The following is a 72,089-nucleotide window of genomic DNA, read 5'->3' as shown; positions in this document are numbered from 1 at the left end:
GCAAGCGCTTGATAAAGGTGATTAAATATGTTTCAATACATTCAACCCATGTCGTTCAGCCAACAGGTTTAACAAGCCAGTGGACAGAAAGAAACATTACAGGCCTCTGTATAAAACTAATTGCCAGTCGATATTCGACCTTTTTAAAGATAGTTCGTTGTTTTTTTTCTCTATATATATCAGATGGTCTGTTAATTATTTTTTTAAAGCAATATAAACAAAAAGATTATTTTCATAACAAAGTTTTATACATTTACATCATACATATCAAGGAAATGCAGAGAAGGAAATGAACGTATGTATTTTCATTTTGATTGGTATATTCATGAATATATCTATTAATATTTAGTAGATGTTTTCACAAAGAATAGGTAACATTTTGTGCTGTTTTCAAGCACCATTCCGTATTCCATTTGTTAGATATACTAAGTATCCTTATCACCATTTGAGACAGTATTACTTTTCTGTAAAGGATTGATTACATTTTTATATATTGCAATATGACAGGACAGAATTTATTTTCAAATGGGTCATTTCTTATTATCATCATTAATATTATTTCTGTTTTCTTTTTTTTTTTAACATTATGTTAGAAGAGCAGTCATTATTGTAATAATCGCACATTATTGCTATTGAAAGCATGAGAAAATTACTCCGAAGAATTATTATAGGTCTCGAAAAGTAATAACATGTATGATAAGCGCACTGCTAAATTTAAGCACGATGCTAAATTTGTCCTATTGAAAATATCGAATGGCGGAACCATTCGGAATATGTTTTAGAAAGATGTGGACCGCGTAAATTATACTGATAGAATATGATTTTGTTATACTTCTGTTTAAAAACAAATACATCCATTTATTGCTGGTTTTTATTACTTTGTAAAAAGAGAGTTCCCACATTATTGACGTAGAAAATTAATCGTTGCTATGACAGTTTGATTGTGTATCTATCAATTTTTCTCTAGTTTTAGTGATTTTTACTCAATTGTAAAGGGGGGAGATGTTTAATCTGACTTTGATGATAATTTCTTCTTCTTTATTTTCATTTGCAAAAACCCTTACGGGTTTCTTCTGCTCTTGGTCGGCGAAATGGCGTTACCTTGGCTACCTTAACCAATGCGGGGCCAAGATATTGTTCTTCAAGGGTCCGTTTGTTTGCTTCTCTTTTCAAGCATACAATTTTCATTCGGTTGTTTTCCGTAACTACCACTTGCGTATTCAACGGTAAATCCATGAGTATTGGCTTAACCTTCTCGAAGAGGGCATCGCTTTCATTTTTATTTCGTTTTTCTGCGCCGAGTACGCAACTTTTTATAAGATCAGCTGGGGTTGTTGTTGTTGTGGTTGTTGCCGGTGTTGTAACGCTGTTGTTGATGTTTTCAGCCATTTCGAATCGTTGCGATTGTGTCGATGAACAGCAGGCATACCCTTTGTATGCGGGTCAAGGTATTGAGAAATCATTCCTGACATGACATCTGCAAAAATTAATTCACTCATTAAATAAAAAATCAAACAGTTGAGTGACACTCGAGTAGTTGTATGTCACATTGTACTATAGAAGCTGTCAGTAAACAAACAAATTCACGCGTGCAACGTATATATCACACTTGTACGAGTCAGTCGGTAAGACAAATATCCACAGCTTGAACGCTCAGCCTTACGTTATGAGAAAAAAATCAAACAACACCAAATCATAGAAAAAAAGAGTTGTTTCACGTGAAAATTGAACAACATGTGAAACATGTAGATCTATATTTGTTTATTTTTATTTCTTTACAAATGGCACTCATTTTCAAAGGGGGATAACTTTTTCAGAATATTTTGAGTATTCGCCGTACGGGACAGTACAAAATATTGGTAAGGATGTTCCTCGTTTATCAAGTATCTCTGTGTTTTGATGATGTACTCATAAACCTGAAGTAAAGTTGTTATTACGATAATAGTAAAAATAAGAATATATACAAATAAAACTGAAAGACAGAAGTGAATATGGAAGAAGATAATTGTTTGCTGTTGCTGGCTTATTTTTCATGATGAACCAGGCGAGACTAAAGTGCCGCCGAACATCGTATGTGTTTAACTTTTAATCCACGGAATGCAATTTAACCCGATTCCGTTGTATCATGCATTGTTGATGTTATCTTTTTTCATCTACTTTACAAAGAGATGTTTCTAGATATTGAGTGAAAAGGGGCTATAATTTCTAAAGATATCTTACATCCTCTTATTTCTAATCTATTTTCAGTCATTACTACAATGTCCAGTATCGCAAGCAAAAGGGAAAACTGTCGACAATTGTCTATTCATTACAGCACGATTAAGACATATTTTAAGTTATCAAAGAAGATGTACGGATATTGTTTATATCGCAGATCCTTTAATCCCTTACTGTAATTCGTAATCTCTAATAGATTAGCTCGCACACGCGTAGCATGGCGATTAAAAATTCCAGTAACAGATTTGCATTCCTTGTGCATTATCGTTTGCAGTTAGCATGTGGTTGATTAATAAATAATAAGTTATTGTAACGATATGCGATGTCCCACGGTTCCATACGATTCTGATGGAATTGTAATTTATGCAACATAAGCAAAAATATGAAAGACCGGGATGCAATACTATTCAAAACCGGAGATAATCACAGATCTGCAAATTCAAACACATATATGGCGTGGGTTTGTTTCTAAACGTTTTCGCTTATCAGTAACTGCATAAATAGACGAAGCCATGACCCTTAAACTGTTACTAACACTAGATCAACTAGTTTTCATAGGTCTACGTACAGTGGCAACGGCAAACGAACACCACTCTACAATTTGTTCTTGAAAAGTACACATCGAAAATCCAAATGGCTAGTTTTCTTCAGTGTTTTATGTCTGATTGTGCTGCAAAATGTCTGTTTCGATATTTCCTTGCAACAGATGTAGATTGGTCTGTGAAATGTCATTTTTTGTTGTTGTTGTCTACAAGTCTAGAAACTCCTTTCTTTATCTGGACCACCGCAACAAGATAGCTGTCGCATGGCGCCCAACACTATATACATATAATTGCGATTAACGGAACGCACTCCGTTCATACAACGCCTTAGCAGCAGAATATCTTTTACCCAACAAATCTTCACATTGTTCTCATCCGCAACTATGCGCTCTCGCAGAGTTACCCGATATACGACGACTGATCGATTGTTATCGTTTAGAGCCTAAAACTATATGCATAATACTCGTGGTAAACTGAATACAATTTTCGGTCTATACTCTACGTGGCATGGTTTATGCTTCATTGTATCTGAAAGCGCGGATAGACCGTCATTAAACTTAAACACTGACTGACTGAATACAAATTCTACGTACTGCACCTATTCAAGCTGGTAAATGACGGACAGTTTTTTAGGTAAAACGTTTGAACTAAGCTTGTGATCCGAGAGATAAGATCGATAATCAACGGTCTGAATTGATCCGTTATCGTGGCATTATCGTATACCTGTACGGCTCTGTGCTGTGTTACGCGTATTGAAAGCTTCATGACTATGTTTTGAAAACTGATCAACAATGTGTATGTCAGGCTGTGACACAAAGAACAAACAAATTCAAAACGTCACAAGAATGGATCAGCTTGTATTGCAGGCCGTCCAAAAGTAGATCACAATAGGTTTTTCGTTCTTGGCCCTGGCCTCGTTATCTGAGCGGGATGGATTCGTTTATCGGTGATAAGCAACGATAAATAAACTAAGCGCTGAGCTACATTTGCATATCTTTAAGCTTAGTTGCACGCTTTCTAACATAAAATCAATATCACACGTACAAATTGATATGCCTAACGCACACAGCGGCCTCGTCTTAGCTAGCAATGCGTACGTTTCTTAGATTATAAATATGTAGCTTAGTATTTATTCTGTCAAATAACTTGAAAGTATTATGATAACTTTGGGCGAAAAGATATCCATGAAGGAGCTAATCGCTGTGAAAGTTGAAAGGGTATTATATAGATTTCATTTTTAGTATGATTATTCATTTTTAGTTGCAGTTTTCTAGCGAAAGAAGCCGAAAGCATGAATTGTCATGAGTATGTTTGCTTTCCCCTGAGGTTAGCGTATACAGCATGATAAATGTCAATATTTGCCACCAATTCTTCCATAGAGAAGGTGTTTGTTAGTGAAAGGATGACCAGGTTCTACTTTTTAAGACAATGTCTGACGTCTTCGGAAAATACTTTTTTGACTTTCACAAAGTTTACCTTTTGTAAATTATTGTAACTGTATAGTAATTTGTAAAATAGAAAAGCTACGAGGTTACTTCAACAACAGTCCGTGCAGTGTTTTACATATTGTTCTTGTCTTCTACAATATAGCGGAAATTTTCTCTAATATTCGAATGTATTGCATTTTACAATACAACGCTTAATAAAATGTATGCACTCTGGATGATGAAATCAAAACTTAAATTGAATGAAAAGATGTTGTTAATATTTCTATAGGGAGGCATAAAATCTATAAGTAATAGATCTAGAAATGAAACATTCAATGCGTTTTTGACATTTTGTTTTAGTTAGGTTGCGCTGTACTAAATGTGTTTTTCAGACAATCATATAAATGCCACTGGCAAATCAGGTGATATCAAGAAAAGGGATATATATAGGTTTCCTCCGAGGCAGACTTTTTTTGTAAAAAGGCTCGAAAAGCAACCTGTAAGGTCTTAACTTGGTAATACTTAAAGGTATATCAGCTCAAAATTTCGTATTTAAAAACATGAACAATTACTTCCTATAGTTTTATGTTTGTATTAACAGCACTATGCATTAGCTTTAAACTTGTACACACTGGATACATGTATAGATAAATACATAATAAACGTGTACAGCCGCTGAAATAAAGGCTTAATTATGTCTGTGGCTCAATATGTTAACATACAAACTTAATTTGTATTTTTAGTAAAGTTAAATACATTTGAAGCTGATTTTATATATTTCAAGTAAATAGAAAATATAAATGTGAAAGACGGCCATTGGATATTTTTAAAATGTAAGCAAATGACACTTGTTCCACCTTAAACGAGACAGTCATATTTTCTTAATTGTGAACATTTCCCATCAACCAATTATTAAATCTGTAAGAATATCAGCTTAAAACATATAACGCAACCAAGCAATAATAGCAGACACGTCGGGTGGAATCTGAGGTAATAATATATAAGTGCACCATCCCGCATGGCCCGTAATGTTTATCAAAGACGTCATTGTGCATATTAAATTATCTTTTGAACAGTTAGTTCGTTAAAGAAACATGTTTTTTTTTTCTGAAATCCACATCAAGATTCACGGTAGTCCTTACATTTCACTTTTTAACATAAACATATCTATAACGCTCGCGCATACATGCCCGAAACGTTAAATTAGCTTTTCATCATCAGTTTCGTCTATTATTTCGTCGAAGTAAGTGAACAGCTTATCTAAATTCCTGGTACAGCTATTATACTCTCCCACGCTATTGTGAACGTTCAAGCAGGTATATGGTCCCTCTGTGACAGCCAGCCTTCAGTGCACCCGAGACACTTCCGCCAAGCGGAAACTACAAGTTTAGCATACTTTAACTGTAAAGAAAATTCTAATATACAAACACTTTGGCGGTGTCGCAAAACAAAATGCGACCAACCTTCTCCGACTTGTTGGTGATCGCTTTGGCGTAATGTATCTGCGATGAAAACTCTAGCATGCAGACGACCCTTTGCTGAGCTACTTCTAAACCTTTATCAAACTCCGCTGTTGCCGACTCCATGTTTTCTGATCGTCGCAAAATATATTTAATATATAATTACAACTACTAGCGGCCTGTCCGCAGTCAATTTGAACAATCGATCAGTCAGTAGTCCATTCATTTTATCACTACACGTATTAGCTAGCCCCCTTTGTTACCTGGGATACACAATTCTAAGTATTAAACTTGATCATTTAATCCGATGATTGTTCAATAATGTTTTGATCAAATATTTCAAATTTGTTTGCCAATTGTTTACTAAGTAATCAGCTTTAATTTGCGCTTCAATGGCTACTTAAGTCTCCATGGGGATTAAGTTGCGCAATCAAACCGACTAAAGTGATAATCCGCTTATAATCCGCTTCTTAAATGCGCATAGCGAATATACGCGTGTGTAGTCTTACAACACCTTACCAATTTGGTACAGTTTTCCAAATCTGGGCATCATCTGAGCAGTCCGTGATACACTTCTCTGCCAGCTAACGCTTTTCATAGTTGTCTCCCTGTAATCTCTGCATCTTATTTTTTGCATGAACATGTCCAGCCGAACCCTGTGCATGTCTATGAGTTATACCAGCTCTCGATTACACGCTCTTCGTCTTGTATTCCCAGAACATCCCAGAAGTAGTGATCGAGTTTGCCCACGTGACTTGGCACGATGCAAGAATGATCGCGCTGCGATAGGTGATTGTACTTGCAGCCTGGACACAGCAAGCGACTAACCTTCTCCGACTTGTTGACGTAATCAAATATTTAGAATTTGTTTGCCAATTGTTTACTTAGTAATCAGCTTTAATTTGCGCTTCAATGGCTACTTAAGTCTCAATGGGGATTAAGTTGCGCAATCAAACCGACTTAAGTGATAATCCGCTTATTAATAGGATTAAGTTGCGCAATCGATTACGTCATAATCCTTTTCCTTTTCTGTACATGCACAAAAAAACTCTTCGACACCCAAACACATCTACTACTATACCTGAATTTTTAACTCGTGTCACTGTGTGACAAGGTGAGGTTTTGTGATCAATTTTTGTCTTGTCTATCAGATTGAGTCAGGCTCTTTGACTGAGCTCAGTACTTATTCCGTTTTATATTGTAAAACCTTAAAAATCTTCTGAAGTATCACAAGACCCAGAGCTTAGATTTTGCAAGAAGCATTGGCAAGTACATCTCTTTCAAAATTGTTCAAATCATGGACTCCGGGGTCATACTGGATCTGCCTTCGGGCTTAAAGTTTCACATAGAGTAATATATTAAATCCTATAAAAAATATTCTTATTTTCCTTTAGGCCCAGACTATATATATTTTGTATGTAGCATGGCCTAGTGAACGCCTCTCTTAAAATTGAGCAAATCATGTCCTCCTGATGTCAAAATTGCCCCCGCTTGTGAGGCTCAACTATTATCCTTTACACAAGAAACTTTTGACAATCTCCAATCTGGAAACAAACAGGTCTCATTTTAATGGATTTCTCGAAAGCTTTCAACAAGATCGATCATCAACTCCTTCTCTATAAAATCGTGAAACTTTGTGTATACAGAATCTCTCTATCCTGGATTCAATCTTTCCTTAGTAACCGTTCTCAATCTGTAGTAGTTGAAGGCTCACACTCTTTACCAGTCCTATCAGGGGGTTCCTCAAGGTTCAGTGTTGGGTCCTTGTCTCTTCTTTTGTTTTATCAATGACCTTCCTGGCTCTGTTAAAGGTAGAATACGCTTATTTGCTGATGACACTATCATATACCTCAACATAGACTCGTTAACCCGTTAATAGACTCTTACAAAGTTCAAGATGATTTGTCAAAATTAGAAGAATGGGAACGTAATTGGTCTATGGAATTCAATCCTGATAAATGCGAAGTAATAGGAATCTCAAAAAAAAAAAAAAAAAAACAGAAACAAAAAAAAAACATCATCTTTCCATATAAATTACTTAATCAAGAACTAAAAAAACTCCAGGAAATGCTAAATATCTTGGGATTACTATTAGTGATGTCTTAACTTGGAAACACATATTGAAATTACATCTTCAAAAGCTAGTAACACTCTCAGAATTATAAAACAATATGTACAATGTAATAACAATAATGGTAAAGAAACTGCCTAAAAACATACGTTCGCCCACAATTAGAGTACTGTAACACCATATTGCATCCATTGCAGAAAAACTTAGTATATGAGATTATTATCATTATTATATTATTATTATTATCATCATCATCATCATCATCATCATCATTATTATTATTATTATTATTATTATTAATCCAGATTTGTTGAGCGCCCATTTAATATAAAATATACGTTCAAGGGCGCTTAACAATTAAACATGTGACATATCGCAGATATGTACGAAAAACACAAAAACATGGCATATGCAATATTAAAACTAAAACTGAATGATTTGAATAACGGTTATTTATACAACATTATTCGGGATGCATGTATTCTTCTATGTTCTAGTGTCTGCCATTTAAGTTTCAAGCATTGATGTTATGCTGCTTTGGTATGAGTAGCCAGAACATGTTAAAATTCTAATAAAGTCTTGTTACTCTGGCTGAACTCTGCCTGCTCTGGCGAACCTGCCTACTCTGGCCAGCCAGAGTAACCAGAGTTCTGGCTACTCTGGCTGAACTCCGCCTACTCTGCCCAACCAGAGTAACCAGAGTTCTGGCTACTATGGCTACTATAAATAGCCAATTGAAAATATTTATTAACTTGAAATTCAGTTTTAAACATGCTATTTAGAAAGAAATAACATATTAAGTTTCAAGATCGAATTCAGCTAAGACTGAAAATGTTTTGCAAATAAGGGACCTGGTTACTCTGGCTACTCTGGCTGACCAGAGTAGCCAGAACATGTTAAAACCCTAGAAACTTTGGCTACTCTGGCCAGCCAGAGTAACCAGAGCTACTTTAATTAACCGCTTGAAAATAGTTATTAACTTGAAATTCAGTTTTGAATATGCTATTTACATACAAATGACAGTAAGTTTCCTAATCAAACTCAGCTAAGACTGAAAATATTTTGCGAACGCGGGACCTAGTTACTCCGGCTACTCTGGCTACTCTGGCTGACCAGAGAAGCCAGACCATGTTAAAATCCTAGAAACTCTGGCTACTCTGGCTGGACTCTGGCTACTCTGTTAGAAACAGCCAGAGAGACCAGAGCAAATGATATCATGGTGACTCGGGCTACTGTGGCTACTTTGGCAGACCAGAGTAGCCAGAACATGTTAAAAATCTTGAAACTCGGCCTACTCTGGTTGAATTCTGGCTACTCTGGCTAGCAAGAGTAACCAGAGGTCTGGATACTAGATGAACTCTGGCTACTCTTGCTGAACTCTGCCTATTCTGGCTGAACTCTGGCTACTCTGGCCAGCCAGAGTAACCAGAGTTATGACTTCTCTGGCTGAACTCTGGCTACTCTGGCTAAACTCTGGCTGAACTCTGGCTACTCTGGCTAAACTCTGGCTGAACTCTGGCTACTCTGGCTTCTCTGGCTAAATTCACGCACATTTTAAATATTTGTTGTTTTTTTTTTTGTTTTTTGTTGTTGTTTTTTTTTTTCACAAAATGACCAACCAGTAATCTTTATTTTTATCCAATGCCAAAACTTAAAAATTCAAACTAAGAGAAGTTGAAACTTATATTTTAAAAATGTGTATTAGTACTCGGATATTTAAAATTTTAGATAATATTGGGTTATTGTTATTGTTGTTATTCTGATGTGCTTTGTTTCATAAAGAAAGTTATGTGTAAATTAATACTATATGTTATCAAAATATAGTTACAACAAAATCTTGTAGAATTAGTCGAAAAAGATCTTCAAAAGTGTACCAGTATTCGGATACCAAAACGTTTGGATAACATTTAAACATTACCACATATTTAGTGACTCAAAGTTGATATAGAAACCCTTAAATAACAAGTACATTGTTTAGATTTGTGGTACCATAGATTAAAGTGTAAGATTTATTGATATCTGATGCCAAAGATCGAGATGAAGGAGTATATTTTGATTGGAAAATATTAATTGTATTTAAAATTCCATTTCTTGAAAATTCATCTTCACAATAACATAGAATCCAGATTTGCTACAAACTATCATGCTAAAATATTGAAAATCCTTTTTGTGTAGTACTCTTATGCAATTTGTAATTATCGATTTTTAATCTGTTTTATTGCACGAAAACTTTTAATAAATGCCAAAATACATGTATATGTAAATAAAATACTTTGTGTGTGAATTGTGTGTAACAGTAATACAGAAAAAGTAGAAAACGACAGGTCGCCCAACACGACATAAACGAAAATGCTGAAGGCTTTTTTCCTGTCCAGTCTGTAACGCAACAATCCTTAAAGGGATTTTAATATTACTTGGCACAAATATTCAAGAACCAGGTACCTCGTCTAAGGACAAGGTTACACTTAGAGGCCAATGGTCAAATTCAAGAATGACTTGTCCGGAGCATTTCTTCTTCATGCATGGAGGGATTTTGATGTAACGTGGCACCCTTGTTTTAAGAATTACTTTCCTATGTTTTAGCATAAATAGCTTATTTTGTAACTTTTTAATACTGGCCGTAGGGAAAAATCGAGACTACTTCTCTGTGGTACAACATGCATGTTACATGCAATTTCTAGGTGTATTTTTTTACCTATCTCTACCTGGTAAAGAGTTTTGTGCGGACTTATACAATAAAGATTTTTTAGGATTTACTTCCCATTGTTGTTACAATAAATGACAATAGAGAAAATTAGGTACCTTCTAGTAGAGACTTTGTATTGCATGGCAATCTTCATTCGCTTGTTAATCATTGAGTTCTTTAAATATCTGTGTAGAATACTTTTGTGTAAGCAGGCGCTTAGAGAGAGTAAGTTGTGTATCACACATCATTTCTCTTGAATAGATCATTTTACTAGGTTATGTTCTATGTTCTTACAGATTCTACGCTTTAGAAATTGTATAACTGATATTACATAATTCAAGGTTGTTACGTATCCTTGTCATACAAGCTGTCAGAAGTTTTAACAGGATGAACATCGACCTACGATAATGAAAAGATGCAGATTTAATCAACAATATTACTTATTTCCTTACTTACAAATGTACATATGAGCTGTATAGTAACAAATTGGTGCAGCATTTTGTATATTTGATTTGAACGAAATGAGGATGGGGGAAATTTAAAATAGATAATAATTTCAGCAATAAGTTTTTGTATTTGTTTCTCTAAAATTGAAAATTTCTGATTTCTTTGACCGATGCAGATGCATAATTCAACACACAAAAAATGAACGAGTATGAAAGTATACTGGCTGAATGTAATACCTTTTGTAGCAAAGTTGTTTTCCCTTGTATGTCATGCTTTCTGTGCAAAAATCTAAAAGATCAAACAGGAACTTGGGGGTCAAAACTATACATCATTTTAAAATGAAAATGATGATGGTGAACCTATTTCAGATGTACATTAGAAGTTATCAATATATGCAAAGAGAAAGTGACACTGATGTACTATTTTGATAATGGCGTATGTATGGCAAAGAAAACTAAGTTGGTAGAATTAAAAAAACGGCAGTGAAAAGTAAAAGAAGTATAGCAAGTGCTAAAGACGTATGCTTATGCCCTTGCTAGAAAACATAGGGATATTGTAAATTTTATTACTTTTTATTAGTATTATATACCAATTTTATATAGCACCCTTTTCATATAAAATACGTTCAAAAGTGCTTTACATATCTATATAATGTTCAATAAAGTAAAAGGTAATTGAACTATTACAAAATTAATTTACAATTACATTACGGTAATAAGATACATAGACTTTTAAATTAAATTTGTTTGTTTGTTATATGTTTAACGCCATTTTTCAACAGTATTTCAGTCAACAGTATTTCAGTCATGAAACGGCGGGCAGTTAACCTAACCAGTGTTCCTGGATTCTGTACCAGTAAAAACCTGTTCTCCGCAAGTAACTGCCTACTTCCCCACATGAATCAGAGGTGGACTAATCATTTCAGACACAATGTCGTTTATCAAATAGTCACGGAAAACATACGCCCCACCCGAGGATCGAACTCACGACCCCGCGATCCTTAGACCAACGCTCTACCTACTGAGCTAAGCGGGAGGGCACTTTGAATTAAAAGTAAGCATATCAAAACATGAAACAAAATACAATAGCGTAAAAAATAACTGATCTATCAAAGATACAGGTTAGAACAGAATAGAACAGTAGATATCCTACATTTTGAACAGACAGAATTAACCAGTATGATGCCTGTGAAAAACAGCATGCAAACCGTGCCGGGTACATGGGTAAATCCCCGCCTACATCTATCATGATACATCCCACAGAAAAAAAAACACTTCATATTACTTCTCATAAACAAATGTGTTGTTCTACAGTCTTTGAAAGTTTACAAAGTTTTTAAAATTAAGTAGATCTCTATTTACTAATATAAGCTTGTCACCGTTTGGTGAAAGTAAATGCACGTGTCTTGTTACAGTTGTACAATGTACACCCCCACAAGCATGAAAATATAAAATTTCTAGAAAAAGACAATTAAATTAAGATTAACCAGACTCGAATCAACAATTTGACAATCATAGAGCACTTCGAAAATACAAGGACAAACTTTTCCATTATATGACTGGTGCATATTGGGGCATGTTTACATGCAAAAGGAAGTACATAGATATGCCGTCTACTAAAAATAAAAAAACTAGAAAATGCTTTTGTAAAAAAGCGCATGTCTCCCCCAATGCAAAGTCCTATAGGCAAGAAGTCAATAGGGGTCAGGAGCGAAAGTCAAAGAGACACTGATGGTTGGCTGCAATAGGGATCATCTACTTGGCATGTCCAGTCATCCCGCTAAATTTCAACACTCGTGGCCTAGTGGTTTTCAAGTCACTGTTCAGGCTCCTGTGACCTTGACCTTTGATCAAGTGACCTCAAAATAAATAGGGATCATCTACTCTGCATGTCCAATCATCCTATTAAGTTTCAACATTGTAGGTCAAGTGGTTCTCAAGTTATTTCCAAAAAATGATTTTACATGAACAGGCTACTGTGACCTTGACCTTTAATAGACTGACCCCAAAACCAATAGGGGTCATCTACTCTGCATGTTCAATCATCCTATGAAGTTTCAACATTCTGGGTCAAGTGGTTCTCAAGTTACTGATCGGAACTGGTTATCAATGTTCAGGCCCCTGTGACCTTAACCTTTAACGGAGGGTCATTTACTCTGTATGAACAATCATCCTATGAAGTTTCAACATTCTGGGTCGAGAGGTTCTCAAGTTATTGATTGGAAATGGTTTTCAATGTTCAGGCCCCTGTGGCCTTGACCTTTAACAGAGTGACCCTAAAATCGTTAGGGTTCATCTACTCTGCATGACCAATCATCCTACGAAGTTTCATCATTCTGGGACAAGTGGTTCTCAAGTTACTGATCGGAAATGGTTTTCAATGTTCGGGCCCCTGTGACCTTGACCTTTCATAGAGTGACCTCAAAATCGTTAGGGGTCATCTACTCTTCATGACCAATCATCCTATGAAGTTTCAACATTCTGGGTCAAGTGGTTCTCAAGTTACTGACTGGAAATGGTTTTCAATGTTCAGGCCCCTGTGACCTTGACCTTTAATGGAGTGACCCCAAAATCGATAGGGGTCATCTACTTTGCATGTACAATCATCCTATGAAGTTTCAACATTCTGGGTCAAGTGGTTCTCTAGTTATTGATCAGAAATGGTTTTCAATGTTCAGGCCCCTGTGACCTTGACCTTTGACAGAGTAATCCCATAATCAATAAGGATCATCTACTCTTTATGACCAATCATCCTGTCAAGTTTCAACATTCTGGGTCAGGTGGTTCTCTAGTTATTGACTGGAAATGGTTTTCAATGTTCAGGCCTCTGTGACCTTGACCTTTGACGGAGTGACCTCAAAATCAATAGGAATCATCTACTCTTCATGACCAATCATCCTATGAAGTTTCAACATTCTCGGTCAAGTGGTTCTCTAGTTATTGATCGGAAATGGTTTTCAATGTTCAGGCCCCTGTGACCTTGACCTTTGACGGAGTGACCCAAAATCAGAAGGAGTCATCTACTCTTCATGATCAATCATCCTATGAAGTTTCAACATTCTGGGTCAAGTGGTTCTCTAGTTATTGATTGGAAATGGTTTTCAATGTTCAGGCCCCTGTGACCTTGACCTTTGATGGAGTGACCCCAAAAACAATAGGGGTCGTCTACTCCAGCAGCCCTACAACCCTATGAAGTTTGAAGGTTCTAGGTCAAATGGTTCTCCAGTTATTGCTCGGAAATGAAGTGTGACGTACGTACGGACGGACGGACGGACGGACGGAAGGACAGACGGACGGACAGGGCAAAAGCAATATGTGTCCTGGGGGAGACATAATAATTCGATGGCGCTTCAGGTATTGGCAGCCACTCTTTGGTACCAAATTTATCCTATACGAGGCAGATACAGAATAATTTGACAAGTGCAGAGTGGGACAAAGCTCTCAAAACAGGAGAGACAAGGAAAATTTAGATACAGCATGTGCTTCTAATTTAGCAAAGTTTTTTTGTAAACAGAAAATCCTGCTTCTTTCACATGCCCCAAAAAGCAGGATTCGTTTCTAATGTAACGGGTCAATTAAAATGAATATATTTGTGTTGTGTTTTAGCTACTTTAGATTTTCAATATACAAGAGATTTATCGGGGTTGGAAAAAAGTTCAATAAACTTTGATTTTCTGTGCACTTTTAGTCTGTAGTGCTAAAAACAACACAAAAAGGATACAAAATAAAGTATTCATGTAATTCAACATAGCTTAAATAGTCATCAAGATTACACAGATGATGTAAGCTTTGTAAGTAAATGGTGTTTTTCTAGATCTACATTGGTGGCCTTTTCTTTTGGATTGTTACAGAAATCCAATCTTAAAGTGTTATAATTCCACTTCTGTGCCATTAAAACATGTATATTATACATGTATATACAAATTGTCCAAAAATTCATATATCCGAGTACTGGTACACTTTTAAGATACATAAATGTTTGCAAATGAAAATGGTATTTAATACTTATTACTTGTTAAACTAGTTCTTTTTGTGAAAAAAACAACAATAAGCCTTTCTCATATTTTTAAGTTGTTACCATGGCAACATTGACACAGGACCAAGTTCTCAAGCAAAGAGATCTTTTAAAAGGAGGCAGTAAACAGTTTTCAGCTGTTAGTGTCGAATTGGCCAGATTTGGTCAAATTTACAAATAAGAGGCAATTTACGGATTGAAGTGGATATTTGAAGAATAAAATAATAATAATTGCTAGAATTGAAGTTTCAGCGGCTAGAATTGAGTTTCACTTATTTAAAGAAAATCAGTTGAGTAGCCTTGATCTTGATAGTATGACGTAATGACTTGCAGGAGCGTATACATGCTTCCTCTGAGCTAGCTTAAAGTGGGGTTGTCATTTTAGCAGGGGCCTCAGAAAAACTGGAATAGTGAAAAAACGGTACGGATGGCACATATATTTGAGCTTATTTTCACATTTTACAGTGTTACCGGAGTATGCAACAGTGTAACAGTTGGGGCTATCATTTGCAAGGAATTTTCTACAGCGATTTGAAAATTGGCAAATTTAGCTTTTTACGTCATCAGTTTCCGCGACCGGGAGAGCACAAAATTCAGGTCCTGTAAACAGAAAACTAGATATTAGAGATGTATTGCAGATGGTTTGTAACGATAGACATACAGTGATGTTAATGTTGTAATATCTTTATTTCAGGTGTGTGGTTACAGACTTTTGTGTGAGGTTTTGAAAGTTGGGTAGGCGACTCTTGGCCGAGGAGCGCAGAAAACTTTTTACTGCCTCCAAAACATACAACTGTACAAGAACTAGGTAAACATCATATAGACACCATTTGTTTGACTGAAATATTGTTGAAAGCTAATAAAAACTCAGTAATTAAAGCAAATCTGGGGTTAATTTTTTATATACCCCATCCACTTAAAATAAGAACAGAGTAGCAGGCCTGTGCCCATGTACAATAAAAATGATATTAATATAAAGAAAATTAATGGTACTTACATCACAAACTAAAAAATTGTAAATATCATTGAAACTACAAATATGAGCAGTGAAAATATACAGCAGCATCAGTTTTTTAGTCATTTTTTCGCATTATTTTGAAGAATACTTTTCAATATTTTCAATAAATGTACAAATCATTGAGAAGAAATGAATTAAATGGGTGGCAAAATGTGTTTGCTATATTTTGTGAACATCAGGATTAAAAACTATTCGGATTTCTATAAAATTATGACTAAAAATGATAAATAGTGTTTTTTCATAATTTTGGCGGCCATCTTGGACACCATCTTGGATTTCTAAAAACGTACCATGATGCGGCAAGTCCACCCTAATTTTTCTGACACTTCAGACATTTATCTAAACATTGATATAAAAATTAGCCGGTAGCCTTTTTGCACACGGGAGGTCCCCAGGGACTGGAGTATTTGGGGATAAGGGGTGTGTCTCTCGTTTCATTGCTTTTTACGAACAGGCTTAACTGATCTGAGCATTCTGTGCTTCCATAGGACATTCTTACCTTTTTATCAATAATTGGACATATTATTGCGAAAATTGTACCATTTTTCCCCCGGCAAATCCAAGTATACATAACGTTAAAACAAATGGTCCGAGAGCTCACGGACTTTTATTGCAACAATTGAGGCCAAAAGAAGTTTATACATTTTTGGAAACAATATTTCATATCCTCCATGAAAACATATTTCTTAAGTGTCAAAGCCGTGCCTATCTATATTTTGTTCACTTATGTTTGTGATATGGGAGGTTAAACTCACTTGTAAAAATTTAGGGGGTAGGGTAAAGTTTACGTCTACCAGTTTTTTCACTGTTTAATTACAGTAGCTATTTGATTGTCAGTAAATGTATATATGTCAACCAATGTCAGCAAAAAGAAATTCATCAAAAAGGAATGAAGGGCAAACTTGATATTTAAGGTCAAAGGTAAATTTATGTACAAATCACAAAAATTGGCATATTTCAAATTTATTTTTATTCTTAAAAATTAGTTTGTTATCATAAGTCACTCAGTTTTACTTATGTAATGTGTTTATATCAGCCAAAGTCAGAAATGCAAATCTTGTTGCAAAACGTTAAAGTCAACCCTGATAACTGAAGGTCAAAGTTCATTTTCATGCAAAAATGTGAAAAATGTTACATTTACTTTTTTAATCTGTTTAATATGTATTCACATTATTAGTCACCGAAGTTAATTTGTTTTAATGTCTGTATGTCAGGCCAAGTCAGCAGTGCAGATGTAACCCCAAAACTGCCAAGGGTAAAGCTTATATCAAGGGTCAAAGGTCAAATTTGAGTGAAAAATTGCATGAATAGCTTCCTTTTTGAAATATAGATGCTATTCCTAATCATTATTAGTAATTGCTCGTGATTTATTTTAATGTATATATGTCCCACAATGTCAGTAATAAAGATATCGTCTGAAATCAGAAAAGTTCAAATGTGATATTAAGGGTCAAAGGTCATTTTCATGTAAAAGGAAGAAAAAAATAGCTCTTTAACTTTTGTTCTTGTTGATAATATTTTGTCGATATTAGTCAACGATATCAGTTCATTTAATGTATAAATGTTAGGCAATGTCTAGTATGCACATACAATTTCAAAACATTCAAGGTCAACCATAATATCAAAGGTCAAAGGTCAAAGAAGTGAGTAAAATGTTGCAAAAATATCACCTATTTGTAATAATTTTTATGGTTTAAAAATATTTGTTTTGTCATTTTAGTAACTGATCGTTGATCATTTTACTGTATATATGTCAGACGATGTTACAGAGGAGAAAATAAGTCAAGGTCAAACCTGGCATTGGAGGCCAGGTGTCACTTTTGTATAAAAAATCACAACCTTTACCATACTTACTCATTACTTTGATCAAAAATAGCTTGTTGTTATAATTCACTGTTAGCAATTTACTTTAATGTATACATGTCAAGCAAGGTCAGCAATGTAGGTCTTATCCTTATAAGTCAAAGGCAAACATATCATCAAAGGTCAAAGGTCAAATTTGTGTAAGAATAACAAGAATTTTGCAATGATTTTTGGTTGCGGGTTTATCCCGCTACCAGTTAAAGTATATTTCTGACTATCATAGCATCTTTATTTTATTCCGAATCACATCCAAAAGATGTTCATGTGCTACACAAAATAGTCCCATTAATGCACAGTGCGGATGAATGATCAATGAACAAGCAATTCTGATTCAACCTGTATCCACTGACACTAACCATTTAGATTATATAAGATCTATCAATGATAAGGTATTCCAGCCCATGGTTACATCACAAGCTGGGTCAGGCAGAGTTCATCTTAGATATGAGTCACATTAAATTTGTATTTGTTTCTCATTCATGTATATTCGTAGCAATTTTGTCTTATGTTTATTTGTAAATCAATGTCAGCAATGCAGATCTAATTTCAAAAACAGTGATTGTTAAAGCTTATATCAAAGGTAAAAGGTGAAATAGGTAGCATTTTTGTAATACTTTTCATTGTTTAAAAGTATTTTGTCATTATTAATATCTTATGGTTATTCCTTGAAGTCTCATACATGTATATATCTATATATGGGTCAATGTCTACAGTGGAGATATCATAAAACATGAGTCTAGATCAGCCCGGCTGTTAAAGTTTAAAATTCATTTTCGGGTAATAAATACAAAAGATAGCACTGTTATTTTATTTCTTTGTTCAAACATATCTTGTTATAGCTTGATGTTAATTCATTTTAAAGTTTGCCTTTACTTCCTTACTTCGTTACTGCCTTCCATCTTCTTATGGCCGTTTTATATTTTATGATTAGATGCGGCAATGAACTGCACCGTATTCTGTAGGTCGCTGATATCTCTCCACGGCTTTATCTCAAATGGGATGTCTGTTGACCAAACTTTCTGGCGTGCTTCTTCCAGATAGGAGCAGCTCTGCAGAATGTGAAACGGTGTTTGTTCCTCTGATCCGCACTGACATTTAGCTTTCTCTGCAACTCCTAGCTTCTTCATATGTTTTCTCAGGTCACAGTCTTCAGTGCGCAGACGGAAGACAGTTAATTGGCTGGTTAGCTTGTGTCGACAGTCCTGATTTGGCGGGTAACCTCCATTTATGTTCTTCTAGTCTGACACAAAGCTGTTCTTCCACAGAGTCTGAGCTTCTCTGTATGAAGTTGAAGGTTTGGGTTGTATTTGTCTAGTTGCTGTCTTTGCAAGTTTGTGCTCAGCTTCATTTCCAGCTATGCCCACATGTGCAACAATATATCGAAATGCTACATTGTTGTTCTCAGGCAGGAGTTTGATGTTATTCAACACCTGTCTGATTAAGTTGTCTGATGGACCTGCCGAGAGAGCCTGAAGAGCTGACTTGGGGTCTGTTAGGAATATATTGTCCCTTTTCTCCTCGCTCATACTGTTCGAGTGTCACCGATGTGAGGGCTTGCATCTGGATCTGTAGTTCGAGCATCTCTTGCCGACTGTATGAGAGAGAATGAAGGAGGAGCTGTCTAAAAATTTGATGTAGGCACCACCCCAACCTTTCTGAACTGCCTTTTCCACTGATCCATTGGTATATTCTGGGATGCAAGAGTGTGCTGGATAGCGGTTATTGATCATTTCTAGCGTAAGAGATTGTTGGTAAACCTGATGTTGCTTTCCCTTTTCTTCTACTCCTGGCACCTCAAATCTGATCTTGGGAGCACATTGTCTGGGAAGCCATTCATTGGGCTCGAGCGGCTCTGCCTCTGTGTCCAGTGCTGCTGCTTTCTATTTTTGCAGTTTTTTGTCGATGTGGATAAGACTCTCTCTTTTCAGTTTTTTCTTGGTTCTGCTCTCGAATTTTGAGTGGAGTGGGTGGGATGGTAGTCTCTTTGCCTTCTCTGCATGGACAAAAGCTTTGTACTCTCCTCTTGTCTCTAATTGTTCAGGGTTGGCTGTCTTTTCGATTCATTTTATTTGAGTTCTTTTCATTGCCCCGGGATTATCCTCAGACCTGAAATTTAACCTTGTCCAGTTTATCTTTACTGGTTTTGGAAGCAGGTACCAATGAGGTTGATGCGTACTCTGCTATGTACCGTACGTTGCCTGTGTAGACTTGCATAGGATCTTTGCATTTACTCCCCAACCTGTTCCAGCCAGTTTTTTTTCATAGTGGCGAGTTTTTTAAGGCCCTCTTCTTTGACCTTTAATGTCAGATTTGACCTTGACTAATTTTTCATTATTATTTCAAGAATGATATCATCTCTTATAAATACATTAAAATGAATAATAATTAGTTAATAGTTTTCAAATACCCTAAAAAAATAATGAAATATCGTTGCAAAAAATACTGGGGTTTTTGGCTAATTTCACGCAAATTTGACCTTTGACCTTTGATAATAGGTTTTGCTCTGCCTTATTTGGACAAAACCTACATTCCTGACCTTGCTTGACATGTATACATTAAAATAAATTGCCAACAGAAAATTCTAACAAGAGCTATTATTTTTGAACAAAGTAATGTGTAAATATGCTACAAATTGATCTTTTACATAAAAATGACCCCTGACCTTTAATACCAGGTTCGACCTTGACTTTTTTTCTCTTCCATGACATCGTCTGACATATATACAGTAAAATGAAAAACGATCAGTTACTAAAATGACAAAACAAATACTTTTAAGCAATAAAAAATATTACAAACAGATGATATTATTGCAACATTTAATTCACTTTTTTTGACTTTTGACCTTTGAAATTCTGGTTGACCTTGAATGTTTTGAAATTGTATGTGTTATATTTCAAACAGAAAGCTATTCATGCAGTTTTTCACAAAAATTTGACCTTTGACCTTTGATATAAGCTTTACCCTTGGCAGTTTTTTGGTTACCTTTGCACTGTTGACTTTGCCTGACATACAGACATTAAAACAAAATAACTTCAGTGACTAACAATGTGAATACATATCAAAAATGTTAGAAAAAGTAAATGTAACATTTTTCATATTTTTGCATGAAAATGAACTTTGACCTTCAATTATCAGGGTTGACCTTGACGTTTTGCAATAAGATTTGCATTTCTGACTTTGACTGATATATGCACATTACATATATAAAGCTGAGTGGCTTATGATAACAAACTAATTTTTAAGAATAAAAATTAATTTGAAATATGCCAATTTTTGTGATTTGTACATAAATTTGACCTTTGACCTTAAATATCAAGTTTGCCCTTCATTCCTTTTCGATGAATTTCTTTTTGCTGACATTGGTTGACATATATACATTTACTGACAATCAAATAGCTACTGTAATTAAACAGTGAAAAAACTGGTAGACGTAAATTTTACCCTACCCCCTAAATTTTTACAAGTGAGTTTAACCTCCCATATCACAAACATAAGTGAACAAAATATAGATAGGCACGGCTTTGACACTTAAGAAATGGGTTTTCATGGAAGATATGAAATACTGTTTCCAAAAATGTATAAAGTTCTTTTGGCCTCAATTGTTGCAATAAAAGTCCGTGAGCTCTCGGACCAAAACTTGTCGCATGAAGAGGAAAGGGTAAAAATCTAGCTCTGGTATGAGCAAAAATCGCACCATATCCAGTTTTATCAAATCTTCAGTATGTTTTATAATTATTGAGTTACAGGGTTTGTTTTTATTTCTATTATTTGTACAGATGCTTAATATTGTTATTCTTTATAGTATATTTTCTGTTAAAACTGCTGAATATATGATAACTTATGTTATACAATATGTAGTTCTTCCAAGAATTTTGATTTTGTTGTACAATCTACATGACTGTGATAATTGATTTTGCAATTGATTATAGTTTGATTGTTATTGTTACAATGGGTATATATGTTTAGCATTTATTTTGTCTGATAAAACTACACCTGTTACATGTTTTTTACCTTGAAGAGTGCAGAGTTCCTGATAATAAGGTTGTAAATTTTAGTATATCAATTAATTTTCCTTAAAAAATACTTTTAAAAAATGAAATAAAGAATTTAATATCTTTGTATAATTATAAAAACTAGAAAAAAACTGTTTAATAAAATTGTTTTAGCCGGTTTCAGTTATTATCTCAAGTAAATATAATTGCACAATGAATAATAGTGCTAATAAAACATGCATGTTTTTATTTCTCTTATTCATAGATGTTTTCCCTTACACACAGGAAATATTAGTCAATTACTCAAATACTTCAGTAAATGTTACACTCAGCCACACATGTTTCAAATGTAGGAATTTCTATGTATGCTAATTGTAAGTATTTTGTGATATGATCCTTTTTTTATTCACAATTATATCAGCACTTGTTTTGAAGTGTAAGCAGTTTTAATGATCTGCTAAGTACAGAAATTAAGCACATGAAAACACTTGTTCAAATAATGGATCAATGCTGTCTGCATGTCAGAATGTGAAACAAAACAACCCAAAATAAATACAAAACTGTATGGTAACGGTTATGATAGTTCAAGACCACAACTGTTACTACTCGATTGGTATGAAACTTAGGCAGAATGTTTGTCTATATGATATCTAGATCGAATGAAACCCAACCATTAAGGGTAAAAAACTGGATGACTATGTCAGATCACGTCAGCACTCTGTATATGAAACAATGTCTGTATGTTTGTCTTATGACATCTAGTTAAGTTCAAAACTTTTTGTTACAAAAACGTCCATGATAAGCTAAAGGCCACATTTAAATTTTTTTTCAAGTGCAGTCTGGTGAGAATGTTGGGTTTTTATGAGATCTAGGTCCAGTTTAAAACTTGGTCATCTTGGGCCAATCACAAGGTCACTAGGTGGAATCATGGAAAACCTTTAACATTACAGATGACCGTCACCTCGTCCTATCAGGTGAGCAAATTAGGACCATCATGTCCCTTTTGTTTTTAGCTCATCTGATGAGTTATTGTCATCACTTGATTGGCGTTGCCTGGTTAATTTTTGTGTTTAAGTCAGCTTTTCTCCTAAACTATCAAAGCTATTACTTTAAGACTTGCAACACTTATTTACCATCATAAGCTGACCCTGTACAGCAAGAAACATAGATCCATCCTGCTATTTGCTAGAATTATGGCCCCTTTTTGACTTAGAAAATATCAGATTTCTTAGTTAAGTTTTATGTTTAGGTAAACTTTTCTCCTAAACTATCGAAGCTATTGCTTTAAAACTTGCAACTCTTATTCACCATCCAAAGATGACTCTGTAAAGCAACAACATAACTGCATCATACTTTTTGCAAGAATTATGGCCCCTTTTGGACTTAGAAAATAAATTTTCTTGGTTAAGTTTTGTGTTTAGGTCAGCTTTTCTCCTAAACTGTCAAAGCTATTGCTTTAAAACTTGCAACACTTGTTCACCATCAAAAGCTGACTCTGTACAACAAGAAACATAACTCCATCCTCCTTTTTGCAAGAATTATGGCCCCTTTTGGACTTGGAAAATATCAGATTTCTTGGTTAAGTTTTGCATTTAGGTCAACTTTTCTCTTTAACGATCCAAACTATTTTTAAAACTTGGAGCAGTTATTTGACATTAAAAACTGACTCTGCACAGCAAGTACTGTAACTCAACATTGCTTCTTGCAAGAATTATGGCCCCATTTTGGACTTAGAAAATCATGGGTATGACAATATTTCTATTATACAGAGACAAAAAATCAGATGAGTGTCTGCACCCACGAGGTGGTGCTCTTATTTATCATTGGCAGTATATTTTTCTAGGGAAAAGTGATATCATCAGAATCATTTTAATGTTGAAACTTTACCTTAAAGTGAATTAAACAATCGACTAAAAATTTATTAACAACTCCAGAGTTTTGGCTTGTCCTACTGTTTACAAAGATTGTTGTTATTTACTTAATTTACCAAACTTATTAAATGACTGCTGTCTTAATAAATACATGTATTTCATTGCATTTATTGAATTATATTAAACATGAATAAAAGAATTATATTAACAGAGGTATTTGAGTTTTTTTTTCTGACAGTAAATGCCTTGCCAAACAGTTAGTATTAAAATGCTAGTCACATCACTATCCTTCAAGGCTACTGGTCTGACAGTGTAGTCGCGTACGAGAAGAAGAAGAAGACTATCCTTCAAGAAACGTCGGAGGTGTTGGCCTATGGATAGGGTGTTTCAGTTATTATTTTATACATAGATAAACAGAACAGAACATATATAAACAAACTGAAACGCACTTGTTCCCCATTCACTTTTAAGCATTTTAAAAATGCTATTGCAGACCAGAACAAACAACTGAGCAAGGTGGACGTTGAAGTATACTTGGACAGAGGTATGCTGTAGAAGAGTGAAATCGAACATAGTAAGAATGCATTGATACAGAAGATGGAAGATACGCTCCCTTTTAATCACGTGGCTTTTACTGGAAGCAGCTCTTTCCATTCGCTGCATGAATGTCCAGCGTAAGAAAACGTACAACTCTTTGTATAAAAGTAAACAAGTATATGCCTGAAAATTGCAATAAGAGTTGTTCTCGGGCTAAAGTATTAAGACTCGTTAACAGGATCCTAGCTGATACTTTAAAAATCATAAAACCTCTGCAAACACTCAAAAGCGTACTTAGTGATGCCATTAAAATACGAGGCGCGTGTTTTTAATCCCCCGCCACGAGTGGTGGGGGTTGTAGGAATGGTTTCCATCCGTCCTTAATTGTATTCATGAAACTTTGGTCAAATGATCACATCATCAAGACAACGTGCAAAACTCGTGAGTTAGCCATGTCAGCTCAAGGTCAAGGTCAAAGGTTTGAGCCTTCCCTTTTGTGTCCGTTCTGTATCTCCTAAATCCCTTGAAGGATTTTCATGAAACTTGGGTCAAATGATCGCCCCATCAAGGCGATTATAGAACTTATGAGTCAGTCATGTCAGCTCAAGGTCAAGGTCGCAACTCAAGGTCAAAGGTTTAAGCCTTCCATTATGTGTCTGCTCTGTATCTTCAAACCCCTTGGAGGATTTTCGTGAAATTTAAGTCAAAGGATTGCCTAAACAAGGCGATTTGCAGAACTTGTGAGTAAGCCATGTCGGCTCAAGGTCAAGGTCCCAACTCACGGTCAAATATTTGAGCCTTCCATTTTGTTCCCGCTCTGTATCTCCTAAACCCCTGAAAGGGTTTTCATGCAACTTGAGTCAAATGATCACCTCATCAAGATAATGTGCAGAACTCATGAGTCAGCCATATTGCCTAAAGGACAAGGTCACAACTCAAGGCCAAAGGTTTGAGCGTACCATTTTGTGTCCGCTCAGTATCTCATAAACCCCTTGAAGGTCATACATGAACTTTAAAATATTTTAGCTATTTTTAAAACTTCAGATATACTGACAAAAATACTAATTGAGATAATAAGTAAAGCTCAGGAAGTACCTTAAATTGTCCACCTGTCATTTTCCAAGTAAAGCTGTAATATCTACTATATTACGGACACTCAACTACTTCCCCTTGCAAAACTACACAGACAATGCATTAAACGTATCCAGTCTGTCTCCACATCTACAAGGACCGATGTTGCCTTGAGTTGTTGAAAACATTCACCCGATAGCGGAACTGATAGAAAAAAGAAAACTATTACTCTTTGGTCAACTCTGTAATTTGAGTACAAAATTCAAAGTGAAAGAAATCTTCATTGTTAGACTCATATCATTTATGTCAACACCCAGTAAAGTAAGAGGATTTATGCCAGATATTTATAGAATACTAGGAAAATACAATCTATCTCATTACCTCAGTGAATACATTGGTAATGGACAGTTTCCCAGTAATCTATCCTGGAAAAATATAATCAAGACAGCTATCAAGAAAACGGTCGAATTCGAATGGAAAAATCGCATTCTCTCTCAACCTGATTTAAGCTCGTTTCTGTTGGTCCAATTTAGGTACGAGTCATGTAATCTATTGCAATTTAGTCGCACTTACAGCTACTTGCAAGCTCAGTGTACCTCTGCTTTTGTGCTTCTGTGTCGCTTTTTCTCTCGTAGATACACTACCAATTGTATCAAATGCGAACAGATGACAGATGACTTAGCTAAGCACATTCTGTTGTTCTGTCCATCTAACGACAATGCTAGAAACAATCTATGGGTGAAACTTTCAAAATCGCTTGATGCTGATAATTTTAAAAGCCTTTGCTGCCGACATACTTGCAAGTCATTGAAATGTTTCGGGGTTTTCAAGAGTGTCGGGCTTTAAAGCTTTTATATACAGTGTGCATGTAATGAGCTGGTTATAAGTACTGTAAAAGCAGAAATTTTCGCGAGGGTTTAATTTTTGCTTTATTCGCAAGGCTCTACATCTCGCGAGGTCAAATTTAAACAGAAGAAGCATCATCTTTACCTCTTTCTGTTTCGTTTTCGTAGAAATGGGTAATACAAATGAATCACCCTACCTGTTTTGTCTGTCTGCATGATCTAGATGAATTACTTTGTTTTACTTTTTATTATTTATGTGAATATGAATAGTTTAAAAGAAAATAATTACAAAAATACTGTTTGTTTATGTTTGCGTTTAAGTACAAAAAAAATAAAAATTTATCCATCTTATGTATTGTAATTATATAGGAAGATTTCTCTCTCTGAGCCAGTTCGTATATAGATCGATATTCTACAGTCATACATATATTTTTGAATATCATATGTATATGGCTTCCCAAATATTCTTGCAATTTGATATTTATAAAAGCTAGTTGATATTCTACAGTAATATATTGTTGAACATGTGACATTCTATATTTCCTTAGCTTTTGTAAATGAGTTAAAAGTTAATACATTGCATGCATATTTGAATTGTTACGTTCGTACGGGTTATAGGCCTACTATTATAATTGTGTAAATACATGTTTAGCATTTTATTTCATTTGTATGTTTATGAACATGTATGTAAAAAGTGCTCTTCAATTTGGAGGAAATAAAGATATATATATATATATATATATATATATATATATATATATATATATATATATATATATATATATATATATATATATATATATATATATATATATATGTACCGTAGGTGTTCGGTAGAAACTTATTTCCGACCTGTGTATCTGAAGTTATGTGAAGAAGAAGTATCTCTGATTCAGCTTCTCATTAAAAATGGAAATATTGCTTGATTTAAATGTATCAAAGGCACTGGCTTCCATATTTTGGCTAAAGTGGTCTTTTCTTTAAGACTGAAGTTTAATCATAATAAATACATTCGATACTAACTTTGGTGGAAATGAACGTGTTGAAAAATTTGCCCAACCTGTAGGCGAGTAGCTTTAAGAAACCTTTAAAACTTTAATACCAATAGACTATGTGTTATAGAAACACATGTGACATGAAAATCAGTTTTTTTTCTTATTTTCACATTGAAAATTGAAAAGCGTTTATAACCTTTTACTATAAGTAAACTACTTTGACAATAAATATTTTGATCATCAATGATTGTAAAATATGTGTTCCTGTTAGATAAGACCGCAGAAAAAATTTCTATGGCCGCGGCGGCCCGGGTTCGATTCCCGACAAATGCATCTTTTTCTTCTTCTTTATTTGGCCTTTTTAGATAGTTTAGAAACAAAAGTCAAAAACTCGTGTTAGAACACCTATCACGCAATAAGTGTTAATGTGGTCTCTAAAGTGTAAACTAGCTTTTCCTTTGATTTGATCTGGTGACCTAGTTTTTGACCTCACATGACCCAGATTCGAACCTGACTTAAAGATCATCAAGATTAACATTCTGACTAAATTTCAAGAAGATACAGTCATAAATGTGGCCTCTAGAATGTTAACTAGCTTTTCCTATGATTTGATCTTGTGACCTAGTTGTTGATTTTACATAACCCAGATTCAAACTAGACCTTAAAATCATCAAGATTAACATTCTGACCAAGTTTTATGTTGATACATTTATAAATGAGGCCTCTACAGTGTTGACAAGCTTTTACTTTGATTTGACCTGGTATCCTAGTTTTTAATCCCAGATGACCCAATATCGAACTCGTCTAAGATTTTATTGAGAGTAACATCATGACCAAGTTTCATTTAAATTGGACTAAAATTGTGACCTCATGAGTGTTAACAAAATTTTCCTTTGATTTGACCTTATGACCTAGTTTTTGACCCAGATGACCCAATATCAAATTTGTCCAAGATTTTATTGAGGGTAATATTCTGATTAAGTTTCATTAAGATTGGGCCAAAATTGTGACTTCTAGAATGTTAACAAGCTTTTCCTTTGATTTGACCTGGTGACCTAGTTTTTAATTCCAGATGACCCAATATCAAACTTGTCCAAGATTTTATTGAGGGTAACTTTCTGACCAAGTTTCATTAACATTGAGCCAAAATTGTGACCTCTAGAGTGTTAACAAGCTTTTCCTTTGATTTGACCTGGTGACCTGGTTTTTGACCTCAACCCCAAATAATCCAATATCAAATTCATCCAAGATTTTATTGAGGGTAACTTTCTGACCAAGTGTCATTAAGATTGAGCCAAAATTGCGCCCTCTAGAGTGTTAACAAGCTTTTCCTTTGATCTGACCTGGTGACCTAGTTTTTGACCCCAGATGACCCAATATCGAACTCATCCAAGATTTTATTGACGGTAACATTCTGACCAAGTTTCTTAAGATTAGGCCAAAATTGTGACTTCTAGAGTGTTAACAGTCAAAATGTTGACGACGACGGACAAAGGGCGATCACAAAAGCTCACCTTGAGTACTTCGTGCGCAGGTGAGCTAAAAAGTTCATTGAACATGGGGTATGCCGAATCACCACACTCTTTTTCTGTTTCATTCTATACTAAATAATCGTAAATTCATAACTTGTGCCTTAATTCTATTTTATCTCACTTAGATATTCATCAATTTTATTCAGTTCATTAAAACAAAACCTGGTAGTCATGGTCAGTAGTTAGTATGTACCATTTTACATGCTACTATGTGTTAAATTGAATACCAGCTTGTTTCAAAGTTGTAATGATAGAAGTGAAACGTTACGGCCTTCATTATGGTATTTTTTAAACTAAACTTATTGTTTTGTATGATCTGAACAAATGTAAAGTGGATGAAAATAAAAGTATGGTATTGCTAAAAATGCAAGAAGAATGTAAATGTTCTGCATTATTTCAGAAGCGTTGAAACGGTTTACTATGTTTTGCGCCATATTTTTGGTTTTTTATTTAAGAAATGAACGACTGAACAGGATCGGTAAAAACATGAGCGATTCATATTTAATTTGCCGATCCTACTCTGGCGTTCATTTCGTATTAACTCCGAAAAAAAAAATCATTTCTTATATTTACATTATATTTCATTTCCATTTGTAAACAATATATGTATTTTATCATAAATTGCACACATTTTGTTTTATTAAGATTAAAATAGCTTCCCGGTCATTCTGTTCACCAGACGGAACAACTAAACATTACGTCATCTAAGGAACGTTCTCCCTTGACTATACGCGGACGTCGTAAAAACAGCGGCCCGTTATCTCTAAGCAATAACACCCCTCAATATTTTTTTCTTACACCAGAACTACATTCAAACATAATTTTTTTTCACAATTACATAAATTATGTTGTTAATAACATATCAAAATTTCAACAGCATCTGTTAATGATATTCTATTTTTAAAATTATTTTACGACAATAAAACGTCACTAAAACACACAATGTTCTATTCACGAACATGATATATCAGCATATATTTTGAAGTATTTACAAGCAGTTTTAATGAGCCTCAGTACGGAAACTAATTTCAAGTGGTGAAGTTGAGCACTCGAAAGCACTTGCAGTATGATAAAATAACTTGATTTATAAGTACAGTCTGCATGTTACAAAGAGTAACATACGTTTCAGAACAATTACAAAACTGTCTGTTCCACCTATTACGTTTACCTCGTTTCTGAATTATCAGTATCGGTAACATCGTTCAAAAAAACATATTTATATACCATACATCAATAACTCTAGACCTTTTTTTCATTTTTTCAATAAAGTGTATTTCAAAGATATAATCTTGGATTTTTCTTTTTTCCCCATAGACCGTAATGCTATATGACGTTACGCCGACTTTCCAATATGGCGGCGCCCGTAGCGCAATATACTAGGGGTCAACTCAAAAATAAAACGCCCGAGTTAATATTTGAAAAGACTGTTTTTGTTATCATAATATGTTAATTCTTGGGGAAATTCAGGTTAGGCCACCTCAACATGAAAATAAATAAATAAATAAATAAATATATAAGAAAATAGAAAGAAACAAACACAAAAGAACAAGGACATTCTAAAACGAAAAACAAAATTAATGTGCGTGCGAACGTCTCGATATTTTAGTAACACATGGGCATTCTCCTTATATCATGTTTTCTGTCGTTGAAAGAAAATTATATATATCTTGACTTCAGCTGATGTGACCTAAATAGATATTTTCTCTCGGAAGTATCTTTATGGATTTAATTAATAAAAGTGAAAACTAAACTTCGCAGTCCGTCAGGATATTCCCTTTCAACACGTCGCATTACTGAATTCGAACGGACAGGGCAAGGAAAAAACTATTTTAAACATAAAAGGGTTAGATGTCTACAACTCGAAATATTTGCGTTAAAATAATTTCATACATACAAAAACCATCGTGACCGTTTAGAATTACAAATATTAGGTTTTCCTAAATAATCTTGTTAATATTTCTGTATTTTAAGTTATATTTAGGACCCAGATCTAACAAAGAAATATCAGTTTATGTAAATGTTCCACTGAAACACCAAATTTTAAACTCTGACCAGTGAGTATTCGGAAAACATACAGAAAAATAATAACTTAAAAAGATTTTTTCTTTAAGACTCCATAATTATGTTGCATGTAAAATCCTTTAGTCACCACTGTGGATAAAAAATCATTAATGTAGAACGGACCATGGCCTCTTTTTCAAAGGTAACAATTTAACGTTTTGTATTGTTATTATTAAAATAACATTTGATAGCAACATTGGTTAATCATACCCATTTCGATCCGTATCTTGCACATGTTTGTCCTCAAAAACGGAGAGTATATGCACCTGTCAATATTTTGCCCGCCCGGGCAGCGGCGGGCATACACGGGACTTTAGACAGAAGACCATTCCCGACAGGCGGGAATTTGACAAACATTTGATGTACCAACCAGGCTCTAGGGTGGGATTTAGACAAAAAAGGTTGTCTCTGGGGTGGGGATTTAGACAACAACATTTTTGAAATGTCAAATTCCCCTGGGTCAGCCCGAAATTCACTCACTCTCAGAATCGCGTATTTTCATTTGGTAAACTTACAGAATAATTCAAGATTACGTTCTATAATAAAATCAGAATCGTTTCTGTTGATATAAAACCATGACGGCAAAATGAAACTTTATGCTAATGAACCGGTGGAGCGCAATAAAAACACGTGCAGTGTTCCCGCCAAAATTAGGAACGGATAACATAAAACACATAACAATTACATATACATAGAGATATTAATTCCCGCGGAACTGCACGGCAAAAAGCCTGTATGATTATTTGACATACATTTTGCATGAGCAAAACAGTCCTTTTTAATCATCTTCAACCCGATTTAGGCCCCCGACGTGCATGCTTTTATTTAGGTTTAGGTTTCGGCGTATATATGAAAACCTTCGTCAGCTATAAAGCATTCTATTTTTTCAGGTTCAGGTTTGGTATGCAAAGTTATGTTAAATCTCTCTCTCTCAAAGTTCATTACATTAGAACAGTATGTTTCTATAATCTTTGGACTATTTGCGTTGAATCAAATTCTTATGTAAATGCTCTCTCAAATGGACTTTTCTGTTACTTCTATGGAAAAAATTCTTGTTTTAATTAAAAGTGCGGGGAACGACGGGGAATGGTGGAGGGGGGGGGGGCAAACAAAATACATGCTGTACACCATATTTGTGGGTGTCCTTCAGGTCCCGCTGCTCCTACGCCTATGTTACACTTTCTGCTTATCATTTTGAACATTCTATTATATTTTCTTCGATCGCGCGCCTTGTTATGATACACGTGTGAGCAAAGGCCGAAAAAAAGAATTATTAATCGGTCTCCGTGGACTTTATCAACAAGACTTTGTGCCAGAGACAATAATTAATCTGTGCTCGTTTAATCCAGCAGAAAACTGAAGTGACGTAACACTTGCGACGATTACGCACAATGTCATATCTTGTGGAATTTAAAAGCATACTCCAGCCTACATGTTCAACATAAATGTACGATATATAAAAATAATGAACAGGAACAAAAAGAAAATATCATACCTTTGTTAAAAACCCTGACTGGCAGTTTCAAGAATAATGTAAGACTGAAGTAAAACTTTAACGGAAAAACGTTTCAGCTCACATTACCGTTAATTATTCATGAATGATCTGAAAACAGTATTTGAATGTTTAGATCTGTTTCTGGACATCGTACCTCCGGTGGACAATAAAAGTTGATAAAATGATAGTTCGGGGATATATTTCATAATTGAAATCGGCGGTTATAAATAACAATATTCTACGCTCTATGACTTCTCTCTGAGTCAAATATAAATCTGACATAATAATTATAATAATAATGATGATAATAATAATTTAATAAACAGAGAGAATGTGTTCGCGATCCGATTTCGCTTTTAAAGAAATCTAAATTAGCAGCCTTCGGATCAAGAGTAAGTCACAGGTTTAAAAAGAGATGCTTTCATATAGGCCTAAACAGCAAAATTATAATAAAAAAAAAAAACAAAAAAAAAAAAAAAAACCCAGATAGGTTGATGAAATGATAAGCAATTAAGCATTTTTTAAACATATATTTCAAAAAGTAAAATTTAATTCTAGCGTGATGTACGTCAAGATGTCTATCTTCTATCGGCTAATTGTGTATCTACACCTGTGTAATTCTTCCCTTGTGCGCCTCGAATAAATCTGCATATTGCCAGCAATACTACGTCATTTATCTTATACGTCATAAGTTTCTTTCGGAGAAAAAGAAGCATACTCAACCGGGACTCGGTATGGCGAATATTGTGTTTTGAAAACTGAAAATTGTGAAAGAAATTGGATATGTGGTGGACTGTAAATACTTCAGTAAGGATGCTAAAATACAGGTTATCTTTGAACCATGCGTTTGGAAATGATGTTAAATTGAGCAAGTCATCGTTTCAAGGGCATGGTGCGATTGATGCCTGAATTTCATCGATGTGTAAAAGAGCTTGTTTGTTTACAACTGATTCACTGAGAATTGGATAGAGCTACAGAGGACTAGGAAGATTTTTGGAGTGTTTACACCTTTGATAGGTTAAAAGTGAGTCAATTTACATTTTTGTTAAATCTAAATAACATATTTTCAAACATAAAATTTCAGTTCACTCAATGCATTTACATGTAGCCTTGTAGGGAATTGTAAACGAAATGAGTTTTGAGTCGCTCCCGATAAAATTCACGTGAATTTTCCCGTTATACTTAAATTTAGAGAGCAAACTCCAATGGCGACAAGAAATTACAATGGGAGACTGCCGTTGAAAATATAAATTTGTCATTTATTTGGATATTTGGCAAAGCAGAAAAAAATCGTTAAATTTCTCGAGGGTGACTTTTTTCTAGTTTATCAAACCATGTGTACTTCGCCGGTAAGTGTCGTAGTTTTGTCATATGACACCAAAGTTGGGGTAAACCTTTGGAATGGAACAGACTTCATTTTTATAGTCAATCTCAGATATTAGACCTGTTCACATGCCATGATATACTGGGCGGTTGTTGTTTCACACTTTGACTAGAACCTTGATTACATGAAATTTGTGTTGTATGAGACATTAAATAATGTTGACATACGTGAAGTTTACTCATGACTAAAAGGTAAATTTGAATAGTTTTTACTATTACATATTTAAAATTAGCATTTCTAGGGGTTTAGGTAACTCTGCTGTTTACATAGGGAATTTAATTAAATAATTAAGTTAACAGATTCTTTCCTATCAATAAATAAGTATTGATTGTATTATTTTATTGAACTGTATTAAACTTGTGAAATATTAATTTGTTTTCGCGCAGATATGTGTAGCTTTTCTGACAGCAAGTACTGTGCCGGAATGTTGGTCAGAACTGTTCGTGGTCACCAAATAAAGAACCTGGATAAAAGCATCTTGTATCGTAGTGTCTACTTTATCTTGCCTTGTCCTTCAATAACTTGTCAATGTTTACATTTAACTTAGATCTACTGACTGAAGTAGAATTGTAATAAATAAACCAAAGCAGTCAAATATATTCGATGCGGAATTAACTCCAATAAACAACATGTTTTAGCTTGCCTTTCTTGTTAGAGCTGTGATTGTTCTTTGCTCAAAAATCCTATTTTATCACCCGTCTCCAGCGTATGCAACAAGATCAAACTGGATATGATCCCAGAATTGAGTCAAGATGCATCACAATTATTGTCTCCAATATGTTACAAGTATTGTTATACCCTGTGGTTTCACATAAGTTGAGTATTCACGCATTTATAGAATATTCCACATTTGTTTACATGTTTTGTGAACTTGTATTGTCAAGTAAAAGAAGTAATACAATAAGATTGAACTAAATACAATTTGTATGAAGACTGAAATTGCGGATAGAGTAAGTCTCATGGTAACGGTAAAAACGCTTACTAGGATACAGATGAAATGACAGTACAGATTATTCAAAAGAGAACTCTTGCTGATAATTAACCCGGTACGAAATAAAATCACAAAAACTTAGAAACAAACAGTAGTGTACTTTGTTCTACGAGTTGATTTTTAAGCATCTGATCCTTGTATACGATTAGTCTCTGCATAGCAAAGCGTTATAAAAGAGTCCAGTGTAAAAAGAAAATGTTTCGAGTGGGTTTTATTTGTTTTTGTATGCTAATAGCAGGTGTAAAGTCAAATAAAAAGCGACTGAATGTAATAGAATCGAGGCTGACCACTCTTGAAATGAGAATGAATATTGAAAATCAGGACATTAAATCAACAGTGGAATTAGTAGAAACTAAGCTTGGAGTTCTAAATAATTCCGTCTCCGAGATCGAGGAAATGGTGTGCCACAGTATGGATCTGCATATAGATACGGACAGACATAAACACAACCTGCAGACAAAATCAGAGAATGATTATCGCTTTATTAAGGCTTTCATGGAACAGAAAGTGTGGATTCATTCAACTGTAGATAAAAATGCGAACATAACTAGACAGTTAGAGCTAAACCAATTTGCATTCGAAGCAAAGATAACAAAAGACATTAAGGGTGTAATTGAGGACGTTGAGAAACGAGAAAACGAGAATGACGAACACTTAGCAAGTATTGAAAAGATAATCGATTCCGTGAAGATTAACGTAGCATCTCTTACACAGAAGTTGGACAGGGAAGTTCAGAAATCAAAGACAAGAGAAACGCATCACAACAAACAATTAGCAGGTTTTCAAGATACAATCGCAATCCTTACGACTAACGTAACGTCACTTGCACAGAAGAATGATTACCTAGCTGCAGAACTAGAGAAGAAAGATGATGTTATCAACGACATTCGTCTTGAAATAGGTAAACTAAGAGAAACACAAAACAATCTTGTAACAAAAACAATAAAATGCCCGAGTGGATGGCGAAAGTTCAACATGCATTGCTATTTATTCGAAGACACGATAATGACATATACGAAAGCAAAATATTTCTGTTCCAGCAAAGAAGCGCATCTAGTGGATATTGAAAATAAATCGGAAAATGATTTTGTCGTTCAATTTTCCAAAGGGAAAGTCACTTGGATTGGAATGACTGATGAGGAAACAGAAGGGCTCTGGAAATGGGACAGATCTGGAAATAACGTAACCTACACGTAATTATTCGATTTTTGCTTAAACAAAAATTTATATTAATGATTGAATGTAACTTAAAATACTACTTTATGCATTTACCTATAATGATTTACAGAAGAAATATCCTAAATTTGAAGGGAGTGGTGAAATACTTTTCCATATAACACAGTCATTTACACCTAGCGATAACCGTAAATTTTCACTTAATGTGCTTCTTTGCATGTTATTGAATGTCTGAAATTAAAATTGTATTGACATAAAGCCATTGTCATAAAGTAAATTGTATTTTACGCATGTACACTTTTGCTTCCGGTTTGACTCCTCGAGCTTATACACTTTGTCAAACCATTTCGTATGATACCAATACTATGTAATGTTCATTAATAAAGGAGAAATCGCCATTTTACAAGAGTGATTTCCGTTGGCATCTTCAATATCTCAACGCACATTTTGACATCGTATGACAACCACAAGCCTATTTTAGGACGTAGTTAGACATAGCCTATTAAATGATTTATCATCCGTATCCGTAATTAAATAATATCAGTATGGTTATAAAGGTAATTAATGACAAAACATAAAAGATCAAGATGGCGTCTATTTTTCTGCCAAGAACGGCTTCTGATATTGTCCCAGCTGGTGACCAAATCAGAGATCAGAACCTTTATCACATACCATCGAGTTGAGTAACCAATCGAATTAAAGGCATAGATTCCTGTATAGGCCGAGAAGGAGCAAAATATTGCCGACTTTGTCCTCGTATATCTTCGACAATGGCAGATATCATATAGTAAACTTGTTATGATTTTTATCCTTGTCACTAGTCAGCGTATCCTAAAACTCTTTTCTTGAAGCATTAGTACGCCTCAAAGCCAATAACCATTCAACTACTGTATTTAGGTATAAGGAGTAACCGTCTGAAGTATAGGACACATAACGTGACTTCAATACGTCAACGTTACCTTTAATTTGCAAACGCTAATATCATCTCAAATTATGTATAATATAACGGTATAACGACTTTTAAGGACATATGTATACCATTATCTGAATAAAATTATTCCGAATTCAAGTTTCAAAAAATGGAACTAAAATGTTAACCGAAGCCGACACCGACTATCAAGTGACGACAATATCTCGTAATTAAAAAAAATCAGATGAGCTCTCGAGCTCTCGAGTGGTAGTCACACTTCATGTAGCACAGAAAATTCTTCTCTATGATAGTGTTATCATTTATAGTGCTGCAAATCTACAGAGGTTCAGAGCACCGTACTAGTGGTCTCCGTGATGCAACAGAAAGTTTTATACATTGTATATCAAAATGTTTGTCGGGATCTCTAGTTTTTGGAACTGCTATTCAGTTGGTTCGATTTGGATGCAAAGTTTACGAAATCCAAGATTGCCGCATATATATATATATATATATATATATATATATATATATGGCCGTCAAAACACAAATATTTAGAGCATATCCATAATCGCTTATTTCCTTTTCCACTATTCAGTTTAAAACTATTTACATCACCTAATAATTAAGAAGTATTGTTACTCATGCGATATAATTGTACTTTGTTACTATTTCTTGTCGTTTTTTAACTCACCAGCGTCAGCATTATTAACACTCTAGAGGCCACATTTGTAATCCAATCTTTATGAAACTTGGTCAGAATGTTTGTCTTGATGATCTCTAGTTCAAGTTTGAAACTGAGCTATGTGGGATTAAAACTAGGTCAGTAGGCTAGATCAAAGGAAACTCTTGTTAACACGTTAAAGTTCACAGTTTAAGCGTAAAACTCATGAGAATTGGCCAGAATGTTTGTCTTGACCTCTAGATCAAGCTCGAATCTGGGTCATGTGGGGTAAAAAAGTCAAATCAAAGGAAAAGCTTGTTAACACTCCAGAGACCACAATTGTACGAGGGGTGTTTTTAAAAGTAATGTCACTTGCATCGGTTCTCCTATACTGCATATGTTCTAATCATTTTAACTTGCTCTGCCCTTCAAAATACTCTCCGTCAGCCTGAATACACCTTTTGAGCCGGCCAATCCTCTTTTGGAAGCATTGTTCATACTCTTCTATGGGAACACCCAACAGATACTGATAAACAGCAGATCCAAGGGCATTTCTCGATTTGTATCTCTTTCCAGACAGATGATATTTAAGTTTGGGAAACAGAAAATAGTCGCAGGGGGCCACGTCTGGCGAAAACGGAGGGTGTGGAAGGACGGTAACCTTCTCTGACTCCAAAAACTCGGCCACAATGCGTGCCTTGTGAGCGGGTGCATTATCATGCAAAAGTCGGAGGTACTTAAGTCCTGTTTTGGGGCGGCGACTTTTGTAGTAGTTCTTCAATTTTCTTAGAACAACTTTTTTATAGAATTTTCCTGTGACCGTACTGCCTTTTGGTACCGGAATTTGAATGACTGGACCCTTATGAGTGAAAAAAATACATACAAAACCTTCTTCACCGTTCGTATTCGTTTGGCAATACTTGGGCGTCTCGCATTTTTGGTGACCCAAATTCGGTTGGAATACTTCCGCTTTGGTTCAAAATAATAAATCCAGGTTTCATCACCAGTAACTATATTATCAAAAACCTTTTTGCTGTATTTTGGGTACATGTTCAGAAGTTTTTTTGCCATTGTTACACGGGTCCTCTTTTGTTCATCTGTTTACAAATGGGGTATCCATCTTGCATTTATTTTTCTAAGTTTTAGGTGTTTCTTCAAAATCCCATGAACTCGTGCTAACGACAAGTTTGTTATTCGGGCCAATTGCCTTACGGTGAATCGGGCATCCTTTTTTTAGCAAATTGAGGATTTTTTCAATGTTACCTTTCGACGTAGTTGCTGCAGGACGATCTGTGCGAGCAGCATCTTTGAGTTGCTGCTGTCCGGTCCTAAATTTAGCTACCCACCTGCAAATAGTCCTGTTAGACATTTGACCCTCCCCATAAATGTCGCACACCTCACGGTGAATATCTACAAGCTTCATGCCGAGTAGCGACCTACCTTTTATGTAGGCCCTTATTTCAAGCACATTTTCAGCTCTTTTCCCAGTCATTTTGTGTAAAGTGTAATGAATACGCTATAAAGCAATGTACACTGAACTAAGGTCAGTGAACGTGTGAGCGAGATATTTACCTATGTTACGATTCAGTGATCATTCTCTCGACACGAGGTGGTTCTGTGTACACATGAAACGATTTCCGCGAAAAAAAAAAACACAAATGACATTATTTTTGGAACAGCCCTCGTAACTAAATCTTTATGAAACTTAGTAAGAATGTTTGCACAGATGATCTCTAGATTAAGTTTGAAACTGGGTTATATGGAGTCAAAAGCTAGGTCAGTAGGCCAGATCAAATGAAAATCTTGTTAACATTCTAGTGTCCACAGTGTAAGCTTAAAGCTTATGAGAATTGGTCAGAATGTTTGTCTTGATTACCTCTAGATTAATTCAAATCTAGATTATGTGGAATCAATCACTAGTCCACCCGCTCACATCAAAGGAAAAGCTTGTTAACACTCTAGAGGCCACAGTTGTGACCTAATCTTTATGAAACTTAGTCGTAATGTTTGTATAAATGATCTCTAGGTCAAGTTTAAAACGGGATTATATGGGGTTAAAAACCCGATCAGTAGGCCAGATCAAAGGAAACTCTTGTTAACACTAGGACTGGGACGATTACTCGGTTAATCGGAACCGATTCGATTACTAGGTGAAACCGGTTTCAATTTTGCAAAACCGCTAATCGCTCTTAAACAATAAACATTACGAAACGTACTTAACCTTTTATATTTCTTTGATCAGAACATCGACCCGCAGTATATTTCCGCTAAAAACATCAACTTGAGCATAATCAATAGTCTTCGATTTACTTATAGTGATATATCTAAAAATACACCAAAATATGACTTATCAATTATCACACTGCTTCCAAACGATAAAGTCCGTAAGTTCCTAATAAAATCAGCTGCTGGAAGTATCTTTAAATGGTCATCAGTACAGAAAACAACATTTCAAATATGGCGGCCGATTAACCGGTTCGATTCGATTTCATACAAATGATAAACCGGTTTCAAAATTTTGAAGTTAACACTCAAGAGTCCACGGTTTAAGTTTGAAACTCATGAGAATTTGTCAGAATGTTTCTCTTGATGACCCCTAGGTCAAATTCGAATCTGGGTCATGTTGGATCAAAACATAGTTCACCAGGCCAAATCAAAGGAAAACTTGCAAACACTCTAAAGGCCACAGTTGTGACCCAATCTTTATGAAACTTTGCCAGAATGTTTGTCTTGATGATCTCTATGTCAAGTTTGAAACTGGGTCATGTGGGGTCAAAAACTAGATCAGTAGGCCAGATCAACTCTGGTAAACAATATAGGGTCGTCATTGCCCTCTTGCTTTGCTTTTTTCACTAAAATATGCTAAATTAAGCTTAATAATAGGGGTTAGGGTAAGTGATTTCATGTTTGTTTTTAAGCGACACGCACAAACATATTGTGTTTTCTCATTTAAAATTACACATTGAACTGTGTATGGGCGTTAATGTATATGCCATAATATTGACAATTAATGGGTTTTCATGATGCAGTAGTGCACATAAAGTGGGTAGGGAATATTAAATATTAAATATTAAACTCCTTTCAACTGAACCACATATTGCGTTATTTTCAGCTATACAGTTGTCCACTTTTTCTTAACATTAGTATAATTCCCATTTATTATTGACAAGTGGTACCTCTCTTCAGTGAGCCATAACCTTTCGTTTACAAGTTAAAGTTTGGTGAAAATTTCAGAGATGACTCCTCACATGTTAATATGTGTGTTAATTAATAGCAATACAATTCAAGTTATTTGTCGTTTTTTACCAATTATCATTTGAGTCACATCAGTGAAATTGGCTGTAAATCCAGCATAAAATGATCATAATATTTTACAAAAAGTGAAAATCATGTAAAAACTGTGTACCTTTTCCAAGCTGTAAAATCTTATAGTAGATCCCTGTTAAGTTATAAACATTTAAGTGTTTGAGAAAAGACAAATCTACTGCTAGTCATTACATTTGTGTTTTATATTTTGCCCAGTTACGTCCCTTATGTTTTGCCACTTATTTAGTGTCTCCTAATCATCTGGTGACTGGTTTGTAAAGTAAAATTCTAGAAATAAATGGAGTTATTTGAAATGTGAGCTTGAAGTGTAACTAGAATGAAATATTGTCTTCGTGTAGTTTGGCACCAAGTGTTGCTATTTAACATGTAAATTTGAATTTAAAGATGTTTTTCACAATTATTTCTAGCGGACAGAATTTTTTGTAACTCTGCATATTTATAGATTGATGTATGGCAAGTTAAAATAAAAAATAAAAATAATAGGTACCCGTGCTTCTTTTTTTCAATACTCAAAGTATATTAAGAACACCAAGTCGGTATTTTTGTCCGAAGAAACAGTACATACATGTCATAATAAAACTACTGCAAACAATTATTTATTCGAAGTTTCACTCTCATGTTACTGTTTATGCATCCGAATTTATAACACCACTATAACTATGCATAAAATGTCAACATATAGATATATTAACTCAGAAAAATTACTCTTGACAGATGTCGAAAGTATCTGAAACTGAGAAAAACACGAAGTATTTCTTAATGATATGAAAAATCTAGCGGACAGAATTTTTTCATATTTTATATAATATTAGCTAGAACTAAGACAAAAAAATCTAAACCAATAAAAAATAATATCGACCCGTGCTTGTCTTCAAGAAAAATTAAAAAATATTCACTCCACCCACAAAAGTATTTTTTCATTACCCCACCCACCTAAAAATTATGAACATTTTTTTCTTACAAAATAAATTGCACAATGTTATTATCAGTTCCTTAACCAATATTCTTACTCACATGCGGAATAATGCTCCTTTAAGGTTGCATGCCTCTAGGTCAAATACTTTTTGAGATACGTGCTACACAAGCTTTCAAATCCCATTTACGTATATATTTGACCACGTCAAGGGACATAAATCTGTTTTTATTGAGTGAAACCTCAAATAAAAGCACTGGTGCACAACTTCGCATGCTGAATTTAATTCTTGTGTGGTTTCATGACTCTTGGCACATATAATTTTGAGGTACATGCGGCACAAATGTTTAGACACTTTATGTACAATTTGACTATCAAGGGCCATAACTCTGGTCTTATTACGTGAAATGCGGGATGGGACACAAAAAGTATAACAACATTTTTAGGAAGTCACATTTGAACTTGAAGAAGATATATCTACGTTAATATTTTCTGGAATTTTATTTGACTTGGAGTCGGCTGCATCATTACTGGACGAAATAGTTTACTTTCAAATTGGCTGTCCACAATGTATTCGATTCGAGCACTTCCTACAACTACTCCTCAAATAAAACACCATCACTTTTAAAGGTAAAATATGGATGCACGACCTATATTGTCAGCTGCATATCCGCCAATTATGCATTTTCGGCGGCGAATTCTGAACTTTACAGTGGAAAAAAAAATTGACGGGCATCATCGCAGTATGTTAGTTCATGTTTACTTCAAGTTTCATAAAATTCTACCTGCTAGTCACTAAGAAATGGCTGCGGACGGACGGACGCACGCATTTTTGACTATTTCAGGGGCCATAACTCTGGAAATAAGGGGCCTACCCAGATAAAAACTTGACGGGCATCTTCGCAGTATGTTGGTTCATGTTTATTTCAAGTTTCATGAAATTCTACCTGCTAGTTACTGAGAAATGGCTACGGACAGACGCACGGACGGACGGACGCATGGACGGACAACGCCATTTCAATAACCTACTCCCGATTTCATCAGCGGGGGATAATAAATAGAAAGTTACTGCCGTGTTTATGCCAGCAAACAGATAATATGTTTTTTACATTATAAATCGCATCAACAATATATGCTACACTGGCATTTATTAATAATTTAGTGATGACAAATCATGAAGTAAATATTCATAAAAAGCCAACAATACAATACAATACAATACAATACAATACAATACAATACAGTACAATACAAAACAATACAATACAATGCAATGCAATGCAATGCAATGAACGCAACGCAACGCAACACAATACAGTACAAAACAATGTAGGAATAATACACGTCGAGGTCACAAACATAAAGCATAAAGAACATTACACGGCGACGAAATGTATTGTTTTCATATGTGATGACTTAACAATTCCGGTACATTTTTTAATCATTATTCTGTTGTTCTTGGAAACGGTAAACATTTTTTGAATATCCATAACCAGGGCCCAAAAATAAACAACATAACTAAAAACACATACTGAAGATTTTTACACGAATTTTTTTATCTCTCGTTATTTACACACATGAAATTACCAAATAGTATTCATGTAACTTCAACATTTCGTAAACAGTAGCACGATTTCAAGAATAATAACTTTACATATGAGTTATTTTGAGTACGGACACCTTAGAGTACGGATGAGTACGAACGTAGTGACAAGCTTTCAAGCTGTTTATATAAATTCTTCCTGAAATTTGATAAATACATACCGACTGATACTTACCAAAATCATAAATATGATTCCTTAGTCTAAAAACAAACAATCGCACAAGTTACACGTGATTCTTCAGAATTCACGGTTGTCTACATCTGACTCGACGCTGAGTTCTAAAAGGGGAATAAACAAGGGAAGAAGCGAGAACGAACATTATTGGAGGGAGCGCTTTTGGCGTTGGTAACTGATACAGCAAAACATTCTATGGTTTATATTGCATCTTTTATGCATTAAGAATAGGTTTTTTTGAAAGAAACAAGACGCAGATACCAGATGTCAATCTGCGCAGAAATACTTATACGTCCCTGAGAAAGCATTTCAAAAATAATCAAAGCGCTCAAAGCGCTGATGGTGGCTGCTAATCAATGTGTAAAATATTAGAAAGAAAGTGACATCTGAGAATTCTTAATATAAACTAGAAGAACCAGAAGAACTTTTTTTTTTGGGGAGGGGGGGGGGGGGGGGGGGCAAAATATTCAGCTTTGGTCTCAAAATTTATCCTTTTTTTCATTGCCAGTCATTGTTTACATACACACTGATTCTCTCTTGAACGAATAGTTTTGATCCTTTTTGATTATTTGTGGCGCAAACAACAACTTAAATTATTCTACTGTAAATACATAATATAAGCTTTTTCAACAAACCATTCAGCTCTTAAGATTTCTTTCTAAAGCTTTTGGACAGTGCCTGTCATTAATTATATACACACTGATTTAGTCCTTATCGGATAACTTTGGTTTTCATGAGATTTTTGTGGAAGAAAACAGCATAAAACATGCACCACAAATGCACCTCAGAATTTCAGTTCTGCAGCCAGTGTATTTAAGAGGCACATTAATTATCACTCCATCTGTTATACCGGTACTCAAAAGTCCGCTAGACATAACAGCAGGCTTCGCAAAAATGTTGGACATTTAAGTCAGACAAACTTACAACTTAAGTCAGACCGAGAAAAAAATCGAAAAATAAATTATGTAACTGGCGAAACGAAACCGTTTTAATTTTTATACCTATTTGTATCAATCCAGATATTTTGAGCCGCACCATGAGAAATCAAACATAGTGCGTTTGCGACCAGCATGGGTCCAGACCAGCCTGTGCATCCGTGCAACTAGAGAAACCGTTAGCGAACAGCATGGATCCTGACCAGACTGTGCGGATCCGCAGGTCCAAGCTGGTCACAAATGCACTATGTTGGCTTACTCTTGGTGCGACTGAAGTGAGCAGAATCTGTCTTAAAACAATTCAGCTTTTAAATTGGTCAAGTGTTATCCGATGGCTTGCTACAGTCTGACATATTGCCGTATCAAAAAGGCGAGTGTTAATATCATCGCTGCGCCCGTTGATAATTCGTGTTTTGTTAGACGAAATTGTACCGAATACATGTGTATCTATGCATTAATATAGTATCTAATGTTGTACATACTGAAGGAAGATTATCCGTGAGGGAATATTATTTACAAAACATACATGTCTTTGATTCTCATGGCAGGTCACATTGCAAACAATATTGAATGAATTTTAACTGAATATTCTTTTGTTTTGTTCACTCTCGTATAGCAAAGCATATATATTTTGTTCTTAATATAACAATGAACTCTATGTACATGTTCAGCGTCCCAGCTTCGGTGTTAAAATAATAATATATTTACTTACTGTCAACTATCGAAGTCTACGCCTTATAACTCTGATTTGAATATAAGAGAATTATCCCCCTTTATAACTTAGGAATTTTGGTTAATGTTTTTGATATAGTCAAATTATTTTAGTTACCATCAAAACTTAGAATAATTAATAACTATCCAAGTATACACAAAGAGAAATAATCCCCATAGCTCTTTTCTGAATTTTGACAGAGTTAGGCCCCTTTTGTGTATTTTTTTTGTTTGTTTGTTTTATACTGGCGTAGCTCTAATTCATAGTCAAGCACTGAAAAGTCGAACGAGCTGTTTATTGTAATGGTCAATGTTGGTTTTATAAATGAATGAGACAGCAAAGTTCTAGGTTGCCTGTTTTAATTGGTATATTGTTTCGAAACCACATGCAATTCATAAAATGTGTATGTTCTAGTCTCCTGTAAATCTTTATAGATTGGTCATGTATACGTTGTCTTAATGTTTTTTTTTTATTGTAAATGTCAATGTTTGTTTTATACATGAATGAGACTTAAATAAACTAATAAACTAAACTGTTCAAGTTATATCAATAAATAACTGTCCTGTCCTGTTCTGTTCATAAATCATCTTACTAAATTAGTGCGCTAATTAGTGTTAATTGGCAGTAGCAACGCCTGAGGAAATCCGTATCACTGCTGATTATCGATTTTCTATAAATAGCGTAATTAACATGTGGTCATATTTTCGAGTGTTTGAAACGACAACGAGACAATACTGTCTAAAATTCGGTAACATTCTTAGATCACTAAGGTTGCATTAATATAATATCTTATAATTTGATAGCAATGATTGACGAAAATTTAAGTTTATTCTGACATACCTGAAAATTGTTACAACTTGCTGGAAAAACTATGGTAGGTACAAACTGGTATTGTCTATGGACCGGAAATGTTCGGAAACTTTTCCGTTGAAATTCCGTTTATATTTTTTAGCCGTGGATTATCTGTAGATGTATATAATCTGTAGATTATTGCTATTAGAAGTTATCGTTCTTTATCAAATACTGTCTTTTATTTCGGGAGTTATACATGTGACCTTGCGGTTAGGAAGCATGTTTGAATTGTCTGTCTGGATTCCCGGCTAGGTTTCTACCTTTTCTACGTTATAACTGGAACAACTGATACGTATTAGACCTTCCTGGTACTATGCAAACGCTAATCAATATCATCGCTCAGTTTAGGTGATACGAGGTCAACGTTTATTCACGTGATCATAAATTTGCATATTTGTATTCATACACGTGGTTGTTTTAATTAAAACATTGACTTCAGTTTGTATTGATTTTAGTTGCCGAATTTACATTACAAATGGTATTAAGGCATATATTGTAGTGTAGCGTAATGGCCTCTAAAAACCACATGGCACCAGTGTTACCAGACTTGTAAAACCTGTTGTAGAACTTTCACACACATATATAAGATTGAAGACACAATAGTTCGTTTCTGATGTTTATTTAATTTCAGGTAGTTAAAGAAAGTCTTTTAGTACAAGTAGTTTTATTGTCTCAGTGTCCATCTTTCAAATAATATTTAGCTACTATAAAATGTTACGAACTAAGTATGTATATTCTGAAGGTGTCTTTTATGAAATCCACATAACATATTTGGAAATTAACCTAATGAGGCATAATACAAATGTAGTATTTTTGACTTACGTTGGCAGAACCACGGTTGGTGGCTCTGCCGCCTCACCTCCCTGATTGTCTAGTACATAGACCTTTTATATGCACCGGCCAGACTGTTGATTACCAAATTAAGATGTAGTTTTCCTGGTGTTATGTCTTAACCTGCCCAGAGCTACGATAACTTGTCAGTTTTATATTTCAACAATTTTAAAAGGTCAAGAGTTTCCGGTGAAAGCCTTTAACTAATTTTGAATGAATATATACTATCCAAGACATTGAATAATTTAGTCTTTTAAAACAATAGCCTAGCACCCTTTTTTGAAATTACATTACAGTAGCATTGCGTATTCTGCACGTTGTGTAGATAATTATTTCCCTGGAAAGCCTGGAACTATTTTTGGTTGTGTTGTTAGGATGGACTTAAGAACTGACACGATTTCTCAAACAGAGTATTCTTTTTAACACTGGTGGCAGCAGTGGGAGTTAACAGCACGTGATTTGCCTTGTTTACACACGATTTTTCTTCATTAATACATGGGCGGATCCGGGGAAAGGTAGTTTTTATGCAAGAATACAAATAAAGAAACAAACAAATGTTGTTTAAAACTGTATGCTAATTTTAGTGTTTTCCTGTTTGAATTAACTCAGATTTTAGTTTAGCCTGTATCAGTTTCAACAAAATATTCGTTGGGCAAACTGTTTCAATTTATAATCTTGATTTAAGTAAAATACAATAATGAGACAATTTTGGTACGGTTAAAACATTACTTTAACGCTACAATTTCCAATTGGAGGCACCCATCGTAGATATGCAGACAACCAGTCAAAATTTAAGAGCAAAATATTTTTCTAGGGTAATGTCTTTTACCATTTACGTTGACTTTTAATTTTTGTGTCATGCATTAACTTGCACTACTCTATAAAGGTAAACAAACTCGGATATATTATGATCGTATTTTCCCGTGATCAACTATCCCACAAGTCTGGACACAAAACAGACAGGTTCACGAAGTTAATGTATTGATACATGCTAACCTCTAATAAGATAGTTGTCTCTTTCAGGAACTGGAGACCAGGACAGCCAAATAATCTTCAGGAATCGCAACACTATGGTGTTATTGGTGCTGTACATCCACGTGAATTATGGGATGACGCTAGTATAAATTTCCGCGCTAGAGTTGTTTGCAAAAATTAATGAGCAACCAAAGATGTAACAAATATTGTTATTGTGTGTATGACTGTTTTTTTTTCAACGGATGATAGTCAACTTAAATTGTTTTAAAATGGCACAAGGATTCTATGTACTGTTAATTCTGTATGATTTATGGGACATTATGAATGATGGTCAGAACTGTTCGAGGTCACCAAATAAAGAGCCTGGATCTGTATCGTAGCGTCTACTTTATCTTGCATTGTACTTCAAGAACTTGTCAATGTTTACATTAACTCAGATCTACTGACTGAAGTAGATTTGTAATAAATAAACCAAAGTAGTCAAATATACTCGATGCGGAATAAACTCCTATAAACAACATTTTTTAGCTTGCCTTTGTTGTTAGAGTTGTGATTGTTCTTTGCACAAAAATCCTATTTTATTACCCGTCTCCAGCGTATGCAGCAAGATAAAACTGGATATGATCCCAGAATTGAGTCAAGATGAAACAAATATTGTCTCTAATATATTACAAGTATTGTTATACCCTGTGGTTTCACATACGATGAGTATTCACGCATTTATAGAATATTCCACATTTGCTTGCATGTTTTGTGAATTTGTATTGTCAAGTAAAAGAAGCAATAAAATATGATTAAACTAAATACAATAAGTATGAAGATTGAAATTGCGGATAGAGTGGTCTCATGGTAAAAAACGCTTACTTGGATATAGGATATAGATGAAATGACAGCAAAGATTCTTCAAAAGAGAATTCTTGCTGATAATTAACCGTGCCAGTACGAAATAAAATCACAAAACTTAGAAACAAACAGTAGTGTAATTTGTTCTACGAGTTGAAATTTAAGCATCTGATCCTTGTATATAATAAGTCTCTGCATGACAAAGCGTTATAAAATATTTCAGTGTAGGAAAGAAAATGTTTCGAGTGAGTTTTATTTGTTTTTGTATGCTAATAGCAGGTGTAAAGTCAAATAATAAGCGACTGAATGTAATAGAATCGAGGCTAACCACTCTTGAAATGAGAATGAACATTGAAAATCAGGACATTAAATCAACAGTGGAATTAGTAGAAACTAAACTTGGAGTTCTAAACAATTCCGTCTCCGAGATCGAGGAAATGGGGTGCCACAGTAAGGATCTGCATACAGATATGGACAGAGATAAACACAACCTGCAGACAAAATCAGAATATGATTATCGCTTTATCAAAGCTTTCATGGAACAGAAAGTGTGGATTCATTCAATTGTAGATAAAACTGCGAACAAAACTAGACAGTATGAGCTTAACCAATTTGCATTCGAAGCAAAGATAACAAAAGACATTACTGGTCTAATTGAGGACGTTGAGAAACGAGAAAACGAGCATGACGAACAATTAGCAAGTATTCAAAAGATAGTCGATTCCGTGAAGATTAACGTAGCATCTCTTACAAAGAAGCTGGACAGGGAAGTTCAGAAATCAAAGACAAGAGAAACGCATCACAACGAACAATTAGCAGGTTTTCAAAATACAATTGCGACCCTGAGGACTAACGTAACGTCTCTTGCACAGAAGAATGATTACCTAGCTGCAGAGCTAGAGAAGAAAGATGCAGTTATCGATGACATTCGTCTTGAAATAGTTGAACTAAGAGAAGCTCACAAAGATTTTGTAACAATAAAAAGATGCCCGAGTGGATGGCGAAATTTCAGCATGTATTGTTATTTATTCGAAGAAATGAAAATGACATAAAAAAGCAAAAGATTTCTGTTCCGGCAAAGAAGCGCATCTAGTGGATATTGAAAACAAATCGGAAAATGATTTTGTCGCTCAACTTTCCAAAGGCAAACATACTTGGATTGGACTGACTGATGAGGAAAAAGAAGGGCTTTGGAAATGGGACAGAACTGGAACTATTGCCACCTACACGTAATTATTAAATTTGCTTAAATCAAATGTAAAATTTATATTATTGATAACGGCTCAATTTGATTATAAAGATTCGCATTAAACGTAACTTATTATGCTATTTTACCTATGACGATTTACAGAAAAAGTATCATAAATTTTAAAGAGACTGGTGAAATAATTTCCCAAACATATATAACAGTCATTTACACCTGCGATAATCGTAAACTTGTTTTAGTTAATATGTTTCTTTGCATGTGATTAAATGTTTGTAACTACATTGTGTAATTGTTTTTTTTAAAAAAAAACACGCCAATATCGTAAAGTAAAGAACGTGGCATATTCTGTATTTCCTTAATAGGAAAGTATAGTACGAGCTTTAAAATCCCATGCCTTTATAGATAAATTTACACTTGGCTCGTTCCCGTTAAGTGGCATTGTGTCCCGGGTACGTCACGGCCAAGTTTTTTTTAATAAAATAGATTGGTGTATTTTAAAGGCATTTATATTCAACTGGTTATTTATGATGTTTATAGAACTTCTAAAATAAATAAAGTTTTGAATCGATTTTCCTAGCTACGTGTAGACGGCCGGGTCTAAATTCTTGCCTAAGTAACGAAAGTCAGATGACATGGGAACGGTCATCCATCCATCTAGATTCAGCTCAAATTTACCAAAAAGTAAACGTTTATGAGACACTTTTTCCAATCGTCATTTTCGTGTGATCACATGCTTCAACAAAAACATACACATGTTTTAGATCAGCGATTTGCAGATAATGCGTATTGTCCTGAAACCGGAGTTTTATCGTTTTTTATCATAGAAACAAAGGAATTGGCAGGCTTTAATGTTACTTGTTTCTTTTTTGGACTTTTTTCTTCAATTTGATTGGTTAACAGTATTTTTACAAGTGTGTAAAACAAATTTATTCTGATAAATTTTGTGATGCTCCCGATATTGGACTACTTTTTTCACGTTATTTATACTTAAAATGACTGACTTGAAAACAATGTCTATAAAGAAACAAGAGTAATAAATGACATGTTTTTTTACACACTTGAAACTTCGTACACATATCTACGATAACGTTACCGGATATGTGTACTTCGGTTTCGGGTTTTACAAGAGCTTAAAACAAAAAAAAATATGACATTCATTCCTTTAATAAAGTACTACGAGGGGCATCAGTATGTAATGAAACTGGCTCTTTTTCTTTATGTTCACGCGAATATAAAGAAGTTTACATAAAATGAAATTTGTTATATCACCTTTACAATGATACCATTTCAATACGTCTTTTATGTATTTGAAAAGTACTACTCGTATATAGTGGACGCAACTTGACCCCGATGGTTGACCTTTGTATTATAATACATAATGATGCACAACCTATATTATAGAAAAGGAGTTCATTGTATACAAATTAATTCAATATATATGGCTACCCTAAGTAAGCACCCCTTATCTCTACAATGAAGTAATCGATATGAATAATCAGCCTAAAGTCAACCATCGCGGTCAAATTGCGACTACTATACACTGTGTTAAATGGTAGACATAAAGGCATATCTATCTTACTGGTTATTTATCATTATTAATTCTTTAATATACCTGGGGAATGAGGAACGGTTAATGATTCTACATGGCGGGTGTTTTAAAATTCCTAGCTCCGTACTTCCGGTTACGGCTAAAACATAAACATCAGAACAAAAAGTCGACCAGACGCTCGGCTGTTATCCATCCACTTTTTTTCAAGTGAAAATTAGGGAAATAAAGTGGTGGTTGGGAGACACATTCCACACCACCTGGGTATGCATCTATGTTCGCACTATACATATATGCTACAAAATTGGATTTAAAAATACAAAATGGATGAATGGCAGAGTTCAAAGTGAGGCCCGGTTAGGCTAATATTGGTCTATAAAATTTGGGTGATTTGGCCAATTTTCACTACATCTGGCATGGAAAGCGACAGGTGCATAGGACCGGAGAGTCGTCTTTATGTAGTCTATAGTATCTGCAATAGTCCATAGTAGTTTCAAAGAAAAATAAGCAAAAACGAGATTTCTATGGATATTTCAACACTGGTACCCACACGTCAATGTGAAATTCGCAAATCTGCACTCCCCTGCCACCTGAAAAGTGTTCAAATTCGAAGCTACATTCAAGTGCGCTATAAACATGGTTTATGTCCGAAAGTTATTTTTGATGAACTGTGTGCTGTTTTTTGGACATAATGAAGTTTCTTATTCCGCAATAAATAGGTGGATCAAAAAACTTAAAGCGGACTAGAGTCAGTTGAAGATGCCAGGAAATGTGGACGGCCATGTTCAGTAGTGACAAAAAGGAACATAGCTAAAGTCAATGATGTTGTGAAACATGTAATTCTGAGGAGGCATCTTCAAGTACGACGGATTTCAGCCCGCTGGGCCCCCCCATTTGCTGACCGACAAAGAAAAACGCCAGCGTGTACAAAATGCTAAACAACTTCTGAAAATGTACCCAAAATACGACTTGAGGAAATTCGCTGTCATCTGTACTGGTGACGAAACGTGGATACATTACTTTGAGCTCCATCGCAAAATAAACAATAAAATATGGGCAACAAAACATGCTCGTAGGCCTTTTATTACAAAGAGAACTCAGAGTGCAAAAAGATTATGTATGCTATTTTTATAGCCCGCAGAGTGTTGTGGCAGCTATTCCGGTACGTAAACGTCGAACGGTCACTGGACACTGTTATAAGGCAAGGATATTGCGCAAAGTTGAGGAGTTTTATAATAAACATCGCCCAGCAACAGGTTTTCGTAATGTTTGCCTGCTGCACGACAACGCTTCAGCACACAAGGCCCACGTTGTTAAGCAATGTTTGAAAACGAAAAAGGTCAAAGTGCTTCCTCACCCACCGTATTCGCCAGATTTTGCACCGTGTGACTTTTTCCTGTTTCTACGTCTGAAAAGATTTCTTGCTGGTCGTCGCTACAAGTCCAGGAATGCCGTCGGGTCTGCAGTGCATTACTTCCTCAAGAGTGTACCCTAACAAGACTATCAAAAGTCATTTCAGAACTGGATTAAACGCCTGAAAACATTTATAAATGTTAGTGGAGAATACTTTGAAGGAAATCATTAAAGGTTTTGGTAGTTTTATTGTTTGTTGTTTATCTATGAGCGTAATTGCATTACATACTGAATGTCCCTCGTAAGTTTATGCATCACATCCGCTTTACACTTCCCTTGCATTTTTCAAAATTTGATTTTTTTTTTCGCACTGGTATCGACGCAAATGTGTACAATATTCTAATTTACTTTCAATTGCCTTCTTAGTTTCAGAAAGTAAAATTTCGCGCATGCGCACTCTGCGTAGGACAAAAACATGACCGCACAATGTAAATAAACTAAATGAAAGTTATATCACATTTCAATTTCACCAATTCGGCCAAAATGAGCCTGTATTATAATAAATTACCAATTCAGGACAAAGAAAGATATAACTAAACCTTTATGTGTCCACAAATGCCTTGCTCGAAACAGAAAGCTTTGACTAATGTGCATTATAATTGATAATAAGGGGTTCATAATGAACAGGCATTTAACTATTCTTCAGCCGTACTGACTTTCACTCGGACATAATTTGGGTACACTGAATTCAAAAATATATGTTGGCCATCAGACAAATGACTTTTTATAGGTCAAAATGGCGTAAAACAAAATGCCCACCAAATTAAGATATTTCTAATATAAATATGTAATAGTATCGCTGAAAGTAATCTTTACTTTTCTGAGGTTTCATAGTGCGTACCGATATAGAAGAACTGTTTTTGTTTTGGTAGGCAGACGAGTGCTATCCTGCATAAACCTTTCAGGTCATATTTCATAGGGTAACATTCCTTTTGGCCTTACATATACACTATTTCCACTTCCTACACCTATAACAACTGAAGTACAAGAACAATTATCACGCCATAACTTCTACGAATAAACGATACACTAGTATGACGGTGATGGTAATGATGATAATGGTGATGATGATGATGATTAAAATAGTTGTTGCGATAAAAGATGATGAAGGATGATTAAAGAAATAATTGTAATGATGATGATGATGACTTTCCTGAGCTACATTGCTTATTTTTAGCGTTATTTTCTAAACATAACATTAATTCCTTACTTGTATGTTTTCTGTGTCAAGTAAAGCTTTCTGTCCTCATGTGTAATATATATAGATCTAATGTTTATGATAAAATTTCACCAGAATCGTAAGAAGGAATGACGATATGTAAGTCGGATATCGACCTCGTACATCGGCCTTTCTGTGTAGGAAAGTCCTGCGCACGGGCTTCGCGCTCTCGGTGTTCACAAGAAGCCCGTGCTCATGTCTTTCCTACAGAGAAAGACCTCGTGATCGGCCGATATCCTATACATACAGCTATACTACAAGCTTTTAAGTGGAAAACTTAGGCCTTTCCTGAATAAATGTGTTTTGACAATATCATCTGCAAACTTATTCAGTCAATCTCTTTTCAGCATAGTTTAAAAAATATAGATTCAATGACTATCTTACGCTGTAGAAACAAAATGTGATTAAAATTTAACTAAATTCACCGATTTCTGTACATATTGTAAGAGTAATTCAATACAATGTTATGACATTTACACACATTGTCTTGGCCGAATGTATGTCAGTGTACGTTTGTAACTAGATACTCATTTTCTTCATGCAAAGCATGTATAATTACCATTATGGAAATACAAAAGAATACAGTTATTTTGTGGTGCCTCTCTTTAACGAATATTCGTTCGAATAACTTTAAAATCACGTGATCTGCACATGTTTTGAATTCAAGTGAATATTGCACGGCTGTCGTTTAGTAGTATATTACAAGATGTGTAGTCTTTTGTTAAAATTTATGTCTTTTTATTTGTGTTTATTTGACCCCTTCAAAATCCTGCCTAAACCTTTCTGGTATATTTGACTGAGTAACATACCGTGTAGGTCTTACATGTACACTATTACCACTTCCTACACCTATGTAAACTAAAGTATAAGAACAATTACTCCGTCGTAACTTCTACGAATGAATATGTGTTTTTTTTTTCGTTAAGTAACATCAATTCCTTACCTGTATTTATTCTGTGTTATAAATATCTTTCCGTCTTCAACGTCATTATACAAATTCAATGCCTGTGATAAGATTTCATCTGAGTCGTATCCGCTGGACATTTTTAGCAGGAATGACGGTATGTTAGTCGGATATCGACCTCGTACATCGGCCTTTTTATGTCGTCGATATCCTATACAAATCATTGAAGGATATACATGAATGATGTGAAGACCACATGTAGAATCTCAGTTCTATCAGTGCTAGTCAATCGCCATTTTCACACCTAATGGTTTAACTTGAGCTTTTGACAATAGTCTGCTTATGATCTTCTAAATGTATCAAAATATTTGTAAAACTTGCCCGACATGTTGCACTCATCAGCATGTGTTCTATTTTCACCAGCGCAAGCAAAAGCAGCAGGTTAAAGTTTGATCCTCAGATTTCGCACACGGTTTAATCTTCTAAATTCATTGACTTACAATTATAAAAATATAGCAGAATGTTTCACTAATAAAAATAAGGCGTAGAACCCATATTTCGTTTGCGTCAAGTTCAAGCCTTAAGTCCCTGCCCTAATTAATGAATAATTATGAAATCTGAGTTAGATGCTAATCACGTCAGCACGATGGGACTCTATTTTCCATTAACATTGAACGCACTCCATGATCCCAAAGGACCAGAACATATAACATGCCGGGTCCTATTTTTAGCCGCCACACAACACCTTAACCAGAAATGGGACTGTTTCATGTCTTGTTATTGCTTTCATGTTTTTGTAGTAGAAATGAAATAATCAGCAAAACAAGTATTAACATTTTGAAAAGCCAGTTAACGGTCTTTTTGAAATCTGTATTTACTACGGTTTTAATTAAATAAGAAACAATAGGCTCAAACAGTCATACATGTTTTATTTGTAGTTTAAAACATGGAGCTGCTGATTTTTCTAAATTAATAGAATTTTTATGAAACATCACCTTCATGAACCTCATTCGCATGTGTTATGCATAAGAAAACGTCTGACTTACAGGAGGTCGGTGATTCAAGCTAGGTGCCCACGCAAGCTTGAAATAATGCCTAGAGAGACACTGTCGTCGTCCAAAATCAAAAGCTAGAAAGTCGCCATATGATATAACGTTGAGTCGGTGTTACTTAAAACCCAATAATACAATACAAACAAACTAATGTATATTTGAATTATAACAATTATTTAAACTTAAAACCCAACAATACAATACAATACAATACAATACAATACAATACAATACTAAAATGGTAAATTCATTGTGGAAAGGGCGGATGAAAGGAGGTTGTTTAAATTATATGATAATTTTTGTGTTTTCCTATTTGAATCACCCCACATTTTAGCCTGTATCAATTGAGTTTATTCAAAATGTTCAGCTCATCAAGCGTTCGTTGGGCAATCGTTAACTGTTTCGATTTATAATCTTCATTTAAGTAAAACACAATAATGAGACAATTTTGGCAGGGTTAAAACATTACCTTAACACTACAATTTCCAACGAAGGCGCCCACCTTAGATATACAGACAACCAGTCAAAATACAAGAGCAAAATATTTTTCTAGGGTAATGTCTTTAACCATTTATGTTGACTTTCAATTTTTGTTTCATGCATTAACTTGTACTACTCTATAAAGGTAAATACACTCAGATACAAGTATGCTTTTTTTTTTTTTGAAAATGAAACCTAGGAGAGGTCCAGTGTTGTTCCTTTTAAAGTTATATCAGAGACATAGATAACAATTGTTATCTAATTGTTATCTGGTTATATGATAGGATGTGCTATAGACGAATCAAAGCCTTGAAATGTCTGATGGTTGCGGGTTTTTGGTAGATTTATTTTCTGTTTAAATGCCAGTCTATGAATATACATGAATGAGAAAAAAATACAAATTTAATGTGCCTCATATCTAAGATGAACTCTGCCTGACCCAGCTTGTGATGTAACCATGGGCTGGAATATCTTATCATTGATAGATCTTATATATAATCTAAATGGTCAGTGCGAGAAGATACAGGTTGAATAAGAACTGCTTGTTCATTGATAATTCATTCGCATTGTTCATGATTGGGACTACTTTGTGTAGCACGTGGACATCCTTTGGATGTGATTTGGAATCAAATAAAGATGCTATAATTGTCAGAAATACACTTTAACTGTGGTAGCGGGATAAACCCGCAACCAAAAACAGTTTCCCTGTTACAGGTCACTGTGACATATTAGGGGTCATAGTCACTGTGACTATGACCTAATGACCTCAAAATCCATAAGTCATCTTCAGGTTATGATCAGCCTTCGCCTATTCGAGGACTGTAAGCCCAAGCATTTCCTAGTTACCGAATTTCATTTAAAAAGGTTCATAAGCTACCACCGCAATAATAGTACACTGAACTCGGCCCTGGTGAAAGCTGCCAAATTGGCATCTTACCATTTTTGCGAGAACCTCACCTGATAGGCTTGTTTGTCAATGGACCCAAGAAAATAGCTTCCGAGAAGCATTAGAAAAAGTTAGAAGAAAATCCCAATCGAACGGACGTCTGCCGGAAGTAAAAAATATCATTCTTTTTTAAATGATTTTTTTTCAGATATTTTTTTTGTTAATGTGCTATTTGAAATTCTAAACATTTTATTTGTTCTAGTTTATTACTCAGTTTGTCGAATTGCCGCCTTGTTTGGATCACGTGATTAACATCTCCGACTATCAGAAGCTCGGAAGAACTCTTCTTCTTCCGGCAGATCTTCCGAACGGGGCAAACGAACCCGCCAGTTAAACTATAAAATCATTTAATTGAACGAAATACATTTTAACGTGATTTAATTCATATGCATATCTCTGAATACTGCGAACAAAGAATACTAAATATATATCAATATATTTATTGTTAATAACTGAACCATTTCCAACATTTGTAACAATAGCATTACACTATATTTCGTTATTTTAAACGAACAACTATTTTCGTCTTAGAAGATTTCAAAAACTTACTTGTGCGCAAGCACATCGGGGCATTTTAGACAGGCTTACCGTAATTTGCGCTAGAAAGTGAACTCTAACGCCGTAAAATTAGTAGATTAGTCTAAATTCTCCTTGTTTGAGGTCACAATAGCCTAAATAGTTTTCCCTATATATTCTATATAAAACTGACCTTTTTCAAAGTGCTACCAAGCATAGCTAGACCCATTTCAGAGAACAAATCCTTACCTCATTATAAAGAGTTATGATAAAACTGATATAAAATGAAGAGAAAAGTAGGGGTCATGTATCTTCTAAGAGAGATTTCTCTGGTCACATTTGCTTACTGTAAATTGACATCAAAATCACACTGCTGTGACCTGGAAGAACTACTCATACTAAAACTGAGCTTGACTTCACCAAATACAACCTGCTCTCCCACTTTTCCTACCAAAATGTCAAAAATACATCCACAATGAAATTTAAACAGAATCTAGCCTCAATTTAGACCTCTGTTGCCATGCCAAGTGAAAAATTAGTGTTCAAATACCTGGCAGCTATTACGCGACTAGACCAGATGGCTCCCATGGTGCACGCTGGTTCCTTTAGTATAGTTAGGCCTTTGAAAGCCAACAATATGGAGAGGTCTTGATAGACCTCTCCAATAATATGATCAACTATTCAATTAGTCTTGGGTACAAAACAGACAGATTTACGAAGTCAACCTATTGATAAATGCTAACCTCTAACAAGATAGTTGTTTCTTTCAGGAGCTGGAGTCCAGGACAGCCGAATAATATTGGGCAATTTCAATACTATGCTTATATCGCTGAAGCTGAATGGGGTGACGCTAAAATGAATTACCCCGCTAGCGTTGTTTGAGTAATCAAAGATGAAAAAAGTACTGTTATGATATGCATATGACTTGTGTTCTTTTCTTTATTAAACGGATGCTAGCCAACTTTTAAATGGCGTTAGGATTTTCTGTGGTGTTCATTCTGTATGATTTACAGGACGTTGTGAATTGTGGATGAAATCTTATTAATAAATGATCTCATTTACTATTCAAAGACTCTCAAATGATCAACAGTCGTATAAAAATACGTCTAAAGAAACGTATTTTTGGTGCAACTATTTCTACCGGAGGTATGGCTCTTTGATGTATTTCAAAGCCTTACATAAAACGTAGTGCATAAACACAACCTCTTGGTCTCTATAATTTTATCTGTAGGACCTATGGAAAATAATGATAACACTGCGTCCCACTTGAACTTATATAAAATAACTCTGAGAAGATAGAAAGCTAAACTGTTTCACAGGGTTTAATCATGCAAGGTTATAAACTTTTCAAAACCCACATGTCCACTAACACTCCATAAGAACTTTATTATTCAGTTACATACTTTTGAATGGGCTTGTTGCTTGTGAAGGCTAAGAAATATTCTACAAAATCAAATGTGCGTGAAATTAGCCAGAGCAGCCAGAGTAGCCAGAGTTCAGCCAGAGTTTAGCCAGAGTAACCAGAGTTCAGCCAGAGTAGCCAGAGAAGTCAGAACTCTGGTTACTCTGGTTGGCCAGAGTAGCCAGAGTTCAGCCAGAGAAATCATAACTCTGGTTACTCTGGCTGGCCAGAGTAGCCAGAGTTCAGCCAGAGAAGTCATAACTCTGGTTATTCGGGCTGACCAGAGTAGCCAGAGTTCAGCCAGAGTAGCCAGAACTCTGGTTACTCTGGCTGGTCAGAGTAGCCAGAGTTCAGTAAGAAAAGGCAAAGTTTCTAGGATGTTAAAATGTTCTGGCTACTCTGGTCAGCCATAGTATCCAGAATAGCCCGAGTCGCCTGGATTTTAGTTGCTTTGGTTAGTCTGGCTGGCCAAAGTAGCCAGAATTTCTAGGATTTTAAGAGTAGGCAGAGTAACCTGGTTCACAAAACATTTTCCGTCTTAGCTGAATTTGATTATGAAACTTAATATGTTATTTCTATCTAAATAGCATGCTTAAACTGAATTTCAAGTTAATAAATATTTTCAAGTGGCTATTTAGAGTAGCCAGAGTAGCCAGAACTCTTGTTACTCTGCCTGGCTGGCCAGAGTAGCCACAGTTTTTAGGATTTTAACATGTTCTGACTACTCTGGTCAGCCAGAGTATCCGGAGTAGCCCGAGTCACCAGGATTTCATTTGCTCTGGTTACTTTGGCTGGCCAGAGTAGCCAGAGTTTGTAGGATTTTAACATGTTTTTGCAACTCTGGTCAGCCAGAGTAGCCAGAGTAACCAGGTCTCATGTTCACAAAAGTGTTTCAGTCTTAGCTGAATTTGATTATGAAATTTAATAATTGAGCCGCGCCATGAGAAAACAAAGATAGTGGCTTTGCGACAAGCATGAATCCAGAACAGGCTGCGCATCCGCGCAGTCTGGTCAGGATCCATGTTGTTCGCTTTTAAAGCGTATTGGACTTGGAGAATTTGTTAGCGAACAGCATGGATTCTGACGCGCAGGCTGGTCTGGATCCATTCCGGTCTCAAACCCACTATGTTGGTTTTCTCATGGCGCGACTCATATGTCATTTCTATCTAAGTAGCATCTTTAAAACTGAATTTCAAGTCAATAACTATTTTCAAGTGGCTATTTAGAGTAGCCAGAGAAGCCAGAACTCTGGTCACTATGGCTGGCCAGAGTTTAGCCAGAGTAGCCAGAGTTCAGCCAGAGTAGCCAGAAACCTGGTTACTCTGGCTGGCCAGAGTAGCCGAGTAACCAGGATGTCAGTTGCTCTGGCTACTTTGGCTAGCCAGAACAGCCAGAATTTCCGAGATGTCCATTGGTTCTAGCTACCCAGGCTAGCCCGAATAGCCAGAGAAAATACTGTAATATCTATTGCGAAATGACCCTTTTGGTTCTCTCAGGTTTGATTTTTTAGTGTTTTATATGTATCAAGTGATTCATAAAACGGACTTCAAAAAATTGTCTTATTTTTCAGACAGCAGCCAGAGTAGTCAGACGTTCTAGGATTTTAATATGTTCTAGCTACTCTGGTCAGCCAGAGTAGTCAGAGTGACCATGATTTCATTTGCTCTGGCTACTCTGGCTAGCCAGAACAGCCAGAATTTCCGAGATGGCCATTGGTACTAGCTACACTGCTAATCAGAAATAGCCAAAGAAAATACAGTAAAACCTGTTGCCAGAGTAGCCAGAGTAATCAGAACTCTGGTTACTGTGGCTGACCAGGACAGCCTGTTTCATAATTTTTACATAGTCTGGCTACTCTGGCTGGCCAGAGTAACCAGGAATAACTGAAATGCTGGTTTCTCTGGCTGGCCAGAACAGTCAGAGAAAATACAGACAAACATGTAAACTAGAGCCATTTTTAAAATGTATGACCCTTTTTCATACAAATCATATTATACATGATTAGGTTGCATTAACTGTTGTATATAATTATAATGTAAATAAAAAGTTAGACCTGTTGCGTGTTGTGTGTGTGGTATATGAAGGCTGAAATTCACAAAGATTAAAGCGAACAGGTCTATATATTTCTTGTAGATTGAACTTCTTTAAAACAAGCTTAAAAATAGCAAATAAAATAACAATAACAACAACAAAGAAACAGTAAGACGGCATGGTTTTCGAACAAAGTTAAGAGTAACACGAATCAGAAAATGACACTTTCAAAAAAAAAAAAAAAAAATAAAAAAAAAATAAAATAAACGGGTATATGCAAAGGCTGTTTGTTTATATGCATGTACATTGTAAATAATGCTTAGGTATGTTTTCTTTTTATATAAGTTGTAATTTTACAAAGTAGCCTGCCTCCCACGAAGGGCAGACACGACGAAGCGACATCGATCCATCCTGGATCTTCAGTACTTATACGGCTGTATGCCATACCACACTGGACTGTGATTTAGTGCAGTGCGACCTGGCTGTCATGGTCTTTTGTTTTGCATTGACCCATTCTGGATCTTATTCATGGCATATTTTATCCCCAGTGTATTGTCTCATAATATGTCATTTCTATCTTAATGGCATATTCCTTCTGTTGAAAAAAATGGCACCTGAAAATAAATATGCCATTAAGATAGAAATGACATATTAAGTTTCATAATTAAACTTAGCTAAGACTGAAACTATTTTGCGAACATGGTACCTGGTTACTCTGGCTACTCTGGCTGACCATAGTAGCCAGAACATGTTAAAATCCTAGAAACTCTAGCTACTCTTGCTGAACTCTGGCTACTCTGTTAGAAACAGCCAGAGTAACCAGAGCAAATGATATCCTGGTGACGCGAGCTACTGTGGCTACTTTGGCTAACCAGAGTAGCCAGAACATGCTAAAAATCTAGAAACTCTGCCTACCCTGGTTGAATTCTGGCTACTCTGGCCAGTCAGAGTAACCAGAGTTCTGGATACTGGATGAACACTGGCTACTCTTGCTGAACTCTGGCTACTCTGGCCAGCCAGAGTAACTAACCAGAGTTCTGGCTACTTTTGCTGAACTCTGGCTACTCTGGCCAGCCCGAGTAACCAGAATTCTAGCTACTCTGGCTTAACTCTGACTACTCTGGCCAGTCAGAGTAACCAGAGCTATGACTTCTCTGGCTGAACTCTGGCTACTCTGGCCAGCCAGAGTAACCAGAGTTATGACTTCTCTGGCTGAACTCTGGCTACTCTGGTACCAGAGTTCTGAGTTCTCTGGCTAAACTCTGGCTGAACTCTGGCTACTCTGGCTAAACTCTGGCTGAACTCTGGCTACTCTGGCTGCTCTGGCAAATTTCACGCACATCAAAATCAATGGAAGATTACTACACGCGCGATGTTATGTAGCGGAGGTATAAATATTAAACTGTCTGTCAGACTATCTGTTACCTAAACCAATACACATTTTTTTATCTAAGGAATTGCTTAAATACAAACATTACTATTATGTGTCAAAGTAAGGTTTAAAATCATAACATACTAATAAACTTTGATAATGTGGCAGTTGACCTAAATCCAATCGACACTGAATATGTTCCAATACAGGTAAATCCAATATTTGCTTTACAATAGATCTATGACGGATTATCTTTGAACATCCCTGGGCCTGCTGCATTATCAAAGTTTATTAGAATATATTATCATATAGATATATACGGTGTGTTATAAGTACAATGTACTCAACAAACATTTGTATCCGTTAAAAAAATAATATATTGTTTATAAAGATTAACGTACAGAGTCCATTAAACGTTAATATTATACTCATACAAGTATTATGAATATTAGAACTGCTACAATCAAGTAAGAAATCTACTTTAGTCATTTTGTGTAAATATGTGTCTTTACCTTAAGGTATTAGATCACTAATAGAGAACCTCCTTTTTGGAGAGTATTCAATTCCTTCCATAAACCTACTTTGACAGCAATTCTTAGGGGGGCGTAGGTTCAAGCCCTACTGGGACCAAATTTCCCCCCCCCCTTATTTTCCTTTTTTTCTAGTTAGTTTTTACTTCTTTCAAGACTTATTATTGATTTCGTGTACAAAAATGGAAAAAGATGAATATTATAAGCGATTTCTTGGTGTTCAAAGTGAATTTACTACTTAAACAGAAGGGGTAGAGTTACACATCTTTAAAAATATTGAGTTACACATGGTGAAAGTTATCTATTTTGCTTTCACTCTTAGATTATATATTGTGGAAGAAATTTAGGTAGGTTTTACGTCTGCCCTAAGGTTATTTTTAAATGGAGTAAGAAAAATTCAAAACAGAAACACAACATCCGACCTTATTTTTTAAATGTTGAAGTATGAATTCTGTCTCATTAAATCCGTTTACTTGAGGCACCAAAGAAGAAATGATATTGACATTTTTATTTTGTGTTTTATAATTGTTTACCAATAGTTTGGTGTTTCTTTTGTTAAAACTAACGGTAAAATGAGTTCTCTGCAAACGTTTTGGATAGTGGCTATCACTTTGAAATTTGTCTGTACTTGAGTCTGAGGAGATACCATAAGTTGTACACAATTTATAAAAAACGGCACGGTGAAAGTTGTTTAAAAATTGCAAAATAGTGCAAAACACGGTTACCTTTCAGAATATACCAAGCAAAAGCCATTTTGTAAACATTACTATTAGTGTTCTAATACCTTAAGGAAAAGAAAAACGAAATATTGCAAGGAATTTAAAATCATGTCTTTTGAAATTTATATGCGTTTGTTTGTGATTACATGATTTAGATAACATATACTGCTATTCAGTTGATCACCATGTAGTATATAACTTTTTTTCTTTAATTCGTAAATGCAGACCTTTGTATATTATTTTCTGTATATACTATGATTGATATCGTTTATGTTGTGATATCGTTGTACTATAACATCCCAATGGTTAAAATCTAAATACTTGTTCATTCTCTGCTGATGCTTAAAGGCGATTTTACTTACCACGTTTGTATTATATGCATAATCTCATTTTGTACTAACAAGACCATGTATTGTATACATTAATAAAATATCTGTTCTGTTCTGTATTGTTTGAGTCCATTATATAATTCAGAAAAATGTTTTGAATTTTCAAATATTCTTGTATGAATAAATCAAATAGAAAAAATGGAAACTCCACAGGTCGCTCAACACGACAAAATTGAAAATGTTACAGGCTCGGTTTGATTGAGTCTGTTCATGGACGGTTGTTGAAATGCATGCTACCGCTCACGCCCTCTAGCCCCTGGTTGAGCAGAACTCAACATTTACACATGCCACAAGTACGACAAACAATAAAGAGTCATCCGCAGATGTGTTCATACGGCGGTGCACATGGAACCTTCAATGTTAGCTATATGTCCTTGTTTTTTTTTCAATGATGCACTAGCGTGTAATTTCATGATAACCAGCGTATGGTCCCCAGTTAAAATAATGAGTTTGCCCTAAACGTGAAAACAATGGGCACCACTAAACAAACTAGAATTTAGAAATGAGATTATGAAGCCTGCATATCACAGGAACTGCCAAAAGACAAAATTAAAAAGCAGACACCATATCAAAGGGGTGATTATAAAATACTCAAAGCTGTGAAAGCGGGAATATTGGAACCACCCAGGGCGAAATGTTCAAGCTAAGAATCTAAACAGTACCAATAACACGAAATAAGTCGTGCTGAACGATGTGAGAAGATCAAAATATAACAGCCCTGACTGAACGTACGGAGAGACTTTTTACATGTCTTATTGTTTTCGGTATGTTTTGCGGACAACATCTTTGTAGAGTAAACACCTGTCAGCATGTTTTTCGTTCTACAGAGAATGCACTGCAATTAAATGGTTATAAGCATTATGTCATCAAATTTTATTGATTAGTCAATGTTTATGGATGAAGACATTTTTTTTTTGTTTATGGATGAAGACATTTTTTTATTCATCTGCTAAGTCACTTATTGTAGAAACTCAGACGCATTTGAACTTGAGGGAAATGCAATTAAAGCTGGAATATCAAGAAAGAACAGAACGAATGCGGGAGCGAGAGAGAGAGAGAGAGATGCAATGTGAATTTGAAATTAAAATATTGGGATTGGCAAGTAGAAGTGCAGAACCTCTAAGTTCTTCTCACTTTGATGTCACCAAACATATTATGTTAGTCCCACCTTTCAAGAAAAAGTTGATAAATATTTCATGTATTTTGAAAAAATAGCCGAAAGTCTTAAATGGCCTAAGGAAAATTCGAGTCTTTTACAAAGTGTTTTAATTGGCAAAGACCGTGAAATTTATACACAGCTGTCTGTAGAAGAAAGGTACAAGTTACGATAAACTTAGGCAGTTAATGTTAACTGAAGAATTTAAAATGTGCGTTGGCACCGAGGTCAAAACTTTCTTAGATGAAAAACAGGTTGAGAATTTAGAAGAGGCTGCTAAATTGGCTGATGATTATACTTTAACTCATAAATTTTCCCCCAATAAACCAAATTATTCTAACAAGAAACCATTTTTTCTACAAAATAATTCTTGGTTCTCATCTGGTAATAATGCTAATGCATGCGCATGAAGTTCTCAAAAATCAAAATTTACAAGTAATACGCCTGCTAAAAATACAGGTAACATACCTGCTGAAAAACAGTTGTCTCTACCTACTTGCAGTTATTGCAAGAAACCTGAACACATTATTTCTTAATGTTTTTCTCTAAAGAGGAAGCACGGAAGAGATGAGCCAAGACCTACAGGCCTTACCTCTTTGAAGTCTAAACCCCAGCATTGTACTGATATTAATACTGTTATAGGGGTCAATGACACCAATTCTGATTCTATCATGGAGGTTTCTAAGTCATTCATATCTGATGGTTCTATATCACTTATCGGTGATTCTACCCAGTCTACTCCTATTACTGGAGCTTCTTACTATCTTATTCGTGCAGATGTTTTGCTTTTTTCTCAGAAGACTTTTATTTGCAAAATTTGAACTATTATACGCCAAAATTGTAATGGACGACTTTTGACTCGTATAAAATGGAATCATCTATCTACACATTCGTATATTGTACCCAACATGTAGGGACTTGAACATACACTACCATACATTAATGTATGACCTACCATTGTAATGAAATGGTTATTTGCATATATTACGGAACTAGTTTACACGAAGCCTTCCTACTGCGATTGAAAATTAAAGTTATCCGACCGGTCACTAATACAGTATGTCTTGTCGAATTCTTCTTCGAACCAGTTAAATTATTCATAATGTCAATGTTAAGAAAATAAATGAAATCATTAGACTTAATTTAAAATGTGGCTGCCATATTTTCAGCTATGAACATGAAATACATTAATTTCTAGTTCAATCCTATTTCTGATAATTGCTTTAATTTACAATTCTCAAAGGTTTGAATATTGCTGAATATACTAGAATTTTTATTGAATCTATTGTTTTTTACCTCCCTTTATAGCTCTAACTATTACAGCTCAATATTAAAAGCCGTACTTTTCTTACCATTGCGCAAAACACATCTATTTGAAAAGATATTTTAAGATAATTATTTAAAGCATTATGGGCCTTTAAATGTGTTATGTATTTAGGTTCATTCAAAACACTCTCATACCGATAACGAGACATCTATGTTTAAATGTACTTCCCAACATAAGGCAATAGAAAAGGTTTAGACTAACGCGCTTCCGTAGAGATATACAACGGCGATTTTTTTCACGAACACCCAGACGGTTTCAATAGCCATGTATTTTGGAAATTTGAACACGATTGGTTTTATTATAGCCGTTTTACAAGCGTTTTAACACAATACAGTCGTATACACTAAAGTGCATCGAAAGTATGGAGACTCCAGGTAGGAAGGAAATTATGCCCTACATAAAGATGTGTTGTTCTCTTAATATTGCAGCCGAGTAGTTTCTTCAAGGATTTAATTTGCTCACGGTTTCTATTTCCCATTCAAAGGCACTACTATCTTTTGAACAAAAGAGCAAAACAGCAAAAGATGCAATGTTGCAAAAAGACTTTAACGTCTTTAGAAATGAAGATGAAAGGAGATTTATTAAACTTCTCGCGGGGAGAGAATAGTGTATATCATTTCGAACATGTAGTCGCTAAGGAAAGGAAAAGAATGACCAAAGTAAAGTTTTAAAATGAATTTTACAAAGAATTTACGAAAATAAAAATTGTCGGAAATTCGGTAAATTTCATCATACATATAACCAGTACAAGTAAGATTTAGATTATTTAGATTAAAGAATGCATTATACCAATAGTTTTCAGGCATTCCTTTCGTATTTACCTTTTCGGTCAAGAACAAGCCATGTACAAAAATGACATGTTACATTCTTCTAGCTTATTCGCTGATACAAAATTACTTTCTATATAATGTTTTATAAGTTAGGTACGTTTCCTGTTTTCTTTGTGTAAGTGTATTAACAACTAGCCCAAATTTTCTAATGGCTCTGATTAATCGAAGGCTCGGAAGTATGAGAAAAGGCATACATTAAGTATTGCAAGTTATTTGGTAGCTGAACATTATGTATATTTTATATCTGTACGTTTGCTGTTTTTTAGATATTGTTCAACAGAATATTTTTGTCAGGTGTTTTTCTTGAGAAACTGACCAGTTGAACAATAATACCGATACATAAAGAGGTCATAAAAGCAATCTGTAATAAGTATCGGGATATTTTTCTGATATATATTTGGAAAGTATAGGCAGGTATATTTTCAACGAGAATTGCCCTTTTCAGTTTGGCATATTGTAAAATTTCTGAATCCAGTCGAATGTTTCGTAGAGGTTATTCTACAGTTGTTAATGGTTTCATATTGTATTGTACATCCGAAAATATTCAACAAAAGAAGTCACTTTAATTTTAAGTTTGTCTATAGTTATTTCACATCTTGATTACTGCAACGGCGAGGTGCGTAAGATGCATCGTAATCACATGTGTGCACAACTTGTCCTTAAGAGGAAATTTGATAGTTCCAAATAAGCATTGTGGGTGAAAGCATTATATTAATTTTCAGACGATTATACACTATATCCCCTTTGTATACCATATGTGTTAGATAACGTTTTAGATGATTTTTAATGTCTGTATTGGATTCTTTTAGAAATTCGGACGGTCTCTGGTTGACGAAATTAAAAACTTGTATGTTACATATAAAAGTTCATACTATATTCACACTTGAATATCGAATTTATTATTTTCAAATTCGGGCTGTGGCATTTTGTTCGCACTGTCACACATATGTCGTTCTTTCACTGAAATAAACATATTTTCTCTGTAATAAAGAAGATAAAAGAGAAAGGGTGCTGTAATTTGAAGTTATCATAACTATAACTAGAACAAGTGTACTGTAGTTTTTAGTTCACATTTTAAACTCGGAATGAAATTGGTACTTATTTTTCAGATTCATATTTAAAGCATCAAATCTATATGTCTAATACTTCCGAATGGTGTTTAAAATCCTCAAAGCCTATTGTTTAGAATAAATAAAAGTTCCTTACGAATACGGTGTATTTTCTCTGTCCTGTATCTTCTGAATCAGTTCATCTAACATTGTTTTACATGCTGAGCAACGCTTCTTTGACGCAATGCAGTTAACATTGACATGAAAAATACCATACAATATTTTATAGTTTCTTTTTGGATTGTCTCGATAACTCACATCTTCTGGATCTATACTACGCCCATGATCTTCTGTTTCCTTTTTTCTATGAAGTAGCAGAACAAGTGTTCTTTGCATGTCATATTCTAAAAGGTATAAAAATTGTACATTTCTGAATATTTTTGTTAACAGTTCATAGGCTGAGGCAGTGTGCCATTCACAAGTTTTTACATTTTGCCAAGGAAAAGAGTAGTAGCATTACAATCTCACCTGCTTAAGCCATTTGAGCAGGATTGCAAAATCGCGGCTTAATCAATAAAAAGAGCTAAAATACTAAAAATACTTAAATTGAGGTTGAACAAAAATAAGTAGGGCAAAACATGCGGCGTATTGTTGATTAATTAAACTACAATGAAGCATCTTTATCGACTGCAAGAACTGTAGGGTACCACAATCCCTCTGTTTACGTAACTTTAAATCGAGTTGTATTAAAGAGATATGATTTCAGGGTTACGTATAAAGCTAACATGCCATATACTTTATACTTCTTTTGCAAATTAAAGAAATTTTCTGAAGATTTTTGACGGGTTTAACGCCGCACTGACACAATTTTAGGTTTAGGACTTTCCAGCTCTGATGGCGGAGGAAGACCCCAGGTGCACCTCCGTGCATTATTTCATCACTAGTGGGCACCTGGATAGAACCACCGACCTTCCGTAAGCCAGCTGGATGTCTTCCTCACATGAAGAATTCAACACCCCGAATGAGGCTCAAACCCACATCGATGAGGGGCTGTCCGAAGGTGGTACCTATTTCCGTTCAAGTATAAAACACATTAAAACATAGCTAAAGAAATGACCGCATAATTATATTTTTAGTAATTTGAATGATAAAATGTTGTTAATACCGCCTAATTGTTCACAGATTCCACATATGTCTCCTTCCTCACGGGTTGAAAAATATCTTGCGCATAATATGAGCGGACGTATTTTTTGTTCTTCTTCTGACTTTTCGAGGGATGTGATTGTTATTTTCTTTTTTCGTAGGAACTTCTCTAAAGCTTTAAAATCTTTTTCGTAAAACGGAATCTTCTTAATTATATGTACAGATATTCTCTGAAAGTATATCGTCAAAACATAACAGAGGTAAATATGTATACAATACATTTGCCTTAGCATATAAGAAATATCATGCTTTCGTCGGAAAACATCATCCGTACTGAGTAGCCCTGAAATCTTTTATGTACATACAGAATCTAAAATTTTCGAAGATATAGATAGTTATGTACTAATCTGGTATTTTAAGCAAATATTTCTCAGCTTACCTTCCTTGTACTGTCAACATGGAGGACATAATATAATAGATTTTTTTTCTCACCAAAGACAAGTATAATACTATTTTCAGGGACTGTTGAAAACAACAACAACAACAACAATAAAAAAATATTCGATAAGAAGTGAAGTACCTAGCATTTTTGCATGTAAATGGTGAAGCATTTATGAAAAACGTGATACAGCACCTCATTAACGGGAAAAGTGCTAGTAGGCGGGCGTCAATAAGGTCTACCATGTACCCCCTTTGACTTTTTTTCGTATGTACCAAATTGATCGTCAGGACCAACTCTTTCAAAATAAAAAATGTTCCCATGAAAAACCTATTTTGAACTCTATCATTTCACTGTTTCCACGGCAACCGTTCAGTATTTGAAAAGGACAACCATACAGATGATAAATAGTCATATTTCGTGACAAAACAATAAAAATGGTGTCAAAATAGAGCTAGGACATTGGCCTATAAAAATCAGCAATTTTATGTTAATTAACTAATTAGCATAGTCAATATAAATGAGAATGTAACAAAATGACAAAATTTAAATGTATCAAACAGCTTTGAACTGGTCTTAAAGTCACTCAATATTATTTGGAAATGTAGTTAAAAGAACTTTTTTAAGGAGGAATCAGTATGAGTCTTCCATTTTGTGTCCGCTCGTTATCTCCTAGACCCCATGAAGGATTTTATTATGACTTTGTGATAATATTACCCTTACCAGGACGATATGCAGAACTCAAAATTCATCCATGCCAGATCAAGGACAAATGTTTGAGCCTTCAATTTCCTGTCACCTCCTTTTCTGCTAAACCACTGGAATGATTTTCTTGAAACTTTGGTCAAATGTTTACCTAATTAAGATGGTTTGCAAAAACCCATGAGTCAGCCATTTAGGTCCAAGGTCAAGGTCAATATAAAATATACTTAGCAACGCCAATGCTTCCATCCAATACCATCAACCCTTTCAAAATCCATAACAGTGGCAGGGATATAGCTGTCTTTTAGACTGCCTTCTTAATTTTAAAGGACAGTGAGACTTAATATAATTAAAGGAGATGAATAAATATTTTCTGTCGCAACCATGTTACTGGCTTTTGCTTTCCTTGAAAAATCATTCATTCGAACATGGTTGATTCAAATATTACATTCTGTTGTTTTCTTCTGGGAAAAAACAAAGCACTTTTTGCTCTGCAAAGTTTGCATGTCAGCTCGTAATTCTGCGGCAAAGTGTGTTATTGAAAGATATGCAATGTTCATAAGTCACTAAAATAGTTTATCCTGAGAAAGTATCCTCAAATGTACAAGATTCCCTTCAAGTGTAAACTGGGACTGTTAGTGATAACTAGTTCTTACTTGTCATCATATTGAGTGAACCTGCTTTTGAAATATAAACAACATTTGCATGTTTAGATCCATGGCTTTTTTCAGGTTAACACTACTTACTAATAGGGTACAGCATATAAATCATTCAGCTGTATTTAAAGTTTGTCTAATCTATCGCTTTTAAATGATTAAGCAAAATATATATAGTGTTGTTTTTCAGAGATATTGTTTACGCATAACATGTAGACGAAATGACAAATTTCCTGTAAGTATGATTTTAAGAAATATCTATCTATATTAAACAAAAAATGAAAATGATGGGTCCACCTGGTGCCCAAATGAGTACATTTTTTGCACATATGTTCATTTAGTTGATATTTATACCGTTTATTTACTTCTGTATAGTCCGACGGCGGAAGATTTCTGTCAATGTTTGAGGTCATTGGATCATATACAATGCTAATAATCAAAATATATCATATACAAAGGAACATTTAAAGACAAAGGGTGCGTATTTTTGTAGAATTATTCGAGATAATTTTGAAAAATCGACCGAAAACGTAACTCTAACGCTATTCCGAATGTGTCGCTAAAGTTTAAACAGTTTTAACCTAACGAAGCTCTGTTACACCAAATAAATGTTATTTTGCCAATATCGG

General features: G+C 34.9%; 1 protein-coding gene across 1 annotated transcript; it reads left to right on the top strand.

The window, feature by feature from the left end:
- Nucleotides 1-34,653: 34,653 nt before the first annotated feature.
- LOC128558701 (asialoglycoprotein receptor 1-like) lies at nucleotides 34,654-47,778 on the top strand. Its single transcript, XM_053548807.1, has 2 exons — nucleotides 34,654-35,712; nucleotides 47,638-47,778. Exons 1-2 carry the CDS (start codon nucleotides 34,715-34,717, stop codon nucleotides 47,768-47,770), a joined length of 1,131 nt encoding a protein of 376 aa, XP_053404782.1. The 5' UTR covers nucleotides 34,654-34,714; the 3' UTR covers nucleotides 47,771-47,778.
- The last annotated feature ends 24,311 nt before the right edge of the window (nucleotides 47,779-72,089 follow it).

This window comes from Mercenaria mercenaria, chromosome 7, assembly GCF_021730395.1.
Source record: "Mercenaria mercenaria strain notata chromosome 7, MADL_Memer_1, whole genome shotgun sequence".
NCBI lineage: Eukaryota > Metazoa > Mollusca > Bivalvia > Venerida > Veneridae > Mercenaria > Mercenaria mercenaria.
The sequence above is the reverse complement of the archived record's forward strand: the minus strand, read 5'-3'. Positions and strand labels throughout refer to the sequence as shown.

Bases quoted from the DNA above. Each gene is read 5' to 3' on its own strand.
- LOC128558701 (XM_053548807.1), top strand. From the start codon at position 34,715: ATGTTTCGAGTGGGTTTTATTTGTTTTTGTATGCTAATAGCAGGTGTA. The intron at 35,713-47,637 runs GTAATTATTCGA...TGTCTCTTTCAG, and splicing joins GGAAATAACGTAACCTACAC to GAACTGGAGACCAGGACAGC.